The sequence below is a fragment of the Magnolia sinica genome, chromosome 8, assembly GCF_029962835.1.
Source record: "Magnolia sinica isolate HGM2019 chromosome 8, MsV1, whole genome shotgun sequence".
Lineage (NCBI taxonomy): Eukaryota > Viridiplantae > Streptophyta > Magnoliopsida > Magnoliales > Magnoliaceae > Magnolia > Magnolia sinica.
Window position 1 is genome coordinate 90,723,040 of NC_080580.1, and position 60,948 is coordinate 90,783,987.

At 40.6% G+C, this 60,948-nt stretch overlaps 2 protein-coding genes, 1 long non-coding RNA gene and 1 pseudogene across 14 annotated transcripts; 3 read left to right on the top strand and 1 right to left on the bottom strand.

Annotated features, from left to right (window-relative positions):
* Positions 1 to 23,784: 23,784 nt before the first annotated feature.
* On the top strand, positions 23,785 to 35,330 carry LOC131253680 (autophagy-related protein 18d-like). Of its 4 annotated transcripts, none has more exons than XM_058254790.1 (6): positions 23,785 to 23,937; positions 28,231 to 29,000; positions 31,984 to 32,236; positions 32,576 to 32,699; positions 32,812 to 32,963; positions 34,342 to 35,330. In XM_058254790.1, exons 2-6 carry the CDS (start codon positions 28,287 to 28,289, stop codon positions 34,368 to 34,370), a joined length of 1,272 nt encoding a protein of 423 aa, XP_058110773.1. In that variant the 5' UTR covers positions 23,785 to 23,937; positions 28,231 to 28,286; the 3' UTR covers positions 34,371 to 35,330. The 4 variants fall into 4 exon arrangements, with proteins under 4 accessions (XP_058110773.1, XP_058110774.1, XP_058110775.1 ...); XM_058254791.1 differs by having other exon boundaries at positions 23,786 to 23,937; positions 32,878 to 32,963; XM_058254792.1 differs by lacking the exon at positions 32,812 to 32,963 and having other exon boundaries at positions 23,786 to 23,937.
* Positions 35,331 to 40,685: 5,355 nt separating this feature from the next.
* Positions 40,686 to 43,549, top strand: LOC131253682 (pentatricopeptide repeat-containing protein At3g14730). Of its 4 annotated transcripts, XM_058254797.1 has the most exons (3): positions 40,726 to 40,743; positions 40,799 to 40,876; positions 40,914 to 43,549. In XM_058254797.1, the coding sequence occupies exon 3, from the start codon at positions 41,234 to 41,236 to the stop codon at positions 43,169 to 43,171; it is 1,938 nt and encodes a 645-aa protein (XP_058110780.1). In that variant the 5' UTR covers positions 40,726 to 40,743; positions 40,799 to 40,876; positions 40,914 to 41,233; the 3' UTR covers positions 43,172 to 43,549. The 4 variants fall into 4 exon arrangements, with proteins under 4 accessions (XP_058110779.1, XP_058110777.1, XP_058110780.1 ...); XM_058254796.1 differs by lacking the exon at positions 40,799 to 40,876 and having other exon boundaries at positions 40,686 to 40,798; XM_058254794.1 differs by having other exon boundaries at positions 40,712 to 40,798; positions 40,852 to 43,549.
* A 1,267-nt stretch (positions 43,550 to 44,816) lies between these two features.
* On the bottom strand, positions 44,817 to 47,063 carry LOC131254383 (uncharacterized; annotated as a pseudogene).
* A 3,072-nt stretch (positions 47,064 to 50,135) lies between these two features.
* Positions 50,136 to 54,222, top strand: LOC131253684 (uncharacterized). Of its 6 annotated transcripts, none has more exons than XR_009175284.1 (4): positions 50,136 to 51,903; positions 52,416 to 52,718; positions 53,414 to 53,511; positions 53,899 to 54,222. It is a non-coding gene; the product is annotated as an uncharacterized LOC131253684 (long non-coding RNA). The 6 variants fall into 6 exon arrangements; XR_009175286.1 differs by having other exon boundaries at positions 53,435 to 53,511; XR_009175283.1 differs by having other exon boundaries at positions 50,136 to 51,647; positions 51,754 to 51,903; positions 53,414 to 54,222.
* The last annotated feature ends 6,726 nt before the right edge of the window (positions 54,223 to 60,948 follow it).

The window sequence follows — 60,948 nt, forward strand, 5'->3', positions numbered from 1 at the left end:
TTTGACCGAGAAGAAGCTCGTCAGAAGCACAGATGTGGTATTTTTTGAAGATTAGTGTATAGAAGACATTGGTAAGTCAGAGAAGAACCAGCCTAGTTCAGGTGAGCTAGAAGACATGGATCCAGTTATTCCTCCCATGGTGCTTGATGACGGGGGAGTACAACAAAGTGCCGAGGACGAGGGAGTTCATACAGAAGATGGACTGGGGGAGCAGCCCCCACTTGATCTAACTGTTGAGCCACTGGTAAGGAGGTCATCTAGGGACAGACAACTGTCCAAGAGGTACTCGCCGCGTGAGTACACTATGCTCACTGATGGGGGAGTGCTAGAAGATTATTCTGAGGCCCTAGCCAACGAGCATAAGGGGGAGTGGTTGAAAGCTAAATGTGATGGAATCCTTGCATAAGAACCACACCTATGATATGGTGAAATTGCCTAAGGGCAAGAAAACTTTGAGCAACAAGTGGGTGTTCAGAAAGAATGTTGAGCAGAAGAATTCAAAGACGAGGTTCAAGGCCAGACTTGTGGTGAAAGGATTCGGTCAGAGGAAATGTATGAACTTCGAGGATATATTCTCACTAGTGGTGAAGATGACATTCATACGGGTGTTGCTTGGGTGGCGGCTAGCATGGATCTGGAGATAGAGCAGTTGGATGTTAAAACTGCCTTTCTCCATGGTGATTGGAAGAAGAGATCTACATGCGCCAATAGAGGGGTTCGAAGTCAAGGACAAGGAGCATATGGTGTGTAGGTTGAGGAAGAGCTTGTATGGGTGAAAACAAGCTCCACGGCAATGGTACAAGAAACTCGACTCATTCATATTACAGCATGGGTATGACAGAACGGAGTCGGACCATTGTGTGTTCACGCGCAAGTTCTCAGATGGTGATTTCTTAGTTCTGCTTTTATACGTTGATGACATGCTCATCATGTGAAAATACATCAAGAAGATCAACAGAGGCTGAAATAGGCGTTGGGTAAGTCGTTTGCGATAAAAGACTTAGGCCTGGCTAATCAGATCCTAGGAATGGAGATAACCCGTGACAGAAGCAGTAGAAAGCTTTGGCTGTCACAAGAGCGGTATATTGGGAAAATCCTATAGCGGTTCAATATGAATGCAGCAAAGCCGGTTAGTACTCCATTGGATGGTCACTTCAGATTGAGCGACATACAATGTCTCAAGACGAAGGCAGAAGTGGAAGAGATGTAGAAGATACCTTACGCGCTAACTGTAGGAAGTTTGATGTATGCGATGGTGTGTACACGACCAGACATAACATATGCGGTTGGTGTTGTCAACCGGTATCTTGCCAATCCTGGTAAAGAGCATTGGACAACGGTGAAATGGATACTACGGTATCTAAGAGGCTCATCCAAGTTGAGCCTATGCTATGGTGACAAAAAACTTATGTTAGAGGGCTACATAGATGCAGATATAGCAGGCGACATAGACTCCATGAAGTCTACATCAGAGTTCATGTTCACGTTTGTAGGGGGAGCGGTCTCTTGGCAGAGCAAGTTAAAAAAGGTCGTAGCGTTGTCGACGACAGATGCCAAGTGTATTGCTGTCACAGAAGCATGTAAAGAGATGCTTTGGATGAAGATGTTCTTACAAGTACTTAGTCTGAAGCAGGAGCAGCACGTGGTTTATTGCGATAGTTAAAGTACTATACACTTGAGCAAGAATCCAAGTCAGCATTTCAAGTCGAAGCACATAGAGATTCGGTAATACTGAATTAGAGATACTTTGGAACATAAGGTCTTACAGCTTGAGAATGTCCACACGGACGATAATGGGTCAGACATGATGAACAAGGCTTTGGTGAAGGGCATGTTTGAGGTTTGTAGAAACCAGGCTGGCTTGAAGATGACGGATTTCTCCTGTGTCAAAAAGGGAGGAGATTTGATGGGGTTTTTTCCTAGGCTCGACCGGTCGTGAGCTTCACTCGACCGGTCGAGGGCTGGTGCATGACCAGTCGTGGACTGACTCGACTCGTTTTCCAGCGAGTTGTGGTTTTGGATTTTCGAGGTGCTCGACCAGTCGTGGGATGTGCTCGACCGGTTGAAGGTGCCGCTCGACTGGTTGAGGACTCTGCACGACCAGTCGAGGTTACGCAGATTTGATTCCGTCTTTGTGCGGGATGCGAAAATTTAAGGTGGTTTCGCAAGGGGTACGAAAAGGAGTTTCCTAAACTATAAATAGGGGGACTTAGGGTTTTTCTAGGTAATGCAAGAGGGTTTCCTAAAGCTTTGCAAGGGTTTGCTAAAGGGTTTAGGGCTATCAAATGAGAGAGAGAGAGAGAGAGAGAGAGAGAGAGAGAGAGAGAGAGAGCTTGTGGAAGGGAGGTTATGCTCGTATAGGTGATCTACTATATCTCAGCGCTTTCACGTCCTCGTAATCGGTGAGATCTCTCCGTTTTTCTTTTATTCTCTTATTGTTTATTTACTTCTGCATGAGTGAAGAAGGTTGTAATGTTCTACTTCATAGTGGATTGTTGATTTGGATGAGGTTCCGTGGTTTTTTCCTCTTTGAGGGTTTTCCATGTAAAAATCTCGTGTGGTATGGTTTATGCTTTGATTTATTTTATTGCTTTATTATCCCATAATTCTGGTTTGATTTGGGATGCTAGATTCTAAAGTTGTGTGCAAGGCCCCCAACATGGACCACACTACTAGAGACTGAATTGATCACCTACCATTGAAATCTTAACACCACTGAGGTTTTGGGTCAAGCTGATATTTGTGTTTTCCCTTTGTCCATCTCCGCGTGACCTTATGTATGAACGGGTTGGATGGCAAATCAACATCACTGAGGGGGCCTAGAAGGTTTCGACAGTGGACATCATTATCCAGGCTGATTCCTACGGTGGGTCCACTTGAGGTTTGGATATGCTTCAACTTTGGGCTCAACCCTAAAATGAGCTGAAAAAACGGATTGACGGTGTGAATAAGCCAAATACATTCACTGTGGGCCCAACAGCGTTTACTCAATACGCAATAATCTTCTGGCCCACCGGATCTGGTGGGCCCCACATTTACATCGAATGTAGACCATCGATCTTTTGTACTAGTGCACCCTGCCTGATGGGTGGACCGGACAAATCATGGAATGTAGACCGTTGATCTTCTTGTTTTGTTTTTTTTTAAAAAAATAAAAATAAAATCTGCAAAGGATTGTTCACTGTAGAACCTGATTGGATCTCGCACACTTGCTGCATTGGCACGTGTGCAGCTCGGGGTTTTAAAATTGTGCTCCCCCCAGGGCTTTTTTTACATGTGAAGTAGGGATGCACGGGGTTGAGTTTTACCAGATATGGATAATGGGTGTGATGTAGTGGTTTTCTATAAATGGAAACTATCATTGGTAATGAGTCCACTTAGATGGAAAATGGACGGTCTGGATGACATGGTGTGAATATTTTCTTTATTTTTGTTTTTGTTTCTTGGAAATTGGTGTCTAGTGTCTATGCTTGTCCCTATTTTATCTTTCACAGGGATTGTTAGGAACTGTTCACGTTGGAAGTCTCGTCCTTGGGTGGAGTTTTGCTAGAAGGATCTCACCCATGTGCTCTTGAGGCCCACCTTGTTGTATATGTGAAATCTACACCGTCCATCAGGTAAGATCCTCCATGCTATGCCCTAGAGACAAAAATCAGCTATGTCCACAGCTCAGATGGGTTACACTACAGGGAACTATGGGATGGAATGACAATCGTAGGTTTGTTTGTTGGTCCGCTATTTATCTTTCATCAAATCCATCCATCAGGTGTGAATCACTAGGATCAAGATAATATACAGCAAAATCAGATGGAGTTAGTATAGGAGGGAGATGTTAGGGTGGATCCAGAAGAACTGGACGATGGTAGAGCCATCCGTACACATTACACGTGGCAGCTGATGTACCAGTCAGATTCATCTATATCTTAGGCTCTGGAATGGATGGCCTATGCATCAAAAGCCACACCTACTTGAGACATTCGATGCCGCATAACCAACGGTAGATAATGAAATTAACTTTGAACAAATGGATGTGATTGTTTAATGGTTTTGATTTTTTTGGGCCACATCATATTGTAGCTTATGAGTTGCTGGGCCATAAGGTGCATGGTGATCTGATCACGTGTTTTTCACGTGTCACCTTCATACAGTTTGCACCGACAGCTTGTTCAGGGTTCCAAATTCAACGGTGGATAAACGATACCACGTATTGCATGGTGAAGTAATAGCCGTTCGCTAACAGTGTCCACGTTCACTGACGGACCTCCCTTTCAAGAGGATGGCATCACTTTCAAAGGAAGCTCTTGCGAACTATCTTATTACGTAGGTATCTTTCTCTAACGTGGAGAAATAATTTCACGTGCATGAAATCCACCCCGTCCATCAGGCAGATGCCCCATCTTTGTCCGTCCATCTCAAAAGTCAGCCGATTCAACATGCACCCATTTCAAAATTATACAAAAATAACCAAATTATCATGGTGTGGCCCACCTGGTTTTGAAATTATTCAACTGGGCTGTTTTTTTTTTTTTTTTTTTTTAAATGGTGTGGCCAACAAGGGGCCCACCAGATTCAACTAGGCTGTTAAAAATTATACAAAATCCGACAAATGATCATGGCATGGCCCACCTGGTTTTCAAATGTAGGCCATGAAAGGTTCATTTTCAAGTGGAATAACTGTAAAGCCATTGACAGGAGAAGGAATATTTGGGATATGGGTGCCCACTAGCTTGTGGGTCCCATGTGGGCCCGACAATGAAAAGATGGAGGTTGGAGTAGACTTCACATGCTTGATTTCATTTATACCGTGTTGTTACTTGAGATCTGAGCATATGCTGCACCAGTGGGCCCTACATGTTGAGATGATCTGATAATTGGAACAACCCATGTTATGGATTCTACATGCTACACTGGTTGGAAAAATAATAATAATAATAATAATTCAGTTGCTCAGGTGTATGTCTGAAGATCAAGGGCTTAGAAGGGCACCTGTTAAGATTCGATGGTTAGGATGTAGTTTGCCTTTCTAAGTGTTATGCTATTGAAAATGTCCAGCGATATGGAAGTCCAGGTAGATTGTTTGGATATTGGAACGGATTGAAAGGCCAACGTAGCTGGTATTAGTTATTTAGTCAGCTATATGTATGGCAAGAACAATTTTGTAAATGGCTGTCTCGTGAGACTTTGTATAGTGATAGAGGGATGTGAGGCTCTAAAGAGAAAATGTCATATGGTTTTTAAATAAAACTGGTGTTAACGTGGAGCTTGTAACACTTAATGCGGAATAATAAATCGTCTATGCATCGATTAATGGATAGTCTATGCATCAATTATGAAAAGCAAAAACTGAATAGCTGAATCTGAAAAGAGTATTTGAAAGGTATTTGATTATTTAGATGTGGATTGATGAACTTAGCCTTCTGTACAGTGCCAGCCTTCTGTACCAGGCACTTCGCATCTCACACCCTTTTTTAAAACCTTTTCAATGGGACTTAGTTTTTGCTCAGGTGGGTTTGTATAGAGAGATCTCAAGAGCAAATGCCATATGGTTTTAGATTAGACCGGTGGTTTTCAATGGGACTTGAGTTTTTGCTTATGTGGGTTTAGATATAGAGTTCTTAAGAGAAAATGCCATATGGTTTTAGATAAGATACTTGAGTTTTTGCTCGTGGGTTTGGATATAGAGCTCTCAAGAGAAAATGCTATATGGTTTTAGATAGGACCATTGAAATGGGGCCTGAGTTTCTACTAATGTGGGTTTGGATATAGAGCTCTTAAGAGAAAATGCTGTATGGTTTTAGATAAGACTGGTGGTTTTCAATGGGACTTGAGTTTTTGCTCATGTGGGTTTAGATTCAAAGCTCTTAAAAGAAAATGCCATATGGTTTTAGATAAGACACTAGAGTTTTTGCTTACGTGGGTTTGGATATTGAGCTCTCAAGAGAAAATGCCGTATGGTTTTAGATAAGACCATTGAAATGGGATTTGAGTTTCTGCTCATATAGAGCTCTTAAGAGAAAGTGCCATGTGGTTTTTAGATAAGACCGGTTGTTTTTAATGGGACTTGAGTTTTTGCTCATGTGGGTTTGGATATAGAGCTCTCAAGGGAAAATGCCATATAGTTTTAGATAAGACCGGTATCAATGTGGAGCTCCCAGTAGAAAATGTCATATAGTTTTAAATAAAACTGCTAGCAGAAATCAAGACACGGCACTGGATCAGGTCAATGTGAGAGAACTGTTGTTTATATGGTTTGAGCTTGTATGGCATTTTTTTTGGGGTTGGGTGAATTCCCTGGCCTTGTCGGTTTATGTGCTTCTTTTCCATTTATAAAATTACAAGTGTGCTAAAAAAAGTTCAGCTCATGGCATCTTTCGATCTGGTACGGAATCATATTACCTCTGATCAAGCCAGTATGCAACTTGTGTGAGATCCAGGGAGTTATTTATCTGACCAGTGACGAAAAATCACTGTTGTTAGGGTTCTTTTGGCAAAGCGGATCTGAAATCCTTTGGAATATTTGAGTTTGGCATGGATTTGAAATCTTGTGGAATTGGATGGAATTTAAATCCATACGGAAAAGAATGGATTTGAAACCATAACTTTGATGTGGGAGTCTAAGAGGAGCTCTTTTGGTGGATTTAGATTTCTTTCAAACCAAAATCCCAATTACTTATTATCAAACCCCACAAAATCCTCTCATTTCACACTGCCAAACGAGCCTTTGTGGTATATATGGATCCTTTTTTACTGTCAAAGCAACATTTTCTCATTTCTACTAACCCAAAAGCAAAGCTCAGGTACGGTAATGTATTGTTTTAAATTGCGATGAAATCATGCTGTAATCCATACAAACATGGTTATCTGGTATATAAAAATGTGTGTGGTTTGTGTACACACACAGATGTTGGATATTGACGCAGGTTATCTGGCATATAAAAATGTGTGTTGTTTGTGTACACATAGATATTAGATATCGACACAGGGAGGGACATGATGAGGTCAATTACTGTCCTGTTAAAGGGATATCTACTCTGAATCCATGGAGCTCTCTAAACTCCTCATAGAGCTTCCTCGAATCCATGATGAATAAAAATAAAAATAATTTCTAATAAATTCAAAACAAATTAATTGATTATAAAAAATGAAATTATAATTATTTAAATAATCAGCTCAAACATAGGACATAGTTTTAGACTCAAACACCCTAAAAACATGACTTACATAAATAGTAAACTTGCTATTTATAAACGGTCTCCATTCCTACTAGACTTCATGGTTTTCAGCTAAATATATAAGTATTCAATTTGGCACAACCACATTATTCTACTAACTTTTCTAAGCCATGACTTCTTTAGCTTAAGGGATCAAAAGTTATACTCTAACTAAAGCTTACTATTTATAGTTAAATTGGACTTTTGACCATCGATATGATGGAATCTTACAAATCCGGAGTAGGCAACCCGGCATAGCTGGTTGGTTGGCTAAAGTAGCTTTTACTGCCCAAAATTATATATGATATATTGGAAAACTCATCTCGGTTTATGAGCTTTTCCTACCCAAAATCATATATGATATGTTGGAAAACTCATCCCTGGTTTGTGAGATATGATTGTTTTATGGTTTTGACAGCCTGGATCATTTTTGCCTCGGCTCAGGCCTTCCCTGGTCCATCTTTGTCATGAAAGTGTCTGTGACCCGCTATACATCATATATGTGCATGAATGGAAGTATCACGGTGAGAATGTATTGAAAAGCATGTTGTTTATGCAAAAATCCGTTCCCAGGTATTCCCCATAGAACTAGATATCACCTACAAAACATGGAAATTAAGGAACTTTGGAATACCGCAAACGTAATGCCCTAGAAACGTGATACGTTTAGAGCTGATCACCAGACAAGCATGCTTCCCAAGGAACTGTGATGGTGTACGGTGAGTAAACGATAACACTCAATGCATGGTGACATAATAGCCGTTCGCTAACAGTGTCCACGTCCACGGACACACCGTTCAAGAGGATGACATCAGGGCCCTCCACAATACAAGAGGCCTACTTTCAAAGGAAACTCACATTAGTAACTTCTTCCAAGGTGGTGAAATGATTTCACGTACATGAAATCCACACCATCCATAAACCACTAGCTAACTTGTCGTGGTGTGGCCCACCTGGTTTTCAAATGATTCAACACTTACGCAGTTCAAAATACTAAATTATTTTGGTATGGCCCACCTGATTTCAGATCTTGGAAATTTTCATAGCTACTCAAGGGGGTTCATTTTCAAGAGAATTTACGGCATGTAAAGCCCTTGAGAGGAGAAGGAATATTGGGTGTGGGTGCCCAATCGCTTGTGGGTCCCAAGTGGGCCCACTAAAAAAAGATGGATGTTGGAGAATGCATCACATGGTCGAGTTAATTTTTACTGTGTTGTGACTTGAGATATGAACATATGTTGCACCGTTGGGCCCGGCGTGCTGAGATGATCTGATAATTAATGGAACCATCCATGTTATGGATTCTATATGCTATATGGGCCATTGGCTGATCAGATGGTTCCGACTATGGAAAAAATAAAATAAAAAATCTTAAGGTCCTGAGAGTGGAGGTGGTGGTATTTGTTGAGACTTGACGGTTGAGATGTCATTTGCCTTTGACAATTATGATAGGGCAACTAAGATGTTGTTAAAACAGATATCTTAAATCTAGTCCGAGGTGCTCGACTAGTTGAGGGACTGCCTCGACTAGTCGAAGGTCCCTTCGACTGGTCGAAGCCCTTCTTCGACTAGTCGAGGGTTACGCAAACGGTGCGTGGTTTGTGCGCGGACTGAGTAAATCTTAGGCGGTTTTTAGAGAGGTGCATAAGCGGAGTTTCCCCATCTATAAATAGGAGTCTCTAGGATCATTTTAAGGCTTCCTAAAGGTATTTCAAGGGTTTCGAAAAGGGTTCTAGGGTTATTAAAAGGTGTAGCAAGGGTGAGATTCAAGCTTGTTTGAATCGGGTAAGTTTTTTCTCTTTGTAATTTCTATTTTCATAGTGAAGATCTATCTTTTTATGCCGTGGTTTTTTCCCGAAAGGGTTTTCTACGTTAAATCTTTGTGTTCTCTTGTGATTGCTTGTTGTTCTTGGATTGCTATCCTAGATCCATATCTGTGTGATTCTGCAGCACAAATTCCTAACAAGTGGTATCAGAGATATCATTGGGGCACAGATCTGAATCTGCAGGATTAACTATAATGGGAAGTACTAGGTATGATATTGAGAAGTACTCAGAGAAAAATAACTATGAGTTATGGAAGATCAAGATGATCAGTTCCTTAACCAAGCAAGGCGAGGATGGTACTCTTGAGACGAAAAAGTCTACTATGACTGAAGATGAATGAAATACTCTTGATAAGAAGGCCTTATCCTCAATCCATTTATGTCTCGCGGATGAAGTTCTCTATAATGTTTTGAAGGAAAAAACTGCTGCTAGTTTATGGGCGAAGTTAGAGGATATCTATGCGAAAAAATCATCTGAGAATCGCTTACACTTGAAGTGGCAGTGGTATAACTTCAAGATGGTAAATGGTGGAGATCTGGAGGCCATATCAGCAACTTTAATAAATTAGTTTGTAAATTGTTGGATATGGAGGAAGTGATTAAAGATGAGGAACAAGCATGTATGTTGCTGAATTCTTTTCTGGCATCGTATGAGTCATTCAAGGACACAATGTGCACCATAAATAAAACCTTGAGTATCGATGTCATTATCTCAGCCCTTCAAGGGAAGGTCATGAGAAAGTGAAACGGCGACATAGGGACATCTTCCGATGCACTAATTACGAGAGGCTGAAATTTTGAGCGAGATACACGATCTTCAAGACCTAAATCCAAATCCAAGGGCAAGGGCAAAGGAAAACTAAAGTGCTGAAACTGTGGGATGTCTAGACACATGAAGAAGAGTTGTACCAATCTTAAAGCGAAGAAAGAAAATTCAGCGGCTTCTTCCAATGAGGCCAATGTTGTTACATCTGATGAAGAGACAAGTGGTAGTGATGTACTGTCTGTGTCTATGATTGGACACTTGCACGACAATCATGGAGATGAGTGGATCCTTGACATAAGAGCGTCATATCATATGATTCCTCATCGGAGTTGGTTCGCCAGTTACAGAGAATGTAATGGTGGATAGGTTTTTATGGGCAATGATAATGCCTATAATATTGTGGATATTGGTATGGTGAGCATCAAGATGTTTGATGGGATGAAGCGTACCTTAATTGACGTCAGACACGTTCCTGATATGAAGAAAAGTCTGATTTCTCTTGGTGCACTCGAGGCTATAGAGTGCAAGTTCACTGGTATTGATGATGTCCTTAAAGTTTCAAAAGGGGCACTTGTGGTTATGAGAGCGCAAATGCACGATAACCTTTACGGGTTGATTGTAAGTACTTCAGCAGGTGAAGCGGCAACAACTATTGCAGATTCCACATCTCTACATATGTGGCATGCTCGTCTGGGCCACATGAGTGAGCGGGGCATGAAGGTACTATCTGATCGTTGTTTGATTCTACCTTTTAAGAATTCTAATTTAGATATATGCGAGCATTGTATATATGGTAAACAATCTAGATTATCTTTTAAAAATGGAAAACATGTATGTAAAGGAGTGCTTGATTACGTGTACTCTGACATATGGGGGCCATCGCCAGAGATTTCCGTTGGAGGGTTGTCATGGTTTGTTTCATTCATTGACGACTACTCCAGGAAAGTTTGGGTTTACTTAGTGAAACGTCATATTCAAACAATGGAAGGAAATGGTGAAAAAATAATTAGGGCCAAAAAAATAAAAGTTTTAAAGACTGACAATAGTGGGGAATTTACTTATATTGAATTTAATGAATATTGTAAAGATGAAGGGATCATTAGGCACAACATAGTGCGCCACACGCCCGAATAAAATGGTGTGGCTGGGCAAATGAATCAGACTCTCTTGGAGAGGGCTCGATGCATATTAAGTAATGTTGCATTGGGCAAGGTCTTATAGACTGAGGTCGTTAACACGACTTACTATTTGGTGAACCGGTCTCCTTGTACAATAATTAAATGTAAAATTTCAGAGAAAGTATGGAGTGGTCATAAGGTTGATTACTCAAATTTGTATATATTTGGTTATGAAGCATACTCTTATGTACTGTCATTTGAGAGAGATAAGCTAGACCATAGAGCCAAAAAGTATATTTTTGTTGGCTATGGTATTGGTGTGAAAGGTTACAGGTTATTCGATAAGGTTACACGCAAGGTCATCACTAACCTGATATCAGATTCGATGAAAGCTCCCTATTCCATAAGAATGATCAAGAGAAGGAAGAGGAGCCAGAAAGGTCGATCGTAGACGTACAGACGGATACAGATGATACTCAGGCAGAGACAGATGCACAGACAGAGGTATAAGATCAGGTGGAGCAGCCACCTGTGAGAAGAAACTTATCGCGTGATCGTAAGTTACCGGTAAGATACGAGGACAACTCTAAATTGCATATGCCCTCATTACAGATGAGAGAAACCCGTCTACTATTCAGGAGGCTCTCTGTGAGTCTGATGCAAAAAAGTAAAAGACGGCTATGAACGATGAGATGGACTCGTTGCACAAAAATCGCACATGAGAGTTGGTGAAATTTTTAATGGGCCGAAAAGTGATCGGATGCAAGTGGTTATTCAAAAGAAAACAGGATAGAAACAAAGCTAAATTGGTAGCGAAAGGTTATACTCAGAGAGAAAGAATCGACTTCACAAATATATTTGCGCCGGTGGTTAAGCAAGTGTCTATTAGATTCGTATTAGCGCTGGTTGCCCAATACGATCTCGAGCTGGAACAAAAGGATATCAAGACTGCATTCCTACACGGGGAGTTGGAAGAGCAGATCTACATCATGCAATCAGAGGGCTACGAAATTAAAGGGGCAGAGAAAAATGTTTGCAGGTTAATGAGGTCGTTGTACGGCTTGAAACAGTTACCTAGGCAATGGTATAAAAAATTTGATTTTTTCATTTTGAGTCAGAAATTTACTCGTAGTGAATACAATCACTATGTCTGTTAAAAGACACTGAGTGATGGCAGATTCATCATCTTTGTATTGCATGTTAATGATACGTTGATCGCCAATCATTATATGTCTGAAATCAATGTATTAAAGACTCAGTTATCAGGGGCATTCGAGATGAAAGATCTGCGGGCTGCAAAGAGGGTTCTCGGCATAGATATTCATATAGATAGGAAAATGAGTAGGCTTTGGTTATCACAGACAGAATACCTTGAAAAGATTTAGATCAAATATGGGATGGATCAGGCGAAGCTAGTGAGCGTTCTCCACACGGCTCACTCCAACCTTTCTTGAGAACAATGTCCTAAATCAAATGAAGAAAGATAGGTTATGTCTCATGTGCCTTATTCGAATGCGGTTGATAGTTTAATATATGTTATGGTCTATATGAGATCGGATATTTCATAGGCAGTTGGTGTTGTGAGCAGATAGATGTCACACCCCGACAAACAACATTAGGAAGCGGTGAAATGACTACTTCGATATATTCAAGGTATAAAAGACTACGTCTTAACTTTTGAGAAGACAGGAACAAAGTTGATAGGGTATGTGGATTCAGACTACGCAGGTAGTGTAGATTCCAGAAAGTCTACTTAAGGATACTCGTTTGTACTAGCAGGTGGAACAATTAGTTGTATGTCGAAGCTTAAGTCCGTGGTGGCTCTTTCCACAAATGAAGCAGAATATATGACAGTGACAGAAGCGTTTAAAGAAGGTGTTTGATTAAGAGGCATGATAAATTAGTTGAGACTTCAGCAGGAGGCCGTGTTCGGTTAACTATGATAGTGAGAGCATTATTAATTTGGCTAAAAATTCTATTTATCACTCACGTACTATGATAGCGAGAGCGTTATTAATAGCGAGAGCGTTATTAATAGAGAGCGTTATTAATTTGGCTGTGTTCGTCACTATTTTATCCGACAGGTGCTTGAGGAAGGAGGCGTAACACTGGAGAAGATTCATACTAGCGTGAATCCAATAGACATGCTTACCAAGATTGTTCCTACAGATAAGTTCAAGTTGTGTAACTTCTCTGGGCTTGGCGATGACGTAAAAGAATGATGGAGTGTGCACTAGAAGCGTTGATTGAAGTTATGATGTGATGCAGAGATAAGAGAAGAGGTCAAGAAGCTACACGGTTAAAGATTAAAGACATGATAGAGACTGTTATTAAAACGGATGTCTTAAATTTGGTCCAAGGTGCTCGATCAGTCGAGGGACTGCCTTGACTAGTCGAAGGTCCCTTTGATTGATCAAAGCCCTCCTTCGACTAATCAAGGGTTACACAGACGATGCGCAGTTTGTGTGCAGACTGCGTAAATTTGATGCGGTTTGTAGGGAGGTGCGTAAGTGGAGTTTCCCCACCTATAAATAGGAGTCCCTAGGGTCATTCTCAAGTATTCTAAAGTTTCTTAAAAGTATTTCAAGGGTTTCTAAAATGGTTCTAGGGTTATCAAAGGGTGTAGCAAGGGTAAGGTTTAAGCTTGTTTGAATCGGGTAAGTATTTTCTTTTTGTAATTTCTATTTTCATAGTGAAGATCTGTTGCTCTGTGCTGTGGTTTTTTTCTGAATAAGTTTTCTACATTAAATCTTTGTGTTCTCTTGTGATTGCTTGGTGTTCTTTGATTGCTATCCTAGATCCATATCTGTGTGAATCTGCAGCACAAATCCCTAACAGAGGAGAAATGCCGAGTCTTGTGCCCTTTGGATGGTGTGAGCATATGCAAGAAGCCGGGGCTTGAAAACATCTACAAAGAGAGCGACTCGAAAGTCTTCGTTGATTGATTGGCTCTTGGAACAGATCCTCGATGGCGCATTTGATGAATTGAAGGCTAACCTAGCTAAGTTGGTATGATTTATTTGGTCAGTCGTATCATCACGAGAACAATTAGCTGATAGTCTTGTGAGACCTGGTATTGGTGGTATAGGTAATTCTTTTGGAGCAATGTAGAGCTCCCAAGAGAAAATGCCATATGGTTTTAGATAAGATTGGCTTGAAATCTATATGTTTTTTTGTAAATATGTTGAATATTTTCCAACAAACTGTTTATTAATAACTGAAGAATATGAACTTTCTACTTATGGTTGCTTATATATATGATCTGAGGTTGTATGCCATTTTTTTAGGTTGGGTAAAATCCCTGGCCTGGTAGTTGTATGTGCTTGCTTTCCATTTATGAGATTACAGGTTGAGTGGTCCCACCTTTCAATAAAAAAAAAAAAAAGAAGAACAAGGGTACAGTTCAAGGCATTTTTCAATCAGGCAAGGAATCATATAAACTCTGATGATTCTAGGATGCAATCTGTATGAGATCAGGTAGAGCCATTTATCCTACCAGTGACAAGAAATATTCACTGTTTTTAGGGCTTGTTTGGTAGCCATGGATTTGAATTTCTGTAGAGTTGGATGGATTTTTTTAATCTGTACGGAAGATTTGAAATCATAGCTGAGTTTAAAAAAAGAGTTCTTTTGGTGGATGTTGATTTCTGTCAAATCCAACCAGACCCCACTTTTGGTGGATTTAGACTTCTGTCAAATCCAACCAGACCCCACAAAATCCTGTCAAATGATTGCTTGTAGCATTATTTGGAGTCCTTTTTACTGCCAAAGCAACCTTTCTCTCTTTTCTACTAACCCAAACGCAAAGCTGGAGGTATGGAAATGTATTGTGTTATATTTCAACGAATTCATGCATGCTGTAATCCATACAAATATGGTGATCTGGTACCAGAGACATGTGCATGAATGTATGTATCATTGTACCACACAGATACATGTGTTTTGAACCATAAGTTAAAAGTGTGTGTGGCCCACCCATGATGTTTCGGTGGAATCCAAACCTTGTGTCTCATAAATGCATTCATATTAAAAGCTTCAGTGTGATGCACCAAAAGGAGTAATGTATAATGACATCTAAAACCAATATATTAATTATCTGCGCCACCAAACTATGGATTATGTAAGGTTTGGGTGTATGACTAAGATCTTGGAGCAGATATAATGGACGAGGTGGATGTTCATATCTCACCTTGGATCAGATGAACGGTCAGATCCACCTGGGCTATGGGATTAACGGTCAAAGACAACCTAAAGTGGATGCTCATTGGCCATATGCAATTCAAAACTTGGATGAAAGGTGAGATCTAGCTTCAATCGAAAGTGAACAATAAATCACATCTCACCTTCCATGTAGGATCTCAGCCAAAGAGAGGATATGAGGCTATATATACACTAGTTACGAGGGCATGGGTATCAACGGACCCGATTAGACCTGAGACAAGCTTTGTCCAAGCTCAGCCCGCATTGTTCAAAGTAAGCCTGAACCGGCTTAAAATGTTTATGCTGGACCTGAGTTTGGGTTGGTCCAGTTGAGGTATATGTTATGAAACCCCCCTTGCAAACCCTAATAGGCCGGTTAGGCCCGATTTAGGCCGTGTTGTTTGTTGTACATGGACCAAACCTAGCCCGATTGAGAAGTAAGCCTAAATTTTAAGCTCAGTCCAGGTCCTTGGACTTGATACTCCAACCTAAGCCTAGCTTGAGGTGGCTTAGGACCAAAGCCCATTACATAGTGCCCAATCCAGGAGATGTTTCGTGAGTGGTGTTGGGGGACCACAGAAGCACACAGAGATGTATCAAGCAAAGTATTCCAATCTCAATCAAGTCCAATCACAAATACTCCAAATTTAATGTGAAAAACGTGGCTTAGGCCCAAAGCCCATTACATAGTGCCCAATCCAGGAGATGTTTCGTGAGTGGTGTTGGGGGACCACAGACCCACACAGAGATGTATCAAGCAAAGTATTCCAATCTCAATCAAGTCCAATCACAAATACTCCAAATTTAATGTGAAAAACCCTTGCGGGAATAAACCACAGCACGAAGCCGTAGTAATGCATTATGAAAGTAGAAAATTACAAGAGATAGAAATCACCCGATTAGAACAAGCTTCGAATCTCTCTGAGCTATGCCCTTGAAATCCCTAGGAACAAATTTAGAAAACATAGAACACCTCTCTTCCTCCCCAAATCCCAATTACATCCATTGTATATAGTATAAAATCGTATCACAATTAGAATAGGAAACAAATGTCGCGCTTACATAATTCTACGCGCATGCTCGATGGCACGTTCGATGGGATTTCGATGGCATCGACAGACTTTGATGGCTTCGAGAAAACACCAAAACGTTCCAGCAAGAAAACATGAAATTTTCAAATTTTTTCGATGGCATCGACAGACTCTGTTGCTCATATATTTAAGACATCGATAACAAGTGGATCATTAATAGTAAGGCCCTCCATATCAACGATTTGCAATGGAGGAAAGCAATTGAAGCTATGGTACAAATTTAACATATGAAGACCAATGATTGGGTAACTAGGGTCTTGAGGCCCATCATTTAGATAAATGGTCCAGATCGCCTAACCATATTGGCAGCAATTGTATCGATTCAAGGCTGAGGATGATCAGTGTACCTCTCATCTTTATTTGAGAATCAGTTGGTTTATTTCCCATTAACATCATCAATATATAAGATTTAAATTTTAGGGAGAAATTGGCACAGTGCTCTTAGTTGCATTGCGACACAGTCCAATCGATGAATCTGGACCTTCCATAAGGTTCACCATAAGTTTCATGAGCAATAACATGCAGAAATCGCAGGGGTCATTTGATCTGAATGATCAGTTAGTACTTAACCAACTTTTTGATCTGAATGATCAGTTAGCACTTAATATCTTTCCCCCAACAATCCAGAAGCAGCCCTAAACAATTCAGATTTCAGGGTATGTGGTGCTTACATGACTCCTTCCTAGAGGTGGTGAAACAAGCTTGGAAATCAGACATGATAGGGGACCCGTTGCTAGTTCTGGGCAGCAAACTGAAAATTTTGAAATCAGCACTTAAGAGCTGGAATAGAAACACGTTTGGGGACGTGTTCCAAAACCTGAAACAGGCAGAAATCAACCTGACAACTGCTAAAATTGCTGTGCAAGATAACAATGACGATGCTTCCATCCAGGCTCTTTAACAGGCCAAACAGACTAGCCCATCTGGAGCTATGCGAGGAAATATTCTGGAAGCAAAAATCAAGAAACCATTGGCTCAAAGAGGGAGACCAGAATTCCAAATTCTTCCATTCATCTGTCTCGGACCGCGCTAGAAGATCCCAAATTTTGAAAATCCATCTTGAGGATGGCACAATCCTATTGGATAATAGCTCCATCAAGAATGTAGCGGTTACCTTCTTTACGGCCCTCATGGAGGCATCACCGTCCACTCCAGCAACTGATATCCTTCATGCCATCCCCACAACAATTTCAGCTGAGGATAACAGATGTCTCATTCTTGATCCTTCCATGGAAGAGGTCCATGCGGTTGCCATGGCCATCCCAGCAGATAGTGCCCCTGGCCCGGACGGTTTCTCGGGAGCTTTCTTTAATCATTGCTAGGACATTGTGGGCCACGACATCCTGGCAGCAGTTCGCTCGTTCTTTCACGGGAGCCCTCTGCCGAGGGCCTTCTCGGCGACCCTCTTATGCCTAATCCCCAAATCCACCGCTCCTGAGAAATTCTTTGACTTTCGTCCCATCAGCCTTTGTAATTGTATTTATAAAATTTTCTCTAAAATCCTTACTAACAGATTGAGAACTATTCTCCCTCATATCATTTCTGCTGAATAGGGAGCTTTTGTCAAAGGCCGATCTATAGCGGAGAGCTGTGCTTTGGCGTAAGAGATCTTTAGAGATATTGACAGAAAGGTCAGAGGTGGAAACATATTAATCAAGCTTGACATGGAGAAAGCTTATGACAAACTCGACTGAGAATTTCTGAAAGCGGTCCTTCATAGATTTGGCTTCTGCGGTGCTTGGATCCAGCTACTTGAGAAATGTTGGAATAATTCTTGGTTCTCAATCCTCATCAATGGAGAGCCCATTGGCTTCTTTAAGTCCGCTCAAGGCCTCCGCCAAGGCTATCCCCTATCTCCAGGCCTGTTTATCATAGTTGCTGAAGTGTTGGGCAAGGGTTTCAGACGGTTAATGGATTTGGGCAGCTGCCGCCATTTTTAGACACGCAGTGACCGCCCCGTTATCTCGCATTTACTATATGCAGACGATACGGTTCTCCTTGCCAACGGCTCCTCCAGTCGTCTTAGGAAAATCACTGAATTCCTAGCCCTCTACCAGTCCACCTCAGGCTAAAAGATCAATGCACACAAGAGCATGTTCATCATGTCTTCAGGTCAATCGACAGCCAAAATACGGACTGCCCAATGCATTCTTGGCTTCAATATGGGATCCACCCCCTTTACCTACTTGGGCATCCCGATCTTTAAAGGGAGAACACGCAAAGCGTACTTTCAGTCGATCATTGAAAGATTTTCTAAGAGAATTGCTGGTTGGAAAAGTCGGATTTTGTCTCAAGCAGGGCGCCTCACTTTGATCAATCACGTCCTTTCCAGTATCCCAGTCCATTCCATTGCAGCAATGGATATCCCTGTGGATTTTTTTGGCGAGCTTGATAAGGCCATGGCTGATTTCTTTTGGGGCTGGGAAGGTAGCCGAAAGCGCTGCCATTGGGTTAGTTGGAAAACTATATCATGCCCGAAGAACAAAGGAGGGCTGGGAGTTAAAAACTTCAGAAGTATAGCGAAAGCATTCAGGTCCAAGATGGCTTGGAGAGTGTTGTGTAGAAGATCTACCAGCTGCTGGGCTGATTTCATGGAAAGAAAATACAGGACTGATGTGGCACAGCTGGGGCATTCCAGTGCATCCCCTGTGGCGTCCCCTCTATGGAAAAAAATCTGCAATCTATTCCCTTTTATTGCTGCCCACTCTCGTTGGATCAGTGGTAAAGGCGAATGCAAATTCTGGACTGATGACTGGTCAGGCCTTGGCCCCTTGCAGGAGTGGTCAACTTCAACCCATGGGCATTTACAGACGCAGGTGCGTGATTGGCTAGGCCCGAGCGGTTGGCTGGACCACTCGCTGGCCCGCTAACATCTTCCACAAGTGGTTATCGACCACATTGACGGCAACGGCATCTGCACATCACCCTTCGAGGATAGATAAATCTGGCTAGGAACAAGTAATGGAGAATTTAGCATTGCTTCAGCGTGGCACTACTCTCAGCTGGCTGGTACGTTCATGCCATGGGCTAAACGGATTTGGCACAAAATTCTTCCTCCTAAACTCTCGCTGCTCTCCTGGAAAGTTTTCAACAAAGCCATTCCCATCGACACTAGAACACAGGCTAAAGGTGTCTCCCTAGCATCCAAATGCTCTTGCTGCGCGGTCCCTCTCATTCTGCATATTGAAACCTTGGACCACGTCTTCTTGTCAGGGCTACTGGCTGCTAAGGTTTGGGTGCACTTCAACGGTCTTTTTGACATTCCCATTACATAGCCTACCTCAGCTATTAGCAGGGCCTCTTCTTGGTGGGTTATGGCAGCCACAAGAGATCGTTTTCTCACTCTCACAGGCATCGCTCCATCGATTATTTTCTGGGAGATATGGCTGGCCAGAAATGCAACCCACATGGATGGGGTGGTCGTCTCAGCTTTGAAGGTGATCTCCAAAGTGACCCGTTGGATCCACGTGCTCGTTCCCCTTCTCTCCCTCCAACCCTCAGTCAGAAGATCATCTGCCAAGGCCTTGGACAGCCTGGGCCTCCCCGGGAATGCGGTAATCCAAAAACAAGCTAGAATGGTGAAATGGACGCGGCCCGCCACGGGCTAGATCAAAATGAATGTCGATGGGTCAGCTTTGGGCAACCCAGGGAGCTCGGGAGGCGGTGGTATTGGTAGGAACAGCGATGGTAAGTTTTTATTTGATTTTTCCTCAGGCTATGCTTTCGGATCAAATGACAGGGCGGAAGCAAAAGTTATATGGGAAGGGCTGTCACTTTGCAGAGACCTTGGATTCCTCAAAGTGGACCTTGTAAGCGACTCCAAGGTGGTCGTTGACTCTTTTAACAAGCAGGAGGACATTTCTTGGACTCTATAGTATTGGTGGACAAGAATCAAATCCCTCATGGATGGCATGGAAGTTTCAATCTCGTATTCCCCTAGAGAAGCTAACATGGTGGCCGATGGATTGGCCCGTAGAGGTAGTAGCCACCAGTCCTACCCTCTCTTTCAGTCTCTATCTGAGCTTCCAGACCTCATCAAAGGCCTCATTTTCTTGGACAAGCTAGGATTAGGTTACTTGCGTGAGTTGTAGTAGGCAGTGTGGCCTCGGGCTGATTTGTGGGCCTGCCTGTATTTTTTTGTGCTGGCAGGCCCTCCAATCTCTGTACAGCTCCTTTTTTTTTTTTTTTGAAATATACACGGATATAATTTTCCGAAAAAAAAAAAAAAAACTTTTTGATAGCCATTCATTTTCAAGCAGTGGATGGGAGAGTTAGGAATGCTACTGAAATGGATTCTTTAGAACAATATGTTAACTTTATTGAGAAATGTATTATCTTTTATACATTGATTATATTGATTATGAAGATATAATGAATTTAATTTAATTATTTTTTTTTTGTTAGCTTGTTAGTACACCCCACAATCAGTTCACACTTCACTGTTAGCCACCCCCACTAGGGATTGATACCAAGACCTCAGTTTTCAACATGAGGCATCTTTCACTCAGTCTACCACTTGAGCTATGGATCAGGGTGTTAATGATGTAAAGGGAAATTACTGTTGTTGATATGGATATTCATTGATATAATTTTGTAACTTGCTAACCCTTCTATAAACCCTTAATATTGCTGAAATATTCTAGAATCCATGTTTATTTGAAGTATCTAAAATAATGGTAGTTTTTATGGGCTTACTAATGTTGGTATTCAATTTGGTTACAATCATACATGTAATGAATGACTCAATTTTAATTGTACGTACGTGAGTATGTATGTATCAATTATGTTAAAGTCATATTTCAGATGAATTGAACCAAACGACTTGTGCCTATAGATTTGTGAAGATTGGTTTGACAGCAATGGATAAGAAATCAAGTGATTTATGAAGGGAAGAGTTAGCTCTTCAGGTGAGTTTCTTTTGCCTTAAATATATTAACTTTTATCACAATAGTCATAGCTTGGTTGTGTTTATCCACAGAATAAACGTTAATGGAAAAAAATGCCCAAGTGTTGATTTAATTAATTTAAGCGTCGATGTAGATAAAAGAAGATAAAGCAGAGTCGATGCAGTATATTTGATAGATAAAAGAAGAGAAAGCAGAATAAATATCTGATGGCAGTTGGAACGAAAGAGAGTCGTGGATGATTGACAGTTTTCTAAACTTAGTTGTGAGACGGTCATGATTTAGTCAGTAAGTTATGACCGATGAATATTTACTAAGAATCTGTAACAAAATCCATCAACAACCAGTCTTGTTGTAGGTTTGCAAGCATGATCTAAGCCGTACACCATTGGGCCCCATCATGCATTTATTGTGGCTCAAAAGCAAGGCGACTAGGTTGCATGTGCATGCCTTTAACATGAACATTAATTGACCTTACAGGTGTGGTAAACCGGTAATGACGCAAGCAAGTGAAGAGGCCAGACATGTATTTGGTAGCGCGCACTTGATGATAGGTATTCGTGGGTAACATCCGTGTTAACAGTAAAAAATACGACGGGCCAAGTCCGTCGTAAATCGCAATTGAAAATTCCTTCTACGGATCACTTGATGTTGACCTGACCGACCTCGTGTGAGAGAGTCAGATCAAAGACATGTACGTGGTGGGCCCCACCTGATGAAAAACACACGTGTGGTATTTTATAATCACCCTATTGAAATATTTTCCAAGTGCATGAGCATCGACCGTACAAGTGTGGTTCACTTGATGATGACCTGACAGGCCTCACGTGGGAGAGATAGGCCAAAGACGTAAACGGTGGGCCCCACCTGATGAACGGCACATGTGCAGCATTTGATAAGCACCCAATTGAAAATTTTGAAAGTGCATGAGATCGTCCACGTCATTTTAATTTCTTTATCTTTCCTCCTGCCTTTCCATCTCTCTCGTATCTACCTTTTCATCTATGATATTGATAGCATTGGACATTTTTGCCCCCCACAATTAACTGCAGAGAAGATTGTCTTTTGAAATTTATTCAAATATATCAATGTAATTAGTATTTTTGAATAAGCCACTTTTAGAATTTTAAATTGCGGCTGCTCGACAATTGGCGGACAGGATTTTATCCCGCACCCTTCCGTTGGATGGTTGCGATTTTTCCTGCACCGATCGAGAAGCCGTAGCTGATCTGGACTCGAATTGCCTGTGCTCACTCCCCGGCTGACTAGATGTTCCTTCGGTTGAAGTTATGTGGGGCCCACTGAGATTCCTCTGGGAAATCCATTCCGTCCATCAGTTTTGGATCAAGCTGATATTTGTGTTGTTCCTTTGTTCAGGTCTCTGTGAACTTAAAAACAGCTTGGATGCTAAATAAATATCATGGTGGGCCCAAGCAGTTTTTAACGGTGGGTATTTAATCACCACTGTTTTCTGTGGTGTAGTCCACCTTAGATTTGGGTCTGCTTTATTTTTGGCATAATGATTTAAAATGAGCTGTAAAAACGGATGGACAGCATGGATTTAAGTAACATATATTACGGTGGGCCCCACAGTCAGATATCCATAACATTCTGTTTGGCGAGGAGGATGGCATCTGCCACTGGCAGCAGCAAGTCTCCTGGACGGTGATCTGTGGGCCCACCATGATGTATGTGTGTTTGTTCCCTCCGTCCATCAAAATTTCCAGCTCATTCCAGTGCATGATCCCAAAAATGAGACAGACCCAAATCTCAGGTGGACCACACCGAAGGAAAAGAGTGCTCATTGAATGCCTGCCGTTAAAAACTTCTTGGGGGCTACAAAACGTTTGGATGAAGCTGATACTTGTGCTGTTTCATCGTTCGGGTATCCATGAACTTAACAACAGGTTAGATGGCAAATAGACTTTATTACAGTGGGCCTTAGGAAGCTTTTAATGGTGGACGTTAAATCACCGCTGTTTCTGTGGTGCGGTCCACCTGAGATCTGGATACGCCTCGTTTTTGGTATCATACTCTAAAATAATAATCCAAATTAGATGGACGGCGTGGATAAATCATATATATCATGGTGGGCCCACAGTGTACCAGCACAGCGTCAATAGACAATCCGCGTCGTAAGCCGATGGCTTCTTCACTGGCGGGAATCGCTACTGAAGTGACGTCATCAAGTTATGTGGGGCCACGATGATATATTTGTTGTATCCATACCGTCCATACACTTGGAGAGATCATTTTAAGGCATGAGTGAAAGAATGAGGCAGATCCAAAGCTAAAGTAGACCCTACCACAGAAAACAGTGGGACAGTGATGCCCACCGTTGAAACCTTCCTAGGACCCACCATGATGTTTATTTGAGATCCAATCTGTTCATGAGTTCACAGAGAAATGGATGAAGGGAAAACACAAATATCAGCTTGATCGAGAAATTCTGTGGGTCCCAAGAAGTTTTTAATGGCAAGCGTTCAATCCTCACTGTTTTATACGATGGGGCCCACTTGAGGTTGGATCTGACTCATAAATTTTTTCAAACAATAAAATGATCTCCCCAAATGGATGGACGGTGTGGATACAATACATACATCATGGTGGGCCCACAGAACGTCGTGACGTCACTTCAGTAGCGCATGTAGCTAATCTACGTCCATCTGCGTACGTTTGCGGGGCACCGGCAATTCGCGTCTAACCGGACTCTCTCGACTCATATCTCTACTAGAATACATGACTCTCTGTTTTTCTCATCTGACTCGATAGATTTCTCTCGCTTTCTCTTTGGTGAAGTAGGAGAAGAGGAAGAACATTGGTATGCTTTGCTTCTTCTTTTCCATTTCCTTTTTTTTTTTTCCTTCAGATTTTTAAATTTTTTCTTATTTAGGGTTTTGAATGCTGCAAGCCTTTGGGACCACTTCCTTAGACTTTGGAATTTTGGTGGACGCATCTATGATTTTGGAAACTTCTCTGTTTTGATTTTATATATATATCCGAATGCTGAGCTGCGCAACGGTTCGTACAGAACTCGTGCGAACTTTTTTGATAACTCATCATACGTGATGTGACTCCAAAATCTGAACGGTCCACGTGAAGCAGCACCTCATGAAACCCCCCGGGCTCAATTTTTACTTTGATTCAAAACTTTGGTGGGCCATGAAAAATGAAAACAGTTTCCTCCCTTGATTTGCATCTCTTTGCTATGGCCCACCAGAATTTTAGATCAGGGTGAAAATTTGTCCGTTGGGGTTTCATGGGATTCTGCATCACATGGACCGTTCGGATTAGACGCCCATGGCACGTGTGAGTATATTGTGGGTTGAGAATCGAGGACTTGGTTTGAGATCTTTGGGTTAGAGTTCATGTTGGGACGGGTGGTGAGTTCACTCCTCTTAAGGCTGGTAGGGCTCTGGTCAGTCTGGGTTTGGTTGTCAGGGTCCTCCAGTTGGGTTAGGGTTGTAGAACTCCAACCCAATTAAACAATTTCAAATTTGGGTTAGGAATTTGTGGGATATGGTTTGGTTTAGGGGCGTTTGGATGACTGTAAATTCTCTAAAGTCGTGACTTACAAGTGAGAGATACTTACAGTTAATCTTGTTTGAATGTAAGTTGTAAGTCAGTTCTAAGTAAGTTGGTTTGGGTAACCTGTAGGTCAGTCACAGTTTCAAGCAAAGCTTGGAGTAGAGAATCACTCCAAAATTTTATAATCAAATAAGAAAGCTTGCACCATCATTTTGTTAAGCCCATTTAGATGAATATTTGAGTTAATTTTTAAGCTAAATCAATGTTAAGTGGGCCCACGAATTCAAAATACTTATAATGTGGAGAAATAACTTAATATAAGCATTCGAATCAAACTAAAAATATTTATAATAAATCAACTATACATGGCGAATGAGGAACTTAAACTAACACATGACCTAAATGTTGACTAAGGTTTCATTAAAAAAAATGCATGCACTTAACATGGGTTAAGCTGGATGATCCATAAATTGACTAATGTTTAAGATGATTTTGGGGGCATGATCCATCCATTGATTAATCGTTAAGATGATTTAAAACAGTATGCCCCACTTGAGTAAAACCTGAGTTTATTGCATGTAATGAGGTCGAAAATTCCATTTTCTTTTTCTTTACCAATCAAAGAGTTCAAAGGGCCATGATGAACATACTTAAAACCACATTAATGCAAAAAGAAAGTTTTAGGGAAAAAAGTGCTGATGGCCAACACCCATAACAGAATGATTTGATCGTGAGGCCCACATTGATGTTTGTTGTGTATCCACGCTGTCCATAAGTTTTGCTAGCTCATTTTATGGCTCGGGCTTCAAAAATGAAGCAGATCCAAACCTCAGGTGGGCCACACAAGAAATAGTGGTGATTGAATACCCACCGATAATACTTTTTGTGGGCTACAAAAGTTTGGGAAGAAGAAAATATTTGTTGTTTTCTCGTCATCCAGATCTATGTGACCTTATCAACAGGTTGGATGGCAAATAAACATAACGGTAGGCCCTAGGAATTTTTTAATGGTGGACATTCAATCACCACTGTTTCATGTGGTGTGGCCCACCTAAGATTTGAATTTGCTTCATTTTTCGGCCCAAACCATAACATGAGCTGGCAAAACTCATGGACGCAGATATATAGAATAGACATCAATTTGGGCCCCATGGTCACAACCTCACCAAATTGGGGTCATTCGAAGCGGATATATAGAACAGACATCAATGTGGGCCCCATGGTCACAACCTCACCGAATTGGGGTCATTCGAATGCAAGAAAGAACAAAAAAGAAGAAGCATGAAACCCTATTGGACATCGAATGGAGACGTACAATTTCATTGCGGAGAGAGAGAGAGAGAGAGAGAGAGTCTTTCCCCTCTTCAATGGTTGCTTTGCTATAGGTGCTGTAATGGTTTAACCCCTTCTCGATCTGGTTTGTGGTAGATGACCCAACCTGACTAGAACCAAAGCCCAAAAGAAAATAGAAAAGTATAGATAAATTTTTATCTATATCGACTACTTAGCCTAGGTTGTGTTTAACCTTAGTGTATATTCAATTCCTATACCTAACAATTTAGTAGTGCTAGTCCGGGTTGGTCACCTGCTTATAGCCTTATACGCTTACTTGTGTGGGGCCCACCATGTTGTGTGTATGCCGTCCAACCCGGACATTGAGAGAGCCCCATGATGCTGGTGGTGTAAGGCTATCATTTGTTTGTGGTAGATGACCCAACCCGACTAGACCCAAAACCCAAAACAAAATAGAAAAGTATAGATAATTTTTTATCTGTATGACTGCTTGGCCTAGGTTGTGTTTAACCTTAGTGTATATTCAATTCCTAAACCTAACAATTTAGTAGTGTTGGTCTGGGTTCGGTCACTTGCATATAGCCTTATACACTTACTTGTGTGGGGCCCACCGTGTTGTGTGTATGTCGTCCAACCCGGACACTGAGTGAGCCCCACGATGCTGGTGGGGTAGGGCTATCATTGGTTTGTGGTAGATGACCCAATCCGACTAGACCCAAAACTCAAAACAAAATAGAAAAGTATAGATAAATTTTTATCTGTATGACTGCTTGGCCTTGGTTGTATTTAACCTTATTGTATATTCAATTCCTATACCTAACAATTTAGTAGTGTTGGTCTGGGTTGGGTCACTTGCTTATAGCCTTATACGCTTGTATGGGGCCCACCATGTTGCGTGTATGCCGTCCAACCTGTACACTGAGTGAGCCCCACGATGTTGGTGGGTAAGGCTATCATCGGTTTGTGGTAGATGACCCAACCTGACTAGACCCAAAACCCAAAACAAAATAGAAAAGTATAGATAATTTTTTATCCGTATGATTGTTTGGCCTAGGTTGTGTTTAACCTTAGTGTATATTCAATTCCTATACCTAACAATTTAGTAGTGCTGGTCTGGGTTGGGTCACCTGCTTATAGCCTTATACACTTACTTGTGTTGGGCTCACCATTTTGTGTGTATGCCGTCCAACCTGGGGTGCCCCCAAAACACACCTATCCAAATACTAGGTGGGCCACACCGCAAAAAACAATGGACAACCGTGTAAAACTCCCCAAATTCACTAGTGGTTGGATCGGCCCATTTTTTTGGGGCGTCCAATAGCTTGGATGCCATATAAACACCACGGTGGACCCCACACGCTACCCCCATAGAATCAGTAATTCTACAAGGCCTTGTAGAAGAACCAGCCTCCGCAAATAAGTCCTCATAACGATTTCCAACGTTAGGAGAAGACAACATTTATGTTTCTTTGTTTTCTCATTAAGAAAATTCAATAATTCTTAGGACATGTCCAGAAGCGGTATGTTATTATTCTTTTTACATGTATTTATAGAGGAGAATGCTTTTTTAGTTGAAACCAGGAAAAAAAAAAAAAAACACTACACTCCTCGAAGATTCAGGGCTCACAGATGATGAGACTGCAACCCAGTTTAGTACTCTGCCATTAGTAGTGCATCAGCTTGAAGTATGTTTGTTTTCTTGGGTACTAGATTCCATGTGAGGGATTGTATGGGATATCTTCAATATGCTTGTCTCTGCTACATTACATTCAGTGACACCGGGCAACACCACCCAGCTTTCCTTGTCATGAGAACTCTTACAAAATCCATTGGCCCTTGGTTATCCTATAAAGTTGATATTATGCTTAAGATATGCTTGAGACAGATAACTCTAGATTTATTGAGCTCTCATTGAATATCGGTATGAATTGATTAACTCATACAAGCTTCTTTTTTTATTGGCATTACCTAATCCAAATTACTTGCCAGTTATTAAATGATCCTACGAAATCTGGTTAAAATAGGCCGTAGGATTATGAATAGCTTTACGTGCAATCATCTAGAGTGGCATCTGATTATCTATCCTGGTCACGTGTCAAAGCTCAAAAGTAACTTTTCAAATAGCCCTAGTAGTGTGCGAGAAGATGTCGTGTATCTACATGCAGGGTGTGTTTGGTTTTCTGAGCATTGAATCTTCTGATTTGTTTTCTTGGAGCAACTTGTATGCAGTTTCAAGTAAAGATTATTTAATTTTTTGAATGACTATCTGGTTGCTTCCATCATTTATGAACAGCTCATCCTCCATTAGCTTGACAGTTGCAACAGCTCACAGAGTACATTTTTCCAAAGATGCTTGGTGCATGTGAATCATTACATGCCCGGTCTTCACTTCCTTCTGGTCGTTCTGAACCTGAGCTCAAAGACGGTGATGAAACTGAACTAGTGTCAGTTGCTTGGAACCAGGACTATGGATACTTTGCTGCTGGCACAAACAGCGGATTTCAGATTTGTAAGTGTGACCCTTTTAAGAATGACATCCGAAGGGAAAATACAAGTGGGGGATTTGGAATTGTGGAAATGCTGTTTCAGTGCAATATCCTGGTACTCGTTGGCAATGAAAGTAATATGCAATATCCACCAAACAAACTTCTTATCTGGGACGATAATGACCGTCGCTATATGGGTGAACTTTCATTCAGATCTACGGTTCGCGGGGCAAAATTAAGACAGAACTGCATAGTTGTGATTCTTGAACACAAGATATTTGTATACAACTTCAGGGACCTAAAGCTTCTTCATCAAATAGAGACTCTGGCTAATCCAAGGGGACTCTGCTGTCTTTCACATCATTCAAATAACTTTGTGTTGGCCTGTCCTGGTCTGAGACGGGGACAGGTTAGGATCGAACACTTTGGTTTGAAGGTGACGAAGTTAATCAGTGCACATGATTCTCACATTGCGTGCTTGACGTTGACTCTGGATGGGCTTCTTCTTGCTACTGCTAGCACAAAGGGTACTTTGATTAGGATTTTCAACACAATGGATGGGACCCGCCTGCAAGAGGTATAATTATTTAATGGTAGATTTCATTCTGAAGACGATCCTTTTTTATTTTTTTTTATTTTTATGCTCATCGTCATCATCTAAATCTTATCCCAATTAATTGGGGTTGGCTTCATGGATCCTGTTATGCCATTCCACTCTATTAATGTCTGTATCTTAGACCATAGGTCATCGAGTTTTTTTTTTGTATTTTTTCATTATTATTACTGCTTCATGTCCTTTTGGGCCTTCCCCTTGCCCATTTAAGGTAATGTGGCTAATTAATGTAATATCAATTGTCTTCCTCAAAATGGTTGAGGCTGTGTTTGGATATGTCCAAATCCATATCAGAGCAGATTTGGCAGCTGAATGGATGACTATCTGTTTTGGCATGTGTTTGGAGGGGCATGATAACGCGAGCAACTGCTATTGCAAAATGTGCCAGCAGCTTGATTTCCACCCTGAATTTTTTAGGGTGAGAGAAAAAATTAGGTCCAATGTATCTTTATCTCACTTTGAATTTGGGCTGACACTTTCATGGTTAAGGCTGCATTTGGACGTCAGCCAAAATCTGAATGGGAGCAGATTCGGCAGCTGAATAGATGGCCATCTGTTTTGGTTTGTTTTTCGGCAGCATTATAATCCAAGCAATTGCCTGTGCAACATGTGCCTGCATCTTGATTTCCAACCCAAATTTGAGGTGAGATAAAATCGGGTCCAGTCTATTTTTATCTCACGATGAATTTGGGTGGACAGTGGACACGCACGTTGTTGTCAAATGCGATTGCATATGCGCGGACACGCATGTTGTTGTCAAATGTGATTGCATATGCACACACAATTGATCAAATCGCATATGCCATGATGGCATATGCGATCCTGACAAGTATGCCATGGCATACTTTTATATGCGACCAATATGCGACCGCATATGCGAGTATGCGATCGCATACTGCATATGCTATCGCATATCTCCCAATAGCCAAGAGTGGAAGAATTTTTTTATTTTTATTTTTCAAATCGGAGAACTTTTGCTTATAAATAGGCACTCATATCCACTCCATTTTCACTATTCTTTACTCCAAAGCTCTAAATCTCTTACTCTTTCTCTCTTACTCTAATCTCTCTACGATTATTTCAATTATGTTTATTTTTTGTATTTTATAAGTTGTACTTACTTTTTGTAAATTAAGTTGTAAGTTATAACTTGTAAGTTGTTTCAAGTTATCCATTTATCATTAAAATTTCTTTGTTCGAAGTTTATAATAATTAGTTATCTTTTAATGTAGCTTGTTGATTGTTTTGCTAAAATTGATATAATATAATATAAGTAATTAAATTTATCACTTAATGAAACACTCAAACTATAATGAAATAAGTAAAATAACCCAATCCAATCATGTGTACTAATTAGAAAAGTTTTTCCTATTTTTTCAGAATTTTTTAAAATTTTTAAATTTTTAAAATTTTTTTAAAATTTTTTATTATTAAAAAAAAATATGCCATGGCATATGCGATTGTGCAATCGCATATGCAAACAGCATATGCTAATCGCATCGCATATGTGATTTGACAACATAGGACACGCATTAACAGTACCTTAAAGCCTTCCTGTGGTGAATTGATTGTATTACCCACAAAACGACAAACATAGAACAGAAGTTATTTTCTCTAATAAGGAAATAGTTAGCCTTTCGACTTCTTGCTTCTATTTTTTGCAAAAAGATCCTGCTGCTTTGTTATTAGAGAAAAAGATATTCAAACAAATTGCGAGTGGGAGTGAATTTTCTGTTTCCATGCCATAGATACTAAAAAAATGTTTGCTTCGCCTGTTGCCATCTTTTCACCAATACGCTCAAAATCTCAAAAATCGTTTTTTTTTTATTTCCAAGTTCATCTCCTATAGCCATTGGAACAAAAAAAAAACTTAGTTCCAAGTCGCCTTGGAGTTTGGACACGGGGATCCAAAGCCTGGACCAAGTCACCTTGGCACAATTCTGGGTTAGCCTATTTTCGGACATGAGAAATATGATGAGTGTGCCCCTGTATCCTACAGACAACCCCACTCGAGCCCAGTGTGAAAATGCCCCTACATTAATCACCCCCGGCGAGGAGTCTCGAACATGAGACCTCCTGCTCTGATACCGCTTTGATGCAGGGCAATTAACCATTTGCTCTAAAAGCTCGAACTCTTAGAGCATGGCGAATCGGTTCCTTTATCCATGGTATTCCAAATCGGTTACGTAACAGCCATAACAGCCGTTACAGAAAAACGTGCCGTAACGGCCCTGTATCAGTCCCGTAACGGCCTGTAACGGTCCAGGAAGCACATTTTTCAAAAAATAAAAAACGGCCGTAACGGCCGATACGGGGGCTGTAACGGCCAATACGGCCCATATCATAACGGTAACGGTGGTGGCCGTTACGGCCACTGTTACTGTTACGGAACACCTTGCCTTTATCTCATAGCTCAAGCCCCACATCTCATGGGTTAGGACCTCGGCCGAACCCCTCTCGTGGGCCCCAAATCACATGGGTACTGCCTCACACGAGCCACCCACCCTGAGTGTGCCCCTGCATCCCACAGGCAACCCCACTCGAGCCCAGTGTGAAAATGCCCCTGCATTAAAGATCCAGGTCATTCATCTCATGGGTCTTCACCAGGTATGTGTTGCGGCTTGAAAATACCTTCTTCAGTCAAGGGACATGCATGAAAAAAATGGACAGCTAAAAAATGACCAAGAGTCTACCTTCTTCATGTGTGTGAACCATCTGGTAAGACTACTAGACTCATTTTTACAGCAACAGAACATACATGGTAGGCCCACTTGATCAATATCCTAGATCTCACGCACATTGGCATGTGTGGAAGAGTAGGATTTGGAATCCTCATCCCACAAGTAGCCATAGCAGGGTCCTTCACACATGATTTTTATGATTCATATCTACTTCCATCACAGTGCTGCATGCATAGTATCTCATTCTGATTCTGATGCCTATGTAGGTCCGTAGGGGTGCAAACACAGCAGATATTTATAGCATTGCTTTCTCCCCAGCTGTCCAATGGATGGTAGTGTCTAGTGACAAAGGAACAGTCCATGTATTCAGGCTCAGAGTTCGAGTGGCAGGGGATGTCTCATCGAACAATCGCGGTGATCAAGGGCTTGTAATGGCTCATCAAAATTCATTGATTTCTCTTGATGCCTTGGTATCTCCAAACATGGGTTCCAATACAAGCTACTCTTCTTTCATGAAAGGTGAGGTTGCCATTGTCTTCCTATTATAAACTCGTGGATAAAATGTAAAGTATGCTCTGGGCAATTGCAGGCCCATTTGTGTTGCTTGGTTAGATGTTTTGTACTCGATCGAGTGATGGTGGGCCTGAATCAGTTTCATGTTTTAAAACCTTCATATGCCCACTGTTGAACTGGCAAAATTCTGTGGGCCTGAATCAGTTTCGTGTTTTAAAACCTTGGTATGCCCACTGTTGAACTGGCAAAATTCTGTGGGCCTCTTTAAGCTCAGGATCTGTCACATTTCATATTCATGATCTTCATGGGATTTCGGTCTAATCTGAACTTTTTGTATTTTGCTAGGGGTGTTGCCAAAATATTTCAGTTCTGAAAGGTCGTTTGCTCAGTTCCGCTTACCAGAAGACACTCACTTTATTGCTGCATTTGGAGCTCAGAACACTGTCATGATCATTGGCATGGATGGAAGGTACGGTTCTATCTTCTTTTTTTTCCCGTCTCCATTTCCGGACTTCTTTCCGTGATTGCTTCAAGTACATTATTAATTTAGAAGGAATTCTTACTACAATGTGCTCTTCAAGTAACTCCATGAAGCATGCCCCAAAATGCCTCCAAGCTTACACATGGCACTTGCGCATCTTGCTCAGGACCGCTGATTTGCCAGGCCATCATGCGGATGTGCCAAGGCGGAAGTTAGCAATCAGGCAATGGCAGCCATCCATGTTGAGAGGCTGTAAGTGGATGATTCAAACGAAGTTAATTGGAAATAATCAACTAGTGTTGTCATATGCGATCACACAACTGATTATGTGATCGCATATGCGAAATAGGCCACTGAAATCACATATGCCATGATGGCTTATGTGATTATGCCATTGCATACACCCTATACGATGGCATACTTTCCAAGGTTGTAACTTGTAAGTTTAGTTGTTTGTAATTCGTAAGTTGTAACTTAGTAAAATTGTACTTATATTGTATAATGTTACGTATACATCAATTCATCAAGATTCAAGTTATCAATAAAATTTCTGTGTTTGTAGTTTTTAATAATTAATTCACTCTTAGTTTAGCTTGATTGAATGTTTTGTTATATCATATAATATAACTTATAGATGGTCTAATAGTCAAACTACAATGAAGTAGGTTAAAGGGGGGAAAAAAAAAACCCAATCCAATCACTTTTAGTAATTAGACATGTTTTGTTAATGGTTTCAAATTTTTATGATTTTTCCCAATTTTATGCGATTGTATGTGATTTGACAGCATTGTAAGCAATGGTGTCCCACATTCAGCAGGGATTGGATGGTCCAGAATGTCCAATAACCATGATTTCTTGGCTCAATCCCCATCTAATGTGGGGGCATTTTCACACCGGGCTCAAGTGGGGTGGCCTGTGGGATGCAGGGGCACACTTGGGGTGAGTTGCCTGTGGAACCCATGGATTTTGGGCCCATGAGAGGGTGGAACCCATGAATTTGGGGCCCACGAGGGTTTAGCCGAGGACCTAACCCATGGATTTGGAGACTAGACTATGAGATAAAGGGATTAATTCGCCATGCTCTATCAGTTCGAGCTTTTAGAGCAAGTGGTTAATTGTTTTGCATCACCATCTGTGCAGTGGACCAATGGATTTTGATGGTCCCAGATATATTGCATGTTTGCCTTGTGTATGGTGGGGATTGCACTCGATAGAACTCCGGTGAAGCATGCTTCATAACACTACTCTTAATCTAATTTATTTAGTTCCCTCCCCATGGTACATCTGACAAACATGTGTTGTGGTAAGGGCTGTTGATATGGTGGCTGCCCATGTAGATAGGCCATATCTCAAAAGGGAGAGGATTGGGTAGTTAGTAATCCGATCAATGGCCTTAAAAAGGAACGGATAAGAGTGAAGGTCCACATTCAACCAGCAAAACCAACAACTGGATGGTCGGGACTGCCCGGCTAACTGCAGTATTTGGCCATATAGACATGGCCCACCAAATCAACAGCAAATGTTTGTTTCTTGGTACCATGGGGTAGTCGCATAATAGCATTTCCCCAAGTCCAAATCTTGCCATTTCCCTTTCCTGATGTTTGTATTTTTAAAACTCTTTTGCTTTCAGTTTTTACAAATGCAGCTTCGATCCTGTGAATGGAGGGGAGATGTTGCAGCTGGAACACATCCAGTTTCTCAAAGCCAAGAGCAGGCAGAAGCCCGGCATGGCTTCTTGAAAATCACAGGGTGATTCAATTTATGCAGGTTTCTCCATGTAGATATGACACTCGGCGTCTCTGTACATAGAGCATATAGATTTCTATCTTCCCTGTGACTCTGCATTCTCAATTGAGCCAAGGGGTTTTGCAGTAGCTTATCGACAGCCATTCAAGGGCCCCACAAAATACCATCTATTTTTCGTGCCATTAATTCTATGGCAGTTGTTGGTGTGGTGGACCCCTCTTATTGAATGGTCTGCCTGCGGCTACATAGGTGGACCTGCTTGGATAGTGCAAGAAGGATAGAAGGATAGAAGGATTTTTACTAGATTAGTCTCCTTGAGTCTTTCATTTATTCATTTTATCAAATAGAACTGAAATCTTGTAGTTAGTTATGGCAGTTTGGATGTTCACTTTGGAATCAGGTGATGGAATCATCAGAGACATCCATAATGACCCGATGTGGCAGGATTTGATTGGGCCATGTGCTGATGTCAGAGATGAGACTCACACAATACGTGTTTGAAAGTTGTTCGACTAGGCCCATCTTTAGTGGGGGCATGTGGTCCAATCAAATCCTGCCATATTGGGTCACAAGGAATATCCCTGGTGATCCGATGTGGCGGGATTTGATTGGGCCATGTGTTGCTGTTTGAGATGGGACCCATAGAAAATGTGTTTGAAAATTTGCTTGACTGGGCCCATCTCTAACAAGGGCATGTGGTCCAATCAAATCCTGCCATATTGGGTCACCATGGATATCCCTGGTGATTTGGTCACCATGGCTCATGGTTCATGGATTGGGCCATGGAATGTATGGCTTACAGTATCAGTTGAAATGCCTTTGTATGAAGGGTTTGGATCATGGTTAAAAGACTTGGATCCCAGATGTATTGGACTCGTCCGAGTCCCGAACCATGGTTTGGATACTTGTTTCCTGGTCTGGGTCATATAATTCCTCTTTTGATGGTTATTATCTCCTGATTGTCGCACACAGCTCCTTGAGCCATTTCCATCCGAGGGATGAAATGGTCCGCACTAGGGGTGTACACGAACCGAGCTAGCTCAGTTAGCTCACTCGACTTGACTCGAAAAAGCTCGATTCGACTCGGTTTGAAGGTGAGTTCGAGTCGAGTCGAGCTGATTTTTTGAGCTTGAAAATGAGTTCGAGCAGGCCCCAGCTCAAATAGAACTCGGATCAAACTAGTTCGGTGACTCGGTTACTTTGCCATTGATGTTTCTCACCAAGTGTTTGATAAAATGACTTAACTAAGTGTGGCTGGTGGCAAGGAAGGTATGTACATGAAACAAATACCCTTTTTTTTCTTGGTTTTTATGTTTCTTAGAAGGTGTTTGATAAAATACCTGTAAAGCCATTGCTTCTGTTTCACATACAGAGGGATTTTAAAGGTGTAGTCTAGGTGTTTGTGGAAATGCTGCACTGGCGAACTCGGCTCGATCTTGGCTCGAACTGACCCGAGCTGCTGACCAAACCGAGCTGAGCTAGCCAGTCAGGCTCGAGGATCGAGCCGAGCCAAGTTTGAGCTGAGGTCAGCTAGTGGCCGAGCCGAGTCGAGCTAAGGCTAGCTCGACTCGGTTCGACTCGATGTGCACCCCTAGTCCGCACCATCAGATGGTCGCTTTGTTTTTTAATGCAAGGTTTATATACTCGAGCAGAGTTGGATGGTTCATACTCATGTATTCAAAAATCTTATGTGGCATAGTTTTGTTTACACCCATTTTCGGCACAGTGATGTAGATCACTGAGAAGTTGCAATGTGTCGTCACTACGAGTTTAATCAATTTCGGGCTTGAACATATCTTTTGTTGATCTTCCTTCAGTGATACGAGAACTGGATGCATGCCTTTAGAAGACTGAAACAACAGTACCTTCCTTGCTGGAGGCTATGTATACCAATGATCTTCCTTCAAATTCTTACTGTATGTAAAACAACAATAGCGGTTTTACGGGTATTTCATCAAATACCTTGTAGGCAACATCAAAATTAAGAAAAATGGTATTTTTTTGATGAAACATACCTTCCTTGCCACTAGCCAACACTTTGTTGAGTCATTTCTTCAAACACTTGGTGAGCAACATTAATATTAAAGTAACTGAGTCACCGAACTAGTTCGATCCGAGTTTGATTCGAGTTAGGTTGATCCGAGTTGAGTCGAGCTCGGGCAAGCTAGAACTCGGTTCGAAATTTTTTTGAGCTAAAAATAATCAGCTCGCCTCGGCTCGAACTCAGTTTCGAACCAAGTTGAATCAAGCTTTTTCAAGTCAAGTCGAGTGAGCTAACCAAGCTAACTTGGTTCGTGTACAGCCCTATCTACCTCTAAGCCATGAGCATGAACCTCATTTTTAGGAATGTACACTAAAATGATATAGAAAAATGGATGGATGGTGCGGTTAGCCATTAATGTATTCCTGGAGGCTATGTATACCAATGAGATAGCAAAATGGATGGATGGATGGTGCGGATAACCATTAATGTATAAAGTTTTAGATAAAAGGTTGTATTTATGTTTTACCTTCATCCATGTCTACCTGGTCTCAAGTAAACATCACCGTGCCTCAAAAAGATCTCACGGTAAAAGTATACCTTGTGTTACTGTGGGCACACCTTGATGTATGTATTACGTATCCACACCGTCCATCTGATTTTCCAGATCATTTTAGGTCGGTATGAGAGAAATTGAAGCAGATCCAACGCAAGGCAGACAACAAAGGACGCGGATTGCGTCCTATCCCTGCCCGGATTATCACGATAATCCGTCTGGGCAGGGCTCTGTGGGGGCCACCGTGATGTAAGTGTTTTATCTACAAGAAGTTTTAAATGGTGGACGTTCAATCCTCAATTTGTGGTCCACTAAAGCCTTTTTCATGCCTCGTGTTTTGGTTCACAACTTCAAATAACCTGAGAAGAACAAACAACGGTGTGGATAAAACACTTGTATCACAGTGGCCCTCACAGAGCCCTGCCCGAATGGATTACCATCCAGGCAAGTAGGACGCAATCCGTGTCAAGGGTAACGCATGACCGGACGCGGATTGCGTTCTACCCCCACTCGGACCGTAATCAGTGGGCGGGGCTTTGTGGGGCCCACTATGATGTAAGTGTGCCCGCCCTTGTGGGGCCCACTATGATGTAAGTGTTTTATCCACGCTGTTAATTGTTTTTCTCATATCATTTTAGGGTATGAGCTAAAAAATAGGCTGGTCCAGGACTTAAGTAGACCAGAAAGTGGGATTGAGCATCCACCGTTAAAAACTTCTTGGGAACTGGATAAGTTCCGGATCAAGCTGATATTTCTTTTTTCACTTCATCCACGTCTGCATGGCATTATGAATAGGTTATATGGTAAAAAAAAAAAAAAACATGGTGGCCCTTAGAAAGGTTTCAACGGTGGGTGTCATAATCACTACAGCTTACTTTGATGTGGTCCATTGGAATTTTTTATATTCTTCAATTTTTGTCTCATAACTTAAAATGATTTAAGAAAAGTGATGAACGGCATGGATAAAACACTTATGACATGGTGGCCTCACGGACGCAATTCCCGTCCCGCCTAACCACGCTTGTGTATATGGGTACGATGAGTTCACAGTTTTTTTAGTTCAAGTAACCTTACTCTTGCTCGGGTGGTAGACTCTCGAGAGTTTCAACACCTGGTCAAGGGTTCGAGTACCCATAGGTGGTGAAATTCCACTAGCGTGAGTGTGTGGGGGTGTGTGTGCGTGTGTAAAACAAAAAAAAAGTGTGCCACTTGTACAACTGAAAGCGCCTGCGTATAATCTATCACACTTTGCCTAAGTACCAAATAATTGGAAGCAGATTGGTTGGCGTACCACACACCAACTATATAGCTGCTGTAGGTACGTGTCGTGAGAGCACTCATGCTCCTCGAGCTCCGAGTTGTACAAATGGTTCAAAGGAGATCAAAGTTACATGACCTGCATTGATATATTTATTATATTTACACCATTCATCTAGTTTTAGAGATCATTTTAGAGTATTATTAAAAAAATGAATTATATCAAAAGATCCTATAGACCTGATTTTCACCATTAAATAATTCATAGGGCGCACCATATCTTTTATTTTCCATTCAAACAATTCATTAGGTTAAAAAAATCTGAATGAAGAGGAAAAACATAATTCATATATATCCAAAACTTTTATGATCTCATAAAGGGTTTCAATGATAGACGTTCAATCCCCCACTGCTTTTTGTAATGTAGTGTTAGATCTATCTTATTTTACGGATATAGCACGTACCTCGTGATCAGACCCGCGGACCTTGCTGACGCGGATTTCTTTCATAGGAAGTTCCTGCGCAAGGATTCTAGGTGGGGGCCACCACCATGTTTTCAGGAAATCTATTCCGTTAATCCGCTTTTTGAGATCATTTCAGGACAAGAGACCAAAAATGAGGTGTATCCAAAACTCAAGTGGGTCACACGAGGGGAAACGGTGGGGAAAGAAATACCTACCGTTGAAACCTTCCTAGCTCCACCTTGATGTTTATATGCCATCCGAACTGTTTATAAGGTTATTAACAATGGCATGAAGTGAAAATACAAAAAAGAAAAAAAAGTGCCTAAAACAGAGCTTTTATGGCCATAAGAATGTTTCAACGGTTCTCACTAAATCCCCACTGTTTCCTCTTGTGTGGCCCACTTGAGTTTTGGATCCACCTCACGTATTATCTCTTTTCCTAAAATGAGCTCTCAAAATGGATTAATGGAGTAAATTTCCCACAAATATGGTGGTAGCCCCACCCAACATCCTTGCACATGAACTTCTGCGAAAGGCTTTTGAAGGAAATCCACGTCCGCAGTAGGGCCTGTTTGGATGCCTTTTAGGTTCTTTTAAGTTGTAAGCAACTTACATATAAGTGACTTACAGGTGAAAGTGACTTACAGGTAATCTGTTTGGATGTAAGCTGTAAGTTACTTACAAGTAAGTTAGTTCTTTTGTTTGAGTAACCTGTAATGGTATATTCACATCGAGCAGAACTTAGATTAGGAAATTGTTTCAAAATGTTATGATCATATAAAAATGCATGGGATCAAATATGTAATTTTACTAAGCCCATCAAGATGAATATTTAAGCTAATTCTTAAGCCAAATTAATTATCAAGTGGGCCATAAAAGTAGATGAAATACATACCATTAAGCATAAATGGTCCATATATAACAAAATCAGAATTATAATTATCGTCCAATTTTTAGAATCTAAATGCATGAAAATAATCAAATAAAAATCAAAAAATAAATGTATTAAAAGAATCCAAGGGAGCATTTTAGTATAAGATTTGTGCGGCCCACCATAATATATTAACAAATAAATGCATAAAAAGAATCCATATGCTGCCCACCTTAATATATTAATAAATAAATGTATAAAAAGAATCCATCTTAGGCGGACCACACCATTAGAAATAGGCAAACAGCCCATGGGTTCATTAAACTAGCCACAATTGTTTCTGTGGTGGGGTTCATGTGAGATTTGGATAATCCTAAAATGAGTATACACTCGTTTTGCACTGTTTTTTACTTGAAAAAAACATATGAATTTTTATAGGTAAATTAGTTTGTTCTCAGACCACAGCAGCACCACAATATGTAAGTAGCATACGATGTAGGTGCACCCACCTTCTAGTGATCCAGATCATATTTCTGGTGCACTATGAATGGATCGTGAATAAAGGTAACCTCCATCAAGCAAACCAGCCGTCTAATGAGTGTACATTGTACCATTGTATACATGTCTTACTTTAAACCATCCACAGAGTTTATTATTTAAATGGATGGATGGGTTGGATCAAATACATAAATCACGGTCCCCTACCATCAAAATGCTTAGCCGCGTAGTTGGGGTGAGTTCTTGTGAGAACCTTTTTTGAGAACTCATAATAAGCTATGTTAGTCCAAAATCTGAATGGTCCAAGTGATTAAGAATCCCATGAAACCCACAGAACTCAACTTTTACATTGATCCAAAACTTTCTTGGGCCATGGCAAAAGAAAATAGTTTTCTCCTTTGATTTTCATATCACTTTTCTTTGGCCCACGGAAGTTTTAGATAAGAGTGAAATTAGTCCTTGGGGGGTTTAATGGGATTTTTCATCACATGAACCGTTCGGATTAGAGTTAAATGACACGTGTGGAAAGTATCGCACGTGCGCACGTACACAGGTGAGCATGCGTACGAGTAACACCTAATCCACTCCCGTTTTGAAAGCAGTAAAGGAAATAGTGCGATCAAACCCTACCGTTTCGGGGAGGAGTGAGAGGGAGGGCGGTCGTCGCAGACAGAGAGAGAGATTGCAGAGAGGGAGGGTGGTCGTTGCAGACAGGTCGTTGCAGACAGAGAGAGATTGCAGAGAGGGAGGGCGGTCGTTGCAGACAGAGAGAGATTGCAGAGACGGAGGGCGGTCGTTGCAGACGGAGAGAGATTGCAGAGAGGGAGAGCGAGAGATTGCAGAGAGGGAGAGTGCGTTTCTCCATCTTCCCCTCTTTTTAAAAATCCGACCGTTGAGCCTGTAAGTGGCTTACAGGGAAGTGACTTCTCACCCCCATCGCCCTGCAGTTTTTTGGTAGATTTGCCTGTAAGTGACTTACAGGTTGTAAGTTACTTACAGGTGAATTTTCTCCCCCAAACACCACCTGTAAGTGACTTCCCTGTAAGTTACTTCCCACTTACCCAACTTACAGGCATCCAAACAGGCCCTTACAGAGACATTTAAAAGGGGGAAATCCAATTCCAAACAATCCAAAATCCATGCCTTCAAATGAAAAGAAAAACCCTCTCTTCCTACAAACTACTGAAGAACAAAACCTTCCATCTTGCTGCCAATCTCTCCTCTTCGATCGAATCCTTTCAATCCAAAATCCATCAAAAATCAGATGTTTCGTCCGTCCTCTCTGATCTAAGCGGCTGCATTTCGTCCTTACAGGCCTGTGCCCTTCACAAGAATCTCTCGAAAGGGAAGGAAATCCATTCATGGATGATCATCAATGGCTTCGTAGAATCCCCATTTTCCATCACCAGCTTAATCAACATGTACTCGAAATGTGATCGTCCTGGCCACGCTCTTGAGATCTTTGATCGGGCCTGCTACCCGAATCTCTTTGCTTGGAATGCTATCATTGCTGGGTTTGTCACGAATGGTCTCCCAGAGGATGCTATCGAGTTCTATCTGAGAATGCGGCGAGAGAATGTTGCCCCGGATAAATTCACATTCCCTTGCGTGATCAAGGCGTGCTCGGATGTTGCTGATTTATGGGAAGGGAAGAAGATCCATGCCGGGTTATTTAAGGCCGGGTCCGAATCAGATGTTTTCATTGCCAGCGCTTTGATCAATTTCTACTTGAAATTCAATCGCATGGAGGATGCAAGGCAGGTGTTCGATCGATTGCTTGAGAGAGATGTTGTGTCGTGGAATGCGATGATTAATGGGTATGCTCAAATTGGGGAGTTTGAAAGGGCATTGGAGGTTTTGGCACAGATGTTGGAAGAAGCTATTGCCCCAAGTAAGTTCACGGTCACTGGAGTATTGTCGGTTTTTACAGCCTTGGAAGATTTGAGGAGTGGGCAAAAGATTCATGGGTTTGTGGAGAAAATTGGGTATGGCTCAGACATTATCGTATTGAATTCCTTGATTGATATGTATGGAAAATGCAAGTGCATCAAAGATGCACAAGAAATCTTTGAAAGGATGCATCAAAGGGATTTGTTTTCTTGGAACTCAATTCTTTCAGTTTATGAACAGTCTGGCGATCATGATGGGACACTTAGGCTATTTGATAGGATGCGGGATGCTGGAATTCAGCCAGATTCCATCACGATCTCGACCATTTTGCCAGTGTGTTCGCAGCTAGCAGCATTGATGCATGGGAGGGAGATTCATGGGTACATGATTGTTAGTGGCATGAGGAGAGATGGTGATGTGTATGTGGAGAATGCCATCATCGACATGTATGCGAAATGCGGGAGCCTGAGGGATGCTCGCGTGGTTTTTGATAGGATGATGGATAGGGATGTGGTGTCGTGGAACATCATGATATTGGGGTATGGCCTGCATGGGCATGGGCATGAGGCATTGGATGTGTTCTCAAGCATGCTCGCCAAGAATGTGGAGCCTGATGAGGTGACGTTCGTCGGGGTCCTAACTGCATGCAGCCACGCAGGCTTGGTAGGTCGCGGTTTGGAGATCCTTGTCAGCATGGAGCCAGACCATGGGGTGATCCCCACAGTCGAACACTATGCTTGTGCAGTAGACATGCTTGGTCGGGCTGGACGACTCAGCGAGTCCTACGAATTGGCCCGAACCATGCCAATTGAGCCCAACCCAATAGTCTGGCGGGCGCTCTTGGCAGCCTGCCGGCTCCATGGGGACGCATCACTTGCTGAGATTGCAGCAAGCCAGATCTTCGAGCTTGAACCAGGGCACTGTGGGAGCTACGTGTTGCTTGCGAATGTCTATGGAGACACTGGGCGGTACAAAGATGTGTCAGAGGTTAGGCAGACGATGAAGCTCCGGAATGTGAGGAAGATGCCGGGGTGTAGTTGGATTGAGGTAAACACAGGAGTGCATGTATTTGTGACCGGAGATCGGGCCCACCAGCAATCAGACCAGATTTACACTCAATTACATATGTTAATTGGGCAACTACGCGAGTATGGGTACTCACCAGAGGTTAGGCACGTCTCGCCCAGCATACATTAAGGTTATTTTTCTTAAAACAAAAAATAATAACTATAAAAACATGGATACCTAGAATGGAATACCATTTCTAGACAAGGCTTTGATAGAGGTGGGTCCCTACTCATGGCTCGATGATAGACTCCGTGAGTTTCAACATTGAAGTCATGGGTTCGAGTGCCCACGCGGTGTGTGTGAGTGTGTTAAAAAAAGAGGCTTTGATACAGCTTAGGGCTGCATGCCGCCCCCGCTAGCTATTACAAATGACTGTTTTGTTTTCGTATTACTTTTAAAACTAATTGTTGTATCATTTTGTAACTGTCCTCTTAGCCATTTTAAGGTCATAAAATGGGAAAAATATTTGGAAAAGAAAGAAATAAATACTAGTATATTGGCCATTAAGTCTATTATCATCAAGCTGATAATGATGATTATAACGCTTAAGTTGGCCTCCTTTTTTTCTTTTTTTCTTTTTTTTTTTTAAATCTTTTTGTTTTTGTTTTTTCCAATTGAAAACAAAGAGATGTACAGTCTAATGAGGCACTAGAAAATATTTACTCATGAGTGGGGCAAGCTCTTCTATTCTGGGTTTCTCTCCACTATGGTTCATCTGGGGTAGAGATTGAGCTTCAAGAAATGGTGAATGGACTCATGAAGAAACAAATGTATAACTCTTCAAGAATTTCAATTGTGCTTATATGCATCACTGTAGGAATTGGGTTCATGCTTTTTCAGTTTTGGCTTGTATATTCATAACAATACCCTTTAGGATGTCTATACAATGACAACCCATCTTTACTAAAATGGGTACAAAACACCCATGCTTTAGCACCTAGTACAACAACTGGATTAATGTGTAAATGGTATTTTTTTAGGAAATATTTCATTGAAAGAATATATATATATTTATGGATATATATATATATATATATATATATATATATATATATATATATATATATTTATGGATATCTTTCTATGTACCATTAATATTCCCAGAATAAATGCACAACTTTTCCTTGAATCGACAAAAAAATAGTTGAATATTTCATTTGCATTTTATACTTGGATCAATGGCAATGGGATTTGGCATGATGCCAATGAGATTGATCATATGGTTGAAACAAACTATAACTTGGTTATTTCATTTAATTAGATTGCAATTCAATTCAGAAGTGCATCAAAACGGACCCGTTGCCAACTTAGAATGGTGGAAAAGGATTTGTATATCCAAACCCTAATAGTTGGGATGATGCTTTGATGTTGATGATCTTGGCAATAATGAGCCGAGCTAGTATTTGCAGTGAATCCACGTGTTACGATCGAGACTCCCAATTTCCTGGAAACTTTTATCCTGAGCACAGCTGCTAACTTGCAACAATGTGTGGCCCATCCAAGTTGGTCAATGAGTGGCTGAATTGGACTACATGATCAATGGTCGAGATTGATCTACACAGCTAATACAATAAGTGGAACTTAATCGAGCCAAAACGGTGGAATCAAAAGGGTGGTCTGCAATCAGAGTTAATTCACCCTCTGATTCCAAAGTTAACAGTGGATATGAAATTTGAACCAAAACATGGCCTATTTTCCCCCAAATGACAAATTTTGGCATATCACTACTTTTGGGTAAAAATTTAATTTGTGATTCTACATATACAACTTTCTCGTTTCCAATGCTTACACCCAAAAAACATGCCATCTGGCATAGGAACAAATCAGAAAATACTGTGCAAGTATGCAATTACAAGATCATTGAGCATACCTTAACCAGAGTAATATTTGCTGGGATGACTGGGACTTCTCCACTTGCGAATCCTATCACCAAAATATTTGCTCCCCACTTTAGCAGCTTCAAGCTATCCTCGCAAGCTTGCCTCCAACTGGATCATATAGAACGTCGACCCCTTTGCAATTTCTTGCTTTCAAGAACCCTCTGCAACTTTCTATAATGTTTTCCTTACTCGAGTCTATGATATGATCAACCCCCAACGACTTGAGAAACTGAACTTTTTCCTCACCCCTGAAACACAAATATGCTCCAAGCCTGAATTATTTATCCTCTTGCAATTACCAATCAATGTTCAAGTATTGCATGCCAAAAAGGAGACTATGAAAGACATTAATCAAGTTTATACAGTTACTTATCTGGCACGTGACCGAATACCTAGCAACAGCAATGACAATGGCACCGCAAACCTTGCCTATCTGAACTGCTGAAAGCCCCACACCACCAGCTGCACCAAGAACAAGCAACACCTGCATTTCTATCAACATCAATCTATATTCATGTCCCAAATACCCACAAAAAACATCTAAAAAATCTTAACTGATTATGATGAGAAATGGGTGACAAATACGACATCGATACTATTCCATTAAAGATCTAATGTGTTGGTATTAAATCCTGGCAGCTAGTGATCAGAACTGGTTACATGCACCTGGCTAACTCTCTGTTGTGACTTTTGGTTATCTTTTTATTTATTTTATTTAAAAAAAATAAAAAATTTGTTAGGCTCTTAGTCATGGTTATCAAATAAGAAAAATGTCTACAAAGTGAATAGTTACAAGAGACATCATGATATATACATGGAAGCATAAGGTAATTGTGAAATGATTACCCTCATGCATGGATTATAGATTATAAAACAAAGCAAGAAAAAAACCCATGGTTCCAGGATAAATAAGAGGCTATTTGTGGATTATACACTTCAGCATGAGTCACTGAAGTAGATTCATGGAGGCATATTCCAAGTACACATTGATACAATATCTTCCTGAATTCAGATATTCACGCATTTCTTCAGCAGGTATAGTTTATTTATTCACAGTCAATTTGGAATACAGATAATGCAAGGTTCAAAATCTCATCTACCAAGCCAACTTGGTTGAGCGATAACTGCTTCACCAAGGGACAAACTAAAACACAGGAAAAAAAGTGGGTGTTGGTCTTCCCAACTTTCATGTTTGAGTTTGACTGGTACCATATTGGATTAAAAGGAGGGAAGTACTATCAGTTAAGGTGATGGATAAGTACAAAGACTGCCTCTCACAACTCCATCCTCAGCTGAACAGTGACAAGGAGTTGACCTCTCTAGAAATTAAGATAAATGAAGAAAAAAAAAAGCAAAGTTATTGGCTAATAGGATGGTACTGTTCTCCAGTGTTCCTGGGGAAGAAAACAATTTAGCTAATTCCCTTGCAAACAAAGAAGCAATGAGAGGGTGATTCAGTGTCGACACTTCTGTGATCTTGAGATGCTCTTTTGCTTCTTTGTTTTTTTTCAATAAAATTTACAGCTACCTTCCAAAGAAAGGCAAAATCAGCCACTTCTTGTTGTTCACAACTAAAAGTAAAAACTTCAATGTTTAAATTATTGGATCGAGTGACCGTTTAAAAAGAATATACCTGACCAGAGCTCAAACGTGCTCTATGAACAAGTGCTACATGTGAAGTTCCCAATGCAACAGGAAGTGCACCAGCGTCAACCAAGTCACATCCACCAGGCACTAGAAATCTTCAAGTCCTCAACACAGAAATTTACAGTTTAAAAGCACAATAAATCAAATGAATTCGTTAATTACCTCCAAAAATAGGAGTTTCATATAATATAAGATAAAGAGCTCACATAACAACATGCAGATACTACCAAACACTTAAGTACTTTTGACATTCATATATCATTGAATGATCGTTATTTATTTTTTCTTTTTTTGACATTTCCACGATTTTACAGATTATTCCTCCCAGCCACCAACCATCTGGAGAAAAATCCACAAATAAAATTGATTCTCATCCTATCAGTAAAAAAGCAAAATTTTAACAATTCCAAACCTAAGCAGGAATTTCACTTTGGCCAGTCAAGGAGTCCAAGAAATTCACCCAGTTCTTGTGAATATACGTCCACGAAAAGCATTTTTCACATATCTACAGCTATTTCAAACCTTTCATCATTCCGAGTGAAAAAATATCAAAACTATGCTCAAACTACACCAAATTATCATTATTACTTTTTGTTTTTTTGAGAGATAATCTACACCGAATTATCACCAAAAGAAGAGGCTGGTTCCTCTAAAAATCCTTGTATAATGAGTGTATTCTACAAGTGATTCACCTGCATGTAAAAGTTTGCTTATGCCTATGTGGAACCCTCCTCATTTTGTGTATGCCATCCAACCCGCACATTAAGTGCGTGATGCAGGACAATTAACCACTTGCTCTAAAAGCTCGAACTGTTAGAGTATAGCGAATTAATCCCTTTATCTCATAGCCCATGCTCCACATCTCATGAGTTAGGAACTCGGCCGAACCCCCTTCATGGGCCCCAAATCACATGAGCCGCCTACCCCGAGTGTGTCCCCGCATCCCACGGGCTACCCCACTCAAGCCTGGTGTGAAATGCGCATTAATCACCCTCGGTGAGGAGTCTCGAACACGAGACCTCCCGCTTTGATACCAATTTGATGCAGGACAATTAACTACTTGCTCTAAAAGCTCGGACTGTTAGAGTATGGCGAATTAATCCCTTTTATCTTATAGCGTAGGCCTCACATCTCATAGGTTAGGACCTCGGCCGAACCCCCTTCGTGGGCCCCAAATCACATGGGCTGCCTACCCCGAGTGTGTCCCCGCATCCCATGGGCGACCCCACTCGAGCTCAGTATGAAAATGCCCCTGCATTAGTGAGCCCCACCATAATAATGGGATGCCCCAAAAATCAGGCAAATCCAATCATCAGATGGGCACACCATAGGAAACAATTGACAACCACCCAAAAATCTCCAAAGTCATGCAGTGGCCCACATGATAGTTGGATTGTCCTGATTATTAGGGCTTCAACTTTCATGGTTGGGCAACCCTTTTGGACAATATGAGTGGCTTGTAGAGAACTTAACCATTAATAAAAGAAAATAAAATAAAATAAGAAGCATAATCTTTAGCAATTATTTCAAGATCTTTTATCTCTACACTCTCTCCACCCTGAAAAACAACAATAATTCTTGCCAAACTATCACTAAAAGGTGGTTTTTCACATTTTCTTTTTTTATTTCTAGATCTCTCATTTTTCTGGTTCAAAAGACCCAATTCACGTCAAACCATCATTAAGAGGTCGTTTGGCAGTGTGTATTTTAAATCCTTTGGAATCCAATGGCTTTTGAAACCTATGGAATCAAGTGAATTTTGCAAATCAACTTTGAGATGGGAATGCAAAAGGGCTCTTTTGAGGGATTTTGGAGGAATCAATATCCAAATGCTTCAAAATCCTTGCTAACAAATATCCAGAGAGAGAGAGAGAGAGAGAGAGAGAGAACTTATTTGCAGTGGGATAAGCTGGATAAACGTTAGAAGTAATGGCTTGGGATTGTCTCATGGCTTTTATTTTAAAATGTGAGCAATCTGTCTATATGTGTGGACCTGATCAATACATAAACCTGCCATGTGTCATGTGGATGGACTGCTCTACCACATTACAGTTTTTTCCAATTCCATGTATCATATCCCTTCAACAATTCCCCTCCTTAGCAGAGCTAATTAAATTAGCTATCCAAATTACTAATCCACAGTCCCACCAATGCACGGTATTGGGATGACCTACCTTGAGATTGCTCTAGAGAAACCTTTTGGGTTTGGTGTTAAATGGGCTTGGGCTTTGGCTTGCCATGTTTAGCACGCGTCCAGATTCAGAGCCTAGTTAATGATCATATAGGCTTTTTCTTTTTTTCATATGGCATCAGAATTGTTGGGGTGGTTTTGATCATGAACAAAATTGGAGGCCCTTTGCTCGAAAGGACTTGTAGAATGAGCACAATTTGGGTGCGACCCGGAACAACCAGCAAGATGGGTGCAACCCTGACCATAGGGCCACCTCGATGTATGCATTCTATATTGTTGTCAGTCCTTACATACAAGGCTTGTGGTTATCCTACCTTGTATTCCACTTTCAGTTGCAAGATCCTTCTAACCAGGTGACGCTCCTGCTTCAAGTCACTCTCTGGACTCATGCTTCTGCTCTAGCTTGAGTTGCCTATTCATCAAGAAAAGGAAAAAAAAAAATTCTAAGGAAAGGAAAGGAAAATGACAAAGGGTTTCCCAAGACATGGCTTCTCCTAAGGGTGTGTTTGTTTACACCAAATATCATGAAATTCTGCACCAAATTAGACTGATTAATCATTGAATATAATGAAATTTTGCACCAAATAAGACTGATTGAAATAAGTGAAAGGTTGTCTAATGTGGGGTTGTCCATGATGAAATTTTATCATTGTTAAGTGGTAAAACTAGTCTTAGACAGTAGAATCATTTGCTTCTATAGCTGATAATTTGATAGATCTCCATGTATTCTGCACCCAACTGCTCTTCTAAGTGAATGGCAGTAAATGTCCTTCCATGTACAGAATGGTAGTATATGTCCTTCTATGCAATGATGGTCATCTTGCTTGCTGCCAATGTTCTTCACTGAAGAAGGAGAATAAAAAATTACAGTTGTAGTTGCTATCTGCTATCCATGCGAGTGCCAACCTATGAATGATTTATGTTCTGTTGTTTATAGGAAGGGAGCTTTGATTTTTATAGAGGCATCAATGTCTAGATAAAATTGAGAGAAGACTGTATATAACATGTTTTGATAGTTATATTAGATGAAAAGAAATGTTTTGATAGTTCATAAAATCTCACTTTTTCATCAGTCCATGTGTACATTCTATTTGATACAGAGAAATCAATCAACCCTGTCTATTTGGTTCTTGTTCAAATCATGCATGCTAAAATAAAAGGGAATGATTAGAATTGGTTATCTCCCACACCTATGGCTTTGTAGGAAATGTGAAGTAATTTGGTGTATAGCATGACTAGGATTGCTTGTACACACATCAATCCTATTTCGAGTTTTGGCTTCTTCTTCTTCTTCTAGTTTTTTAAAACTGTTTTTTTTTAAAAGGCAATGCCTCCTATTTCCTGCATGGCACCAGGACGTGCTACTTAGGTAACAATAGTGTAGAAACTAGGTCTAGTGGCATTGGATATGTGATTCTAGCAGTTGTTCACTCTTTTATTCTAATGCATCATAACATGATAGGGCCTTTAGTAACTGGAGTTAACATGAGTGGGTGGGAAGTGTTCTCATGGTGTGTGTGTATACACACACACACACACACACACACCAACGTATGGACGAAACTGAGTTTAAAACACCATGTCTGGCTTGGAGCAATGTTGAAGTTACATAGAACCCCATCATTAGCAAGGTTAGAACAAGAGCATTTTATGAAATTTATGACTTTGTTGTAATAATCCAAGAGGATGCATTCATTTAACGATGGCATAGAAACTAGTAATGAAGGAATCATTCCCAAAAGGACATGATGTGTAGCATGATTTTAGAACTTGAAGTGCAAATTTTGTCCGCTAAGAATGGCCATTCCAACTAAGGAATTACCTCCTCTTCTCAAGTAGCCTTGAGTACTTGATGAAGAGACCTTTTTTTTAAAACCTTCCCTCCCATTTTTTAAAATCATTAGCCCTTGACCTTGTGCATAATCGGTTGGACTTGATGGCTCTAATGAGTCTGTTCTTCTTCAACTTCCAACCTTGGTGACTATTAAACCTGTTTGACTTTGCTTTTTGGTAGGTAACTAACTTGGGACCTATAAAACAATACCAGAAGGTAAAATGGATTAGATAGATGATCACAATCATTGTTATCATCGTTGTTGCAAGACGTGCGTTATTCGTTGCAAGACGTGCATTCACACCATCCCCTAATTGACATAATCTTATACTCATTTTATACCTATGAAGGCACTTAATTCAATGTTTCTGAATTGGCAGTAGAAATATGAATCCAAGAATTATTCATTTGACACAATATCTATCTTTTTGTATATGAATTGAATCTGTTTATTCTGTGTGCTCATATCTTTGAGAGGTTGTGGTGCAGGTACAAAGCATAGGGTGCTCTTTTGGGAAAACAGTTAGCAGAAAGAGATATCATAGTCCTTAACTTTATGATAAGGACTAAAAAATCAGGCTAACTTGAGATTCAGAAAGAGATATCATAGTCCTTAGCACTTCCCTAACTATCTGAATCAGCTCTATCATTTCATCTCCAATCATGATGACCCCCAGGTTGCTTCGAAGAACATCATTCTTAATTCTATCCGTCTAGTGCACATCCATCTCAAAATCCTAAACATTTTCCCTATGTTATTCCTTCATAATGGTCCAAACCTCTCCTCCGTAGCTGATCTAATAGCTGTCTTATAAAACTTTTCCACAAGTTTAATTGGAATGTTGCGATCACACAGCACTCTAGAGGCTCAACTATTGGGAAAAAGAAGCTCATTATGATGTTTCAGAGTTTATATTATTGGATGCAACAGCAACATCTGTATAAATTTTATATTATGTCATTCTCTCATAGGTTGCCAGTAATGGAGAGAAAGCCAGGGAGATACAAGCTGAAGTTCTTGAGCACATGGAACTCTCAAAATCACTTCTAGAGGTCTTTTTCTCTTCACCCTTGTAATATATTGATATTCACCTAAGGTCTTTAACTTCTTCCATGCACTTTTGTATTTAACCTGTCTAAGATTACCTGAATTGTGCAGGATGTAATCCATCTAGAGTCCATTCAATCATTCCCGAAGCGAATTGATTGATTCGATTCCTTGGTGGAGAAGTTCATAACACCCTACCCCGATAACCCGGATATGATGAGTATCACCGAGAGAGAAGAGTTGTCTAGCATATTCTTGGAGGTAATGGTTTGTAGTGTTGTTGGAAGAGCCATGAAAATAATCTCTTTGGTCAGAAGTGAACTACTAGCATGCACTTTCTTAAATCACTCTGCGCTCCTTAGTTTCTTCAAATTACAAAAGTAGCTTGAAGCTCCTCGGAAGCATGAAAGTACCTCAAATCATACTGAGGAAAAGCATACATTCCGAATCCCCTTCAACTTGATGTTGGTTGCTATGCCTCAGCTAAATTGATTTTAATCTTATGTATTTCTGTTTTCTGGGCGGTTTTCTCAGTGGTAAACTGATTTATGCATATGAGATGTGCAATGCCTCTAAGTTAGCTTTGGACTATGCTTTCTTTCTACTGATTCCTCTAAAAAAACAAGAAAAAAGAGACCATGTGATTCAATATGTTAGAAATTCTTCTTGGAATATGTTTTAAAGTTGGAGATATTGGTGCAAATGTTGGGAATATTATTTCTACTTCTGTAGATCGAGTAATTTTTATTTCTTTGTTTGAACCTTTGTTGCAGTTTCTGGATCTATTTGGAGACCCACAATCAATCAAGAAGGCTGAAAATCAGCACTTTAAGCTGTTTTCACACCAAAAGAGTGTGTCAGAGTCTAAAAAACGGTGTGCTGAAGATTTTTTGGCTTCAAAGAAGGCAAAGATGACCAAGTCTTATGCTGTTGTTCCTTCACAAGCTCAATTGCTCATAGGTGCATATCCACATGCACAGAACCAGTGGGCTGCAGATTATGGACTTCAACCTCAAGCTTGGCCACAGGCTCCTCAAGCATCGGGCCAGCAGTGGAATCCTACCTATTCTCAATAGGTATGAGGTGAACTAGCTACGGATTTTATCCGTAGTTTTTGGCCTACTGGCCACAGCAAATCCTTTACCGATGCAGCCTTTACCCGCAATTGTCTGACCACCGGTAAAACCTTTGCCGGCGGTTTTAACCACCATGAACGGCCAGCTTTGTTGTATTGCGTAATCGGTCACTTTCGTTTTTACTTGTTAATTTAAGTAGGTGGAGGTGTGAAATTTGCTCAGACACAGAGAATGCGATTGATTTTTAGAGTCATCACTAGCTAAATAAATCTAGAATGTATGACCAACTATAAACCATAGAATTACTTTCAGGTCGGGGAATCGTGAAATTTTCCAACTCAAATGACTCGTGTAATTGATCTACGATCGTCGATTCTAAATAAGGGTCTTTGTGAGAGAAGATGAAGGGGTTAGGCATCCACTTCTACTCACATAATGTGTGGTCTTTACTTTTAGCGTTATAATCTATCTATGCTTCGCATAGCCTATGACGGGCCCAACAGTATAAAAAATAAAAAAATAAAAAATAAAATTAAAAAGTTAGTCTTACTTCGCAAAGTCAAATAACTATAAGTAAGCAAATGTAGCAAAGAAGAAAAAATGCAAAAAAAAAAAAAAAGAAAAAAGAAAAAAGGGAGTTATGGTTCCTATTTCATGGGTTTCTTTTCTTTCCATTTTCTGAATAAAACATACAGGATCCGTGTGGAATCCGACAGTTGAGGAGCAAGCAATCATGCGAATTCACCGTATTGGTCATAAACGAAAGGTGTGTGTTAGGTGATTCATAGTCAAGGTAAATTTGACTTGCTATTATACTTGAGCACAAGCCCTATTCCTACTCATTGCAGATCTAGCCGTTTATCGGGACGACCACACCATGTGTGGCCTGAAAATTAGTCCGGTTAGACTGTTGGTAAATTTGTTTTTGGCATTGCATTGCTCTCATAAACATGATCCCAATGTCGATCAGATTCATCTATTTTGGGCAAATGCACATACATTACCTATCTAATGAATGAATGGCCTAAATCTCACAGACATGCCACATTGGCCATCAACATTTGGAATATGATCAACTATTATTTATTCTTTATCTGGAGATGTCCACCATCATCTCTATATGTGAGCAATGGATGATTAGATAAACTTCAAATAAGCACTGAGATTACATTATGGACAGGACACGGTTGAGGAGCACATGCAACAAGTTCAAGCAAGGAAGCAACGGATGATTGAAGGCGCTCTCACAGATGAGGAAGTGAGAACTTCTCGAATTGAAGAGCTGAAAATGCCATTTAGATGATTTTTTTCCTTTTTTTCTTTTTCATATTTTCCTAAGATATATAGGAAGAGAGAATTATACAGTATGTTTTTGTATAGCATGGATCTTCCTTTGTAAGTTCTTGTTTATGTTAATCTTTTTTGTCTCAGCATAGTGGGCTGTTTTTCATTACAGATGAATGTAAAATCTTTGAGGTTCTCTTTTAAGGATAACCAATTTAAACCGTCTAACATCTCCATGATAGACATGGCCACTTGTACAGTGAATGAGAATGTAGTGGACCCTACTGCTGATAAGCTGTGGTCAAACAATCATACCAAACTGTCCTAACCACAAGATTAATGAACGAAGGCCCTATGGTTTGGATTGATCTGAAGGACTCAATGGATTGGAGGTGCTTAGGAAATCTTTCAAAACAGAATATATTTGGCATTTACTTCACTCAATGTGGACCACAGCTATACCTCCTTTTAACCATCTATTTTTCCTCGTGTGTATAATTTAAGCATTGGAAACTTTTTTATTCAGGAAATTTTGTTTAATATTCAGTTTTAATTGTATTATATATAATAAAAAAATTGGGGACCTCTTAAATCTATACAAAGACTTTTACCGGCGCTTGCAAAGACTTCTATCAGTGATATTCCGTGACAAAAAGTTTCAAGAAACCATACTTCTCTCGGCGCTTGCATTGATTTTTGACGGCGCTTATTCCGTCGTAAAAACTGGAATTAGCGGCGCTCATAAAAGCGCCGCTAAAAATAAATTAGCGCCGGTATAAGTTTTTAGCGGCGCTTCTATAGCGCCGCTAATTCTGACCGCCGGTAAAAGTCCAATTTCTTGTAGTGGTGGCAAAATAGATGGTGGAGATGATGGCAGAGAGTAGAGGAGTTGCTCTTGCTACTGGTAGAAGAGGAAGGGGTGATGATTGATGAATGCACGCAGTGCATTTTAGCAAAGGAAGAGATGATATAGTGCAATAGTATTGTGTGGTGGTCATCTAATATCTTGAAGGGATGACTCCAAAGGTTGACTAGGCTGGGATGTGGATTAGCTACTGAACGTGACAATAGCTAGATTCCCTACTGATGTGATGTCACCAAGTTCTGTGGGCCCCACCATGATCTGCGTTGTATCCACACCGTACATCCATTTTTAGAGATAATTTTAAGACATAACCCAAAGAATGAGGCAAATCCAAGCTCAAGTGGACCCTACTACAGAAAACAATGGGACAGTGATGCCCACCACTGAAACCTTCCTATGGCTCACCAATGGGAAAATAGTGGTAGTTAGGATGAATGTGATGAGGTCAAGTTTACACCTCGGATCCTAGGCGAATAGCTCCTCAGATTGCAGTTAGTTGATAAGTGGCTTGACTTGTTGTCAAGAGGTCGAACTCGATCTTTTTCCATACTAGATTGGGGAGATGAGGGTTGGATAGTTGGGTTGCACCTGATGCTGTCTGAAGTGCTGACTTGACTTGGAGATAGTAGGTCGATCTATTTTTTCCCCATGACAAGTATGACCGTTGATCTGATGGTATTTTGCAAATTCGGCGTGCGCAACCTAGCATAGCAAGATTGAGTGGCTAAGCTAGCAAATATCATATATGGTACGTCCAATAGCTCATTCCGGTTTGCAAGATATGTCCATTTTAAGTTCTGATGACGGTCCGGATCACCTCCGCTTCTGATCGAGCCTTTTCTGATCCATCTTGACCATGAAACTGTCCGCAACCGCTCTACATTAGGTAGCAGTGATTGAATGTCCACCATTAATGGTAGTGGTGATTGAATCTCCACCATTAGTGGTAGTGGTGATTGAATATCCATCATTAAAAACTTTGTGAACCCTAGGGCCTGTTTGGCTAGCCGGATTGAATGGGATTAGGAGGGATGGGATGGATTTTAAGGTAATAATGGTGGTGTCAGTGGATTGGTTTAAGATCTATGGGATTGCTATATCCCGGGACAAGTTCACCGAGTCTGTTTGGCACGTTTGGCATATCCCGGGATTTTGCCTTCCAATCCCTTCCAATTCGTCCGTCCAAACACGCCCCAGGTGTGATTGAATGGGATTAGGAGGGATGGGATGGATTTTAAGATAATGATGGTGATGCCAGTGGATTGGTTTAAGATCCATGGGTTTGCTATATCCCAGGACAAGTTCACCGGGGTCTTTTGGCTCGTTTGGCATATCCCCGGATTTTACCATCCCATCCCTCCTAACCCCATGGGATCCGTCCGGCCAAACACGCCCTAGTGTAGTGTTTATTTGCTATCCAATGTCACAAAGACCTTGACAAATCCAAGAAAGTTGTATAATTATAACTATAAAATTGAGATTTCATAAAATAATTCTAGTCAGACATCCAAACAAACCTTAATTAACTAAGACATTCAAATAACAAATAAAGAAAATTATATATCTTCTCCTCAGTTGTATCACTTTATCTTCTCCTCAGTTGGGGCTTTCAGTATAGGCAGTAGACACGATCAGTTGTATCACTTATCTTCTCCTCAGTTGGATCAGGCTTCCAGTGTAGGTCGTAGACACGATCGGTTGTATCACTTATACCTTCTCCTCAGTTGGATCAGGAATTCAGTATAGGCAGTAGACACGATCGGTTGTATCACTTATATCTTCTCCTCAGTTGGATCAGGCTTTCAGTATAGGCAGTAGACACGAAAAAACCGCATTGGCAGCCTTCAACATTCATGATAGTTTTTTTCTGGGGATCGTAGAAGGAAATCTATGTTGTATATGAATCATTCATATATATGGAAACCATATATATGGAAACCCATCCATTGCTGTGGATGGCTAAAGGAATATCATAAAAGAATTCATTGACGTATCCATACATGGTTTCCAGATTGATGCTATATGCTTTAATCCAAATGTATTTGTAGTCTTGTAATATCCATATATCCATCAATGGCTTTGTCCAACTATCTGCTAGACTCAGACACCCTCCTAGTTGCACCACCCACATATATGTAAGATCCTTGTTGGGATTCAAACAACACGTAGGATGAGGGATTACACTACTCTTCTCATCTCTGAGATCCAATGAAATGATTAATGTGGATATATCCCTGAGATATTGACTTTCAATCTTATAATATAAGGCGCCATTTACGAAAGCAGGTGGGTAAGTCAAGATCAAATAAGGGATGCTACCAACTCTTCTCCATGAATCCGAGAGACCGAGTGTAAAGATTTCACATTCCATATGGTATGGATTACTTTCAAGGTTAAGGTTAAAGAATCGGACGATCTTGTATTGTTTGGCAACATCATCATATCCTAAACCAACATTGAGTTGTAGATACATGAAAAGGGAAGGGTTTGAGTGGCTTTTGGCAATGATATCAATTCTCGAGTAGCAGGATTGCATACATAATTTTTCTCGTAGTCAGAGAGAAGGAACAAACCATGACAACATTGTGATAAAGCAAACAAATTTTCAAGATCAACTCCCTTTGGTAAGGCATAGTCATCCTCTTTTCCTACATCCCAGGAATAGTTGTAGACGATGTGAACTTCTTGGGTCACAACTAAAAGATGAGAATCTTGTTTTTCATGTTCAAGACGGTGTTGTTCAATGAAATATGGATCAAAGATCAATGAGTACCAAAGTCTGCAGACATACCTAAATCGTAAGAGCGACTTTACTGGAAGTTTGGAGAGTATACAAATGATGATATCATGAGGGAGCATCATAACTATCTTCCTTAATTTTGAAGGAGTTTCAATAAAACGACCTTTGTATATAAGGACAGACAACTTGTTATAGGAACGCGTCCGAATCCAGCAGCTCATCTGCAGAATAGGATCGCAGATTTCTCCGAATACAGGTCCGAATCCAGCCAGCTCATCTGCAGAATCGCAGATTTCTCTCGTCTGTAATCTCTTAGATTCTTCTTCTTCATTGTTTTCTTTCTTGAGTCTTCCTCTATTCTTGTATAAATACCGGTTGTATGTGACTCTAAGAAATCAAGCCTTCTCTTCCTCAAATCGTGCATTTCAACACAACTGACAGAGATTTTGCTTGACCTGCGGACGCGAATTTCCTGCGAAAGCCTTTCGTAGGAAGTTCCTACGCTTGAAACTTAGGTGGGGTCCACAGTTATGTTTTTTAGAAATCCACTCCGTCCATCCGTTTTTTGAGCTCATTTTAGTAGACGAAATCAAAATTGATAAGGATACAAGACTCAAGTTGGCCCTACTAAAGGAAAAGGTGATTAGGAAAATTTCTACCGTTGAAACCTCCCCAGGTTCTACAGTGATGTTTACATGCCATCCATACCGTTAGTAACGTCATTTGCACTGGGATGAACTGAAAACACAAATAATAGCATGATTCAAAACTTTTTTGGCCCCACTTATATTTCAACTGTGGACGTTTAATTATCACGTTTTCGGCCCACTTGAGCATTGGATACCGTTTATTTTTGGCCTCATATCCTAAAATGAACTCAAAAAATGGACGGACAGAGAGGATTTCTCACAAATATGACAGTAGGCCCCACCTTGGTTCCCAGTTCCTTCCTGTTCGCAGGAAATCCGCGTCCGAGTTACTAAGTAGGCAGTCCGGTTCCTTATGGCCACTGAACTTAGATGGGCCCACCGTGATGTTTGTGAGAAATCCACTCTGTTTATCCTTTTTGGAGATAATTTTAGTACATGCAATCAGAAGTGAGAAAGATACCGGTCTCAAGTGGCCCTGAAATAAAGGTGAAGGTGGGTAGGAAAATTCCTATGGTTGAAACCTAGTGGAGAGTGATGTTTACATGTCACATGTACCTAGAATGAACTGAAAACACAAATATTAGACTGATTCAAAACTTATGTCTACCCTCTAATATTTCAACTGTGGACGTTCAATCCTCACGTTTTCGGCTCACTTGGAGTTCTGCATCCGGTTCAGTTTTGGGTCATATCCTAAAGTGAGCTCACAAAACGGATGTATTCTGCTAGGTTTTAGCATCTTGGTCTAAAATGAGCTCACAAAACGTATGGACGGTGTGGATTTCTGACAAACATCACGGTGCTCCTAACTTAGGTTCCGAGAGACAGAGGCTTTCGCAGGACATCGGCGTCCGATTCTCTGCCGTCCAAACACAAACTCAAGAGTTTTTTCCTACCGTATGACCCACTTATGGCCCACGTGCCTTTTAAGCCCACTTATTCTTACCTTCCAAGAATAAGCCCCTGCTCAATGGACAGCTTTCACAAGTCGAAAATGCCCCTACTTTATCCATTTCACTCCATTCTCTCCCTTACAATCAAACATATGTTCGAACTCATCTCTGTCATCTCTATTCCTTTTTTTCACTTATTTTCTTCATAAAATCTCCATAAAATCTCCATCCTACTATCACATTACATCTTCTAAGTTCCATTCTACTGAAGGCTACCTGCATTCGTTTTCTAAGAGGACATGAATGCATTGATAAATGTGAAATCTTGTAGGCTTTTATCTGAAGAACGTATTTCACATCAACGCACTTTTATTCTTCTTCTCGAACACAGATTTCATTAATATGGCGGCTGTGGAAGGTAAGGACGTTTAAATTCTTAAGAAGTTACCTAAAAGTTTGTGGTCAATTTCACGTGGTCAATTTCATGCACTGCTAAGTTAATTTTACGTGGTTATCCAATAGACTTCAAGAAGTTCGCGGTCAATTTGATAAAGTTTTGCGGTCAATTTCACTTAATTTCCGGTCAATTTACTGAATTGATCGATTAACTTCATGTAGTACTTGGTCAATTTCATGCATTTTAACATCAACTTCAAGAAGTGAACGGTCAATTTAACGATGTTTTGCGGTAAATGTAATGAATTTCTCGATCAATTTCATACTCTTCTCGGTAAATTTCACACATTTATCTATCATCTTCACTCAAATATCACCGACTCATCGGTCATTTCACTCAATTTATGGTCAATTTCACTCACATCGCAGTCAATTTCATTCACTTTGCGGTCATTTTTAATCAGTTTGTGCTCAAGTTCAATCACTTCACGGTCAATTTCACTTACTTCGCAGTCATTTTCAATCGGTTTGCATTTAAGTTCACTCACTTTGCGGTCATTTTCAATCACTTTAGGACCGAGAAGTGAGTGAACATGCCCTAGAAGTGAGTGAAATTCATTGCGAATTGAGTGAACCTGCCCTACAAGTGAGTAAAATTAACTATGAAGTGAGTGAAAATCATCACGAACTGAGTGACATACATCTCTGCAATTGAGAACTTTGAAATTTTGACCGATAAGTCGGTCATATTCGAGCTAGTACAACAGTGGATTTCTTGCTGCTTGATCAAATCCATCTTATACATGTGAATACTAAACGAGTCATATCATTGTGTTTGTTTTCAGAAAATGGCTTCGATAATCATCCTATGCTCATATGGTGGGGAGTTAGTAAGTGAAAACAATTGATACACATATAAGGGTGGAGACTCGAAAACTACTGATGTGGGCGTTGACACTACATATGATGAGCTTTTATTGAAAATGTACAGGATTGCGAAGAGTAGACCTGAGGATTATGATATTAGGTTGAAAGCATTGTATCCTTACACAAACGAATCAGTCCCTCCGATTGTAATTGAAGACGACGAAAATTCCGTGTACCCAGTACAGGACAAGAGCCAATGGAAAATTTTATCTGGATTCAAGGAGTATTGTGTGAGTATGAAGCTCCCGCTATAGATGAGGGCAGCTGGAAGACCGAAAAAGGCACAGATTCTTTCTCGTAGAGAGGAACGAAAAACAGTAAAGTGCAGACGTTGCGAATAAACAGGGCATAATTGCTAGAGTTGCAAATTTTCAATACCTCCGAAATAATGTAATTTGCAATGCATTTTTCGTAATACGACTATGAATGTTATATATTAAATACATTTGTTGCTTTCTTTGAAATTGCGAATTTC

What these genes read in the sequence shown, in the direction of transcription:
- LOC131253680 (XM_058254790.1), top strand. Translation starts at nt 28,287, where the DNA reads ATGCTTGGTGCATGTGAATCATTACATGCCCGGTCTTCACTTCCTTCT. An exon ending in ATCATTGGCATGGATGGAAG is followed by an intron (nt 32,700 to 32,811) that starts GTACGGTTCTAT and finishes GTGCTCTTCAAG; the next exon opens with TAACTCCATGAAGCATGCCC. An exon ending in GCCATCCATGTTGAGAGGCT is followed by an intron (nt 32,964 to 34,341) that starts GTAAGTGGATGA and finishes TTTTGCTTTCAG; the next exon opens with TTTTTACAAATGCAGCTTCG.
- LOC131253682 (XM_058254796.1), top strand. Translation starts at nt 41,234, where the DNA reads ATGAAAAGAAAAACCCTCTCTTCCTACAAACTACTGAAGAACAAAACC.